The sequence below is a fragment of the Gossypium hirsutum genome, chromosome D06, assembly GCF_007990345.1.
Source record: "Gossypium hirsutum isolate 1008001.06 chromosome D06, Gossypium_hirsutum_v2.1, whole genome shotgun sequence".
Taxonomy (NCBI): Eukaryota; Viridiplantae; Streptophyta; class Magnoliopsida; order Malvales; family Malvaceae; genus Gossypium; species Gossypium hirsutum.
Genome location: NC_053442.1, coordinates 10984866 through 11056954, shown reverse-complemented (window position 1 = coordinate 11056954; position 72089 = coordinate 10984866). Strand labels below are relative to the sequence as shown.

The following is a 72089-nucleotide window of genomic DNA, read 5'->3' as shown; positions in this document are numbered from 1 at the left end:
TTGTTGAAATTGTGTTTGTGACGTTATGGGCCCTGGTTAGTTATTCATTTAGATAAAATCATGCTTATGCTATTCTTGCATTATAATTTTAAGATTGCAATGGAATTAATTATTTAATCAGATTGAAATTATAATTAATTGGCATAATATCTAAATGGTGCATGCTAAATCTTTTTAAGTGTAAAGTTAGATTAAAGAATAAAACCAATCTAACAAGCCTATGTCATATTGATTAAACTTGTTAAAGTCTTGCTTTTATCCTGTGTTTACGACTTAGTTACATTTAATACTTAGTTAATTTAGGAAATAGCTCACTTCCTTCAAAATATTTTACCACTACCAATTTGCTTAAGTTTATATTTCATAAATCTTTGCTTGTACAGTCCCTATAGAGACGATAATTCGATATACTTTAACTTTATTACTTATTACAATTGTGAACATTTGCACATTTCTGTCATTCCACTCATGGATCATGTAGCTTGTCAATTATCATTCGAGGAGAAAGATAGTCAATCAAGTGACAACTTCATTCCAACATCTGCCCCAAAGCTAAATTTCAAAGTGATGAATGTCATTGCAACTAGTGTTACATTCTTGGAAAAACAAGTGGCATCTTTGGCCAAGCCCATGAAGAGTCTTACTGTAGGTTTCAAAGAAAGGAATGACTAGATAACTTTCATGATGAGAAGGATCATTGATCTTATTGAGAAGAGGTGAGCCAACGAAAAAGTCTAAAAAAAGTCAGAAAGCTAACATATGACACTCCAATTGTTCAATGGAAATAATTCTAAAGAAAATTAAATTTCATATCAGATTACGAACAAAATTCTCAAAAAATTATTATGCGGTAAACTAGAAAATTTTGGGGTGTTATATTTGGTTAGTGGGATTCTCTAAGAAACCTTAGGTGGAGTGTTACGAGACCATAATGTGGTTTGGTTAACGAGATTCTTCGAAACATAGGTAAGTTATTTGTTATTGAGGATGTAATATGGAGTGCTTATGATAGGTCTTTTCAAGCATGGAATATGGGATTGAGGAAAATTATACTTGAAATGGATAGTTTAGATGCACTCAATTTTCTCTGTAATCAATCTGTAGAACACCAAACATATCCTTCACTTCATTAAGAGATGCTACAATAGTGTTAGGATGTAAGGATTGTGCACATGTTTAAGGAAGAAATCAAGTTACTGATGGTATGGTGTCACTGGCATATAGTCGCTCTATTGGACTTAGACAAAAAATAGCAATTGATGGCTAAAGAGATTTCCAAAGGCTTTTACCAAAAAAAAACATGTATTATCTCATTTAAAGAATTTTGTTTGATGCTTCAAAAAAAAAATTCGTGCAATCTTCACTAATTGACTACAACTTAAGCTTCTAAATTCAAATTTACGCATTTCAAAAGGCGTTGTGAAGCTAAAAGATAAGTCTTTGATCTATAAGAAGATAATTCAATCTAAAAATACCAATTTCTCATCCAAAATTACAAATTGATTGATATTTCAAATTTACCCGACTTATCAATATTTGTGAGATTTTATCTCACAATCACTCGATAACCTAAAAGGTTTCATTCCATAATTTGTTTGTATTTTCTTGGGATGAATATCAAATTTATATATGAACTTTGATTAAATGTACAATTTGTTACATGAACTTTGATTTAGTATAATTGTACACATGAAACTTCAATTGTGATTCATATGTATAAATAAAACTTTGATTTTGATTCAATTATACACATTTAAAGAAATGAATACCCTACATTTCTTTGCATATTATATTAATATAATTGTTTGTGCATGTATTATATCAACATAAAATGATGCTAATTAGATAATATTATTAGTGATTTGTGAAAATTAAATTAAATCAAAATTTTATGTATAAAATCGCACAAAATTAAAGTTTATGTATGACATTGCACATAGAACCAAAATTACCGTATAATTTTGATTTTTATTCCTATTTTCTTTTATGTAATTTCTTGGTTGAGTTAGGATTGATTTTTTTTCGGAATAAAATCCACCTTTTTCACCTAATTAAGAGTTTAAGGATAAAATTTTAAAAACTAATTTTATAAATTAAAAAATGTGTGAAAATTAAAAAATAAAATATTTTTTTCAAAAATTTTTAAATGTCAAATATTTTATTGTGGTTTGAATTTATATAAATGTAATAATTTTTTATTTTATTTTCCCATACTTCTATTATGAAAAATAAGTACCAAACATATTTTAATATGTTCATTTTTGAGTTCTTTTTCATTTAACAAACACGTCCCCCAATTTTAAAAAATCAATGAAAATTATTTTCTAAAAATAAAATAAAATAGTTTCCTTAAATCAAACCGTTTTAGATTGTTTTTGAGATAATTAAGTATTTTAGTATTGCTATTTTTTAAATGTAGATTTAGGATAATATCGGTTCGGTCGAATTTTTTAGATTTTTTGAACCATCTATTATAAATTGGTTTAATTCGATTCTCGATTTTTCATATTAATATTTTTTTTGGTTTTTTTAACTTATTTTGATAAAATGTGTTTTGTTTTATGAAGTTTTGAATATTTATTGAAAAAAATCCAAAGTCTTTTTTACAAATATTTAAAAAAAATTCAACAATTTTCAAATCATTTCACTATTTTAAATATAAAATATTAATTTTTATATCATAAGAAATTAAAACTTATTTTGTAGTAAATAAAAAATAGAATTCAACTCGATTTTGAATAACCATAATAACTTGTATTTTATAAATAGTTCAAATACAGGTGGATTTAATTTAATCGGTATTTTCTGAAGCCTATGCAGATTTTCTTTCACAGTGGCAGAACAAAATGTTGATTGCACGTTAACGAAATTAATCTTTTAAAGAACTACATATATTTTTAGAAAATTTGTCTAATCTTTTAAAGAACTGCATACATTTTTAGAAAATTTGTCCAACATAATAAATTGCTTATAATTATCCAAACAGTAAAAATATTAATCTTTGAAAAAAATTCCGAGAATTATTTTGATCAAGGACGAAATCAGGAAATAATTTTAGGGATGAAATTGAATTGTAATTTTTATGATGATAAATATGTAATTTTATCATTTTAATAATTTATATCTTTATAACTTTTAGAGGACTGAATCAAATTTTTATACTTTTAGAAGAGGCCAAAGTAAGATTTTACCTTTACTAATTTAAAATTTAAAAAATTTACATGAAAAATTTTCTATTTTAAGCAACCTACCAGTTACCTTAATTTCTCCCTTGATCATACAAACAAACCCAAAACTTACACCATGTTTGGTTGGGTAATGGATTAGCCATTACACCCCTAATCTGTGGCCCCACTGATTACCCTGTTTGGTTCGATGTATTGCCCTAATATGGGCCTATTACGCTGCGGACGGATTCGACGTTTTCCCTTATGCAGCACCGATTTGTAATCCCTTCCAAAAGCAAGGATTACCTAATCGGTCTCTCTTTTACCCTCCTAAGCCGAAATCGATCTCCACCCACCCTCTCCCTCCCAACATCGACAGAAGCTGCCAGCGAACCAAACCTCCAGTCGGTCCCGACTTCCATCTTGGCATCTTTCGCCGACTCCACGGTCTCAGATCTCCGGACGCTTTGAAGCGGCAAGTGAGTAATCTCCAGCCGGTCTCGACTTCCATCTTGGCATCTTTCCTCTCTGCATGCATTTTTAATGGGTGTTATTGCAAATTTTTTTTATAAATACGATTAGTTTTTGGTGCGATTGTTTCAGTTCATGGTGTTAGTTTCTTGGTAAATCGGCATAGGGTTTCTTGCTGGTTATGATTTTTTTTTCATTATTTGTTTGGTTTCATTATTTGCTGGTTATGGTTTCGTTTCATTGCACTCTTCCTTTTCTTCATCGATTATTGCAGGTTCTTCTTCATCGATTATTGCACTGTTCACTTAATCGATTTCCCTTTTCTCATTACAGGTTCTTTGTTCCAACACTTCTTCATCGTACTCGTCCCCGATTTGCTCATTACAGGTTAGTTTTCCATAGGTATTTATGGTTTTGTTTGTCTTGCATGTTAGATTGAAAGGTTAGTTTTCCCCGATTGCATGTTTGTATTGTTGTAGCAGCTTTTGTTGTTTCCTTTGTATAAATAAAAAAAGCAAAGTTTATCCGAAAAAAATCAAGTTTAGCATACACTGTTAGGATTCATTACCCTCCCGATTTAAAAATGCCAACTAGTTAGCATCAATCCATTTACAGAAAATAGTTTCAACAGGTGATTACTAGATAACAGGAATAATGAGCCTGCTTCATGTAACACTAACCACAAACTAGGGTTGCAATCAAGCTGAACCGATATTGAACAGTGATAAGCTTGAGATCTATTTGAAGCTGCTTAAAACTCAATTCAAGTTTGATCAAGTATATGATTCTAGAAGCTTGAGCTTGAGGTAAAATCAAATTATGTGAGCTCGGCTTGTTTGAGTTTGTTTACATGATATACATACCCGAGCTCAAGTTTGACCTCATTTGTTTCATATATAATTTTTTTTTATAGTTAAACAACAAAATTTTGGGTTTGTGTTTTAAGTAGTAAGTTAAGGTTAAAAATATTGAAAGAATATTTATAAATAAATAAAAACAAGATTAGGCTCAGATGCTATTCAAGTATTAAGATTACCTCAATAATTATTCTTGGTGCCTCTGGTGAGAAAAAGACTTCCCCTGCACTATTTCATCTTTAATTCCATGTTAAGTGCTATTTTCAATGATTTCCTTTGTTAGAACTTAAATGGAATTTGATCTGTCTGTTGACTTTGCTGAAATGATGAATATAGTGCAATAGGGATGCTTTGTATGTAAGGATTATTAGTACTGTAATACCTAAATTTTACCCGGCCCTTTTATAAATAAAAATAAAATAAAAAAGTCCAGTATTTTAACGAGCTGGCCCAGAATACAAAGCCCAAAATACAAGTGGCCCAAAACAAATGAAGAAACCCTAGGGTTTCTAAGGGAGTCTTCAGCACCGCAACCAAGCGCCTTGCACGAGCCGCCTTCACCTGCACGACAAGAAAGGCAACAAGATAGAATCGGCAGAATAACGAGAAACTCGAAGGAAATTCAGCAAGCAAAGATGCAATAGAAATTTCATACCTTTTTTCTTTTTTTTTTCTTTTTTTCATTGGTCTGCTATAAAAAGCAGACTCAAACACTGTAACAGAGGATTTTTTTTTGAACGAAAGAGAATACAAAGAAAAGAAAACAGATTCAAAATTTTTGGAAAACGGAGGTGATTATTTTTTAGTTTACTTTGTGGGTGTTCGATTTTATTTACTTATTTATTATTTAGTTTTTTTATTTTTTATTTTTTCTCTTAAAATATAAAAAGGGGGGAAATCAAATAAAAAAAGGAAAAGGGGGAAAGGAATGTTGGATTGAAAAAAAATACAAGAACAAAGAATCAGAAAACATTTTTTTGGAAAGGTGATTTTCGTCGTTTTTAGAGTTTTTTTTTTTCGATTTTGTTTACATGTTTTTATATCTTCTAATAGTAGAAAATAATAACAAAAGAAAGAATGGAGGTGCTTACCTTTGGTTCGGTCCCTTCAAACTGCCGTCAAGGGTGGTGCTTTGGGCAGCGTCATAGCAGTAGTGTGGCTGGGGTTTGGGTTAAGAAAAGAACCCTAGCAGAGAGTTCTCCCCTCCCTTCTCTGTTTTTGAAGAAAATGAAATGAAATGTTTGTTAAAAGTTTTTTTGGGGTTTGAAAAATAGTGTCGTTTAATGGCTATGGATTTGCCTGTTTGGACCCTTGGTGGGCTATTTATTTATTGGGTCCTTTGTTTTTTGAAGTATGTTTAATCATTTTCTTTTATTTCTTTTAAATTTAACCACATGTTTTATTTTTGTTTCACTTTGGTCCTTATTAAGACGCAGCTTTTTGGAGGGTGGGATTAATTCCCCTTTGGGTCCTCCCCCTTTTGCGCGTGTTTTAATTTAGTCCCCTTTAGTGTTTTCTATCTTTAAATCCAGCCTTTTAACTCCGTTTAGTTTTCAGTTTAATCCTTAATCTTTCATTTTAGGTTTCTTTAGTTTATTTTGTTGACATTGTTATTATTATTTTTATGATTATTTTTATTGTTATATTATATATTATTATTATATCTACATATATACACGCATATGCATGTTAATACATACACATATTTTTTAAATGTTTTAAATATATATACATATTATGTACATATTTTTATCTTATTTTCATAATTTTCACATACATATATATATTTTTCTATTTCATGATTTAAACATGCATGTATATTTTTTTATGTTTATAATTTTATTCATTTTCTTTATTCAATCACTTATGTATATATATATTTTTAAAGAATGTTTTAAAATGTTTTAATCTTTATCTACTTGTATTTGTTATGTTGCACGATGTTGATTTGTTATTTCATTTATTTTATTTCTACTGCTTGTATTATTTATGCTTATATTATCATATCTATATTTGTCATTTATTAATGCGGTATTTATACATACATCCCATATAACAATACATCATCCTTTTACACGAATTTAAAATTTTTTTTCAAAAATAGAGATAATACTCGTATTTGGGATTTTTCAAGAAAATTGAGCCCTAACGTATTGGGTTTCAATTTTCTTCGTTAAATCTAACAATCAAGAATTGTTCTTTAATCAAACAAAATAAAACTTGTCATCGGGAATTCAATGTGTTGTGTCCTAACGTATTGGATGTGACACGTTGATTTCTCGAGATAAAGATTTTCTTTTAAAAAAAATATAAAGGAAATATTGAATGTTTGGGATTTTAAGAAATCGTGGCCTAACGTATTGGGCTGCGATTTCTTCATAAATTTTAAACAATTAAATATTTTCTTAAATTTTATTATACGAGTTTTTTGGACCAACTCATCTTGAAGAGAATAAAATGTTGTGCCCTAACGCATTGGGTGTGATATTCTTCTTTTCAAAAAGAGAAAGTCTTAATAAATAATTTCATTTAACTAAGGATAGTATTTTTTTTAAACTCTCGACTTTAAGACATTAATTAATCAAATTGGTACCAATTTTTGGGCATTACGAGGGTGCTAATCCTTTCTCGTACGTAACTGACTCCCGAATCCGTTTTTCTGAAACTCGTAGACCAAAGCTGTTTTTAGGTAATCCAATCACACCTTAATAAAAGATTAGTGGCGACTCCCAATTTTTGTTTTTTTTTAAATCGACAACTAAATTTTTATTTTTTTAAATAAAAAAATAGTTTCGACAGCTTGGCGACTCCGCTGGGGACATTTTTAAAAAAAATAAGAGAGTCGAGCCATAAAGTTGATTAATTTTTGTTTTATGGTCGAGAAAGTATTTGTTTAAAAAAAATTCATGATATCTTTTTGCATTCATTATCTTCTTGCTTAATGTATTTAAGTATTGTTTGCACTACACATTACATGAGTTGAATGATTTTACCCTTTAATTGGGAGCGAGAAACTAGTTCTTCGTAAGGTTTTCACCTCCGTGCAGGGTAGTGGACCGCTTCCGGGATACATCCGTACCTATGTCTTCGTGAGATTTTCATCTCTGTGCAGCCATAGGGAAATATATTCCCCTTAACTGAACTCGGTCCATATGAGCCTATAATGGGTGAGGATTGAGGAATCTGCTAGTTCGAGTACCCTTGCTCTAGAAGCCAAACTTCATATAATGAACCTTAGGAACTTGCCCTAGGTAGAACTATGCCAAACCCCTAGAGGTCACCCGAGTAGGTACTTTATTCATTTGCTTTTACTTTGTACTAACTTGTTTTTTATGTTGTTTTTATTATGATTGCATTGCATTTTCATCTTAAAAAAGAGGTGTTGATTCACGTTCAGTTGCTAAATAGAGAGCTTGTCATAAGAAAATGAGTTTCTTGATAAAGTGGATGACAATATGGTTGTCCGAATATGGTCCAAGAACACATGATAAGAGAGGGATGATAATTTAATGGAGGATTACACGACTACGGCTCCGTTGCCCAAGGATTCAAGATGGCAAAGATTATTCGAGAGCTACTGAACTTCTTAAAGAGAAGCCAACGAGCATCACGAGGATGAGTGAGCAACAAGTTACAGCCTGGATCGAGCAAAAGGGAGATAGAAGAGACGTTTTTTTGAAGAGTTTGTGAGATTTATCTTAACGCTCAAATGAAGAAGAGGATCGAATATCTCCGCCTATGAGGGCAAGACCGTATAAATATCCATTTTATGTAAAGAGATTTGTTTTTTAGTAAAGTTTTCTAAATGGAATTGAATCAGAATCAACATCTCTTTATGCATTCATTGCATGCATTCGCATTGCATGACATCATAAACATTAAAGTCCACTAAAAGAGCCTAATCGATTAAAACCATTCCTCAGTTAATCTGGAAACCAACTAACTTGCCAAACACTGCTACGTACTCGATCAAAGACTAAAGACATGGACCAAAAGCTAGAACAGTTCCAAAAAGAAATGCAGGATCAACTTCAACAACAAATGAATGAGCAGCTTGAAAAGATTCAACAAAAAATGATAGATAAAATAATGGAATCCCAAAATAATATGATGGCAAAGCTAACCCAACTGTTGACTGGAGGAGGTGAGAAGGGAAATGGTCCCATGGCTGATGTCGAAGAGCGTAATGAGGATGAACCACTCTATCTTCCATGTAACACCCCTAACCCGTATCGGTCATCGAATTAGGGTTAAGAGGCATTACTAATCAAAACAGAACTTAGAACAGACATTCGGTATAGTTCAATAATTTTAACGGTTACATATAAATTGCTAGGTCTAATATTAAACATGTAAAATTTTAAACTTCTCTTTAAAATTACAATCCAGTTAAAGCATTAATTTTCGTATGACTATTAATTTCATATACAATATATCAAAGTACGACTTTCCAAAACATTTATCTAGCCTGTACATGCCATAATTAAAATTTAAACAGTAGATAGAGTGATGATCTTGCTGACGATCCCCGAGCTTGAAGCTTGATCTTTAAGTATATAAAACAGAAAGACATAAACAAACAAAGTAAGCTTTTATAGCTTAGTAAGTCTATTGCATAATGAAATATATATATATATAGAAATAATATAACTTTTTAATTTAATTTACTGAGATTGCAATTAACACATATAATTAATATTTATACATTTACTGTACTCAGACCATTTTATTTATAGTCAAATATATGTACCTGTCGAAATGCGTTCAATTGAATATATATATTTATACCAAACAACATTACAACCAAATGAATATAACCGAGCATATATGTATGTTATACACATATCATTTCCAACTGTGTATGTATACTCATAATAAACTTATAACCAAATACAAATCTAATACATGTGACCAAATGCATTCATCTTCATCAAATAATTATAAATAGAGGTGTATACATTTCAAATGCATATGTAGATACTTATCAAATACATATACCGAATATTTATATGTATACATTTATCGACTGCATAAATCGAAAGCATTTATGTATATTTTTACAAATGCATAGACTGAATATGTACATATTCATTAATCACACTTAGTCGAAGGTATATATGCTCATCAATTAAAGATAACCAAAATCATATAACTGTACACTTAATCACATTCTTTAAACAGATTCACTGGCACTTAGTCTGCTAGACTTAAACAGATTCACCGGCACTTAGCCTGCTAGACATATAGTCTGAAATGTTTCACCGGCATTAAGCCTGCTAGACGTAAAGTCTGATATTGTTTCACCGGCATTAAGCCTGCTAGACGTAAAGTCTGAAATTATTTCACCGGCATTAAGCCTGCTAGACATAAAGTCTAATATTGTTTCACTGGCAATAAACCTGATAGGCACTGAGCCTAAAATCTCAATTCACAGAAGTTATATCTCATATTTGTATATATTATCCACATAAAAATTCAACTCAATAATTTATAAACTATATCTTTAAACCACATAGGTATATAAAGTTCAGACATCAAATTCAGCTCAATAACTTAATTATACATCCGAACATATATATATAACTTAACACATTAAAGCCTACTACCTAATATCATGGATTCGAACACCTTATGATATTTCAAACTAATAATTTCATATCTTCAATTCCATTCAAGAATTTTTACATGAATATACATACATAATCGAACCTCCATTATACATATATAAATTTCATACTTAAACTCATTACAGAACATATATATATGCATATTTGCGTAATTGAACCTCATATAAACTTGTATAAATGGCATACCTGAATTCAATACAAGGACATATACATGTATATTTGCATATTATAGATCCAATACAAAGTTTTATACCAATATAAACCTATGTTTATTTCCGAATCTTAAGTACACACACACACACACACATATCTTTTATTAAACCAATACTTTATACTTGTATATACATGTATAAATTCGAAACTTGTACATATAAAAATATAAAACTTTTATACTCCAACTAAATTTGATAACATTTATAATTTTATATCCTTATATACCTTCATACTTTAACTAAATTCAAATGACCATATAAGTATATACCTATGATTCGAACATGTAACAATAATGCATATAATTCACTCATACTTTTAATTTTTTCAACCAACATATTTTAAATTATAATTCATCAAAATACATCACATATACATACCTATATACTGATTTTTATGACATTAAATAGCTAATAGACTTACCTCGGACAGTGTAAAATCGAAACCGGACGATCAGTCAACGACTTTAACTTTTCCTCGATCTAACTCCGATTTCTTTAGTTCTTGATCTAAATATATTCAAAATGAGATAAATTAAATATTATTACATTCAATTTAGTCCAAAAACACATAAATGGGAAAATTACCATTTTACCCCTAATATTTACATTTTTTGCAATTTAGTCCCTATTACATAAAACACAAAATACACAAAATTTGCCCATACTATACAAGGGTCGAATGTCCCTAGTGCTCATACAAATCCACAAATTTCATTTATTTCATATTTTAGTCCCTCAAAATTTTAATTTCACAATTTAGTCTAATTACTCAATTTCACCAAAAATTCAAAGACAAAACACGTTAATCTTTCACATATCTTTCATATTTCATCATCAACTATCATAAAGCTCAAGCATTCATCAATGGCATATAACAAAATCAACACAAAATTCTAAAATTAAAGCATGGTCTTGTAGTACACAAAGCAACGATCTCAAAAACGTAAAAATTTTTAAAACTGAACAAAAACGAACCTTTAATTAAGCTAGGATATGGCCGAACTTTAGAAAGCCATAGTTGAGCTTCTTTTTGCTTAACATTCGGCTTGGAGAAGATGATAAAATCATCTTTTCTTAAGTTATTTTAACTAATATATATTTTAATTACTTAATGACTACTTTAACCTTTGTTTAATTAATTATAAAACATATAACTTAAGGGTAATTTAGACCATTGCAGCCCACTAACTATTAAATGGCCTAATTTCCATTTATAACCCTTATTTTTAAAAGACAACAACAATTGGGTGCTTTTAAATTTAACCCTTAAATTTTTATTTTACGCGATTAAGCCCTTTTTATCTAATTGTGCACTCAAACGATCAAATTTTTATACAAAATTTTTCCATATAGTAATTCACATACTGCAAATATCAAAAATAATTTTAAAATATTTTTTTTGACTTGGATTTGTGGTCCCAAAACCACTTTGTCTGATTAGGGTCAAGATCGGGTTGTTACATTCCAGGCTTTACTCCTCCACATGTGCGAGCTCAAGCTGAATATCCGCACAAACCTATTGTCACAATCAGGCCCCAGCAGTCCCAGGCCGGTGCTTCTAACTTTCAAGCTGGATTGGGCTCTAACCCCGGAAACAACCCTACTAACTTCGCCATTCCTGATTTCAATGAAGTGGCTGAAAAGGAAAGATTAAAGGAGAAGTTACCAAAGCAGTTAGAGGAAAGGTGCAAATGGCTCGAGGAGAAATTCAAGGTGGTGGAAGTCACTAAAAGCTATCGCGGGATTGACGCTAAAGAGCTGAGCTTAGTTCCAGATTTAGTATTCCCTCACAAGTTTAAGATGCCAGAATTTGAGAAGTACAATGGGACAACTTGCCCAGAAGCTCATATCACCATGTTCTGCAGGCGAATGGCTGGATATGTTAGTAATGACCAGCTATTGATACACTGTTTCCAAGATAGCCTCACAGGGGCAGCATCTAAATGGTACAATCAACTGAGTCGTAGCATGATTGGTTCATGGAGGGATTTAGCACAAGCATTCATGAAACAGTACAGTCATGTAACAAACATGGTACCTGACAGAATCACCCTTCAGAATATGGAAAAGAAGCCGAACGAGAGCTTTAGGTAGTATGCACAGAGGTGGAGGGAGGTCGCCATCCAAGTTCAGCCACCGCTCTTGGAAAGAGAAATGACAATGCTCTTTATAAACACATTGAAAGCCCCGTTCATCACACATATGTTAGGAAGTGCTACAAAAAACTTTTCTGACATAGTCATGAATGGTGAAATGATTGAAAGCGCCATAAGAAGCGGAAAGATTGATGCTGAAGGAAATAACAGAAGGGAAGCCTCAAAAGAAAATGAGGTGAACAACATAAATACGTACAGCAAGTCGATTACGGTGAATCAGCCAAGAAAGGTGGTTGCTAGTCAACATGGTTCATTGAGACAAGAACTTGGAGTGAAACAAGGTACTGAGGAGCTCCAGTTCACACCAATATTGATGTCGTATAAGGAGCTGTATCAAAGGTCATTCAATGCACACGTTTTTGCCCCTTCCTACTTAAAACCTCCACAACCTCCGTATCACAAGTGGTATGATGCGAACGCACAATGTGATTACCATGCGGGAATTACGAGGCACTCAATAGAGAATTGCATTACCTTCAAAAAGCTAGTTGAAAAATTTATCAACATGGGTATTGTCAAGTTGGATGACTCATCTAATGCAGAAAATCTGCTACCCAATCATGATTGATAATGGGGTGAATGCAATATATGAAAAGGTGTTAAGAAGTGTTCACATCAATTTCATATACAAAGACACAATTGAAACGGGACCTTGTTAGATGTCCGCCCTTATAAATCTAGGAGTGTTCAAAGTAATTGAACTGCGGAAGAAATCCCTGTAGTTTTTAGAGCTTATTTAGAGTAATGTTCAGAACATTTTTGTTGTTTTTAGCCTAAAAATGATAGAAATTTCTTTGTGAAATAGGTTCATGTCTGAACATCATTTTTCTAATAAAATACATCTTTACATTCATTTTTTAGCCACTATTTTTCATTCTTTTTGAAATAATTATTCTTTCATTCTTTTGGATTTTCTTCCACATCATTCTTTCATTCATAATTATATTGTACAAATAATTATTCATAGATACATTCTTTTGTGTAATATTTTATATTTATTACGGGGCCCTAGATATCAATAACATGAGTGATGCTGCTACAGGCTCAGAATTTCCTTTTGAGCGAGGCATGTGTTTAGAGGGATTTCATGACTTTGAAGATGACATAGATTGTAGCCTATTTTCGGACTTGTTAAGGATGGTAGAACAAGTCGAGAAACGGATCTTACCCTATAAAGAATCATTGGGATATATGACTTCTCCTTATATGGGGCATGAAGGTCATTTGGTCGATCTCGCCAAAAGAGTTTGACGGTCATTGATTCATCTTTGTGGTCGTCAGTTACTTTATGAATGGAGGCTGCTTCATATGCCAATGTCACAAAGTCGACATTTAGCAAATTCGTGAAAAATCATATGTCAGTATGGAATGCCAAAAGGATCATATCTGACAATGTACTAAATTTGAACAATAGCACAATACCAAAAGTTTACAGTCTGTTCACGATTAATTCCATATCGCCAAAAAAAAAAGATGGCACAAAAAAAAATCTATCGGGGCAATGCCTTTCTCCTGGGCCCATTGTGGTATTGCCTATTGAAGACATGATTCTTTCTCTCTGATTTTTTGGATTAATTCCGATTGAAGAGGAATGTTTAAAGTTATTCATCATGATCAAATACGCCAAAAGCAAATGATACGAGCTCACAAAAAAGTCTGTCCTATAGAATTCTTTGAGGGACCTGGTATTGAAGAAGATCCTTCTCATACAAGAAGAACTTCATCCCAAGCTGGAAAGGATCTTATGTGGAAGGCCTTATCTGGAAAAGCGTCGATTTTGATTAAAAGGGATAACAAGGACATGCCTAATCCTGAGTTCAGATTCAAATATTTCAAAAAAAAAGAAAAAGCCAAAAAAAGAAAAGAAAAAGAGAGGCCAAGGTGAAAATCCGCAAAGGACACCTTAAGACCGAAGGGGATTTGAGTTGAAAACCCGAAAAGGGTGGCTCAAATATTGATCAAAATGGGGCATGGGGTGATTAGAACAACTCGAATCTTGATCAGATTGGGGCATATAATGATCTTGCTATACTTGAATCAACAGGAAAGGGTAGGCGACATCTTGGGGCATCGACAAAGCACTGTAGATCTCCTAAACACATGTCAAACTCAGAAGGTTTTTCAGAAAGTTTGTACAAAAAAGTTCAAGCTGCGATATCTGGGCACCCAATCTTCATACTATTGAATTTGTTGTTCTTGGAATACTTCATTCTTTTCCAAAATACACATTCCCAATCAATTTCTTATCCTTCTTTACTATTTTTGATAATTTATTCCTTTCGAGCTATGCTCAGAACTAACTTTATTCTTATCCATTGTTATGACCTTTTTTGCAAGCATGTTGCATTGGAATAATGATTGATGGACTAATAAAACTTTCACAAAGGAAGTTTTGCATATTACTTTAGAAGTTTCTAAATAATACAGGAACCTGAAACAGGACTATTATTTAGAACACACCAAGTTTAAAGGTTGGAAATTTAAGAAGGAAGAGTCTAAATTATGACTTTCTCTTTGGATTCTGTTGTAAAAAACATTGATTGAGCAAAGTGACAAGATGTCAGGTTGGTGACAAAGCTTAAATGAACAAGCAAGTAATAATCACCAGGCAATAGGAAGAGGTTTCCTCGGAGAAGAAAGACTTCATTTGCACATGAGCCTTTGGTGCGACACCTTAGGCATGGTGCAAAGGACCAAAGAATTTCGCATTTTGTATCCTTGAATTGTGATAGGAGTGGATTGAGAAAAAGTCATATATTTCTACCCTCGGGTTGCAGTGGGAGAATGATGGTACAAATTTTACATCCTAGTGGATTGAACTTTGAGGTTTATAATGGGGGAAATCTGACTAAGTGGAGATGCCAGCAGAATAAGAAGGCATTGTAGCACGTCAGTGATAAAGCCTTAATAAACTTCGAGTAATGATAACTTAAGTGAAAAAGGGATCATTCTCAAAATTAACATTCTACATTCATGCAAACACCATTCACACATGTCTAGTTAGAAGCATTTGATGCATTTCGATCATGCCATCCTAATCTTAGGCATATTTAGGTTCATTATATAGGTCATGTTCCTCAGAGAACAGATCGGTGAAATCACAAAGCCTTGTCTCCCTGGGTCGTAGTGGAGCAGGTTGAAGATAGCAGATCTTGCCTTCCTGCATCGAAAGCGAAGCAGATCGAAGATACCAGCCTTGCCTCCTTGGGTCGTAGTGGAGCAGGTTGAAGATAGCAGATCTTGCCTTCCTGCATCGACAGCGAAGCAGATCGAAGATACCAGCCTTGCCTCCCTGGGTTGTAGTGGAGCAAGTTGAAGACAGTAGATTTTGCCTTACTGCATCGACAGCAAACCAAACCGAAGATACCAACCTTGCCTCCATGGGTCGTAGTGGAGCAGGTTGAAGATAGCAGATCTTGCCTTTCTACATCAACAGAGAAGCAGATCGAAGATACCAGCCTTGCCTCCCTGGATTGTAGTGGAGCAGGTTGAAGACAACAGATTTTTGCCTTACTGTATCGACAGCGAAGCAAACCGAAGATACCAACCTTGCCTCACTGGGTCGTAGTAGAGCAGGTTGAAGATAGGAGATCTTGCCTTCCTGCATCGATAGCAAAGCAGATCGAAGATACCAGCCTTGCTTCCCTGGGTTGTAGTGGAGCAGGTTAAAGATAGCAGATCTTGCCTTCCTGTACCGACAGTGAAGTAGATCAAAGATATCAGCCTTGCCTCCCTGGGTTGTAGTGGAGCAGGTTCAAGATAGCAGATTTTGCCTTCCTGCACCGAGAGAGAAGCAGATCGAAGACACTAGCCTTGCCTCCCTGGGTTGCAGCGAAGCAGGTTAAAAATAACAGATCTTGCTTTCCTGCACTGACAGCGAAGCAGATCGAAGACACCATCCTTGCCTCCCTGGGTTACAGCGGAGCAGGTTAAAAATAGCAGATCTTGCCTTCCTGCACCGACAGCAAAACAGATCGATGACCACAGCCCTATCTCCCTGGTCAGCAGTGGAATAGGTTGAATATTGTAAATCCTATCTCCCCGATCAGTAGTGGAGTAGGTTAAAAATTACAGATTTTATCTCTCTAAGTAGTAGTGGAGCAAATCGAAGTCCCCAGCCTTATCTCTCTGGTCAGCAGTGGAATAGGTTGAAGATTGTGAATCCTATCTCCCTGGTCAGTAGTGGAATAGGTTGAAGATTGAGAATCTTACCTCCCTGAAGTTACAGTGGAGTAGATTAAGGCCAATAATCTTATCTCCTTGAAGTTGCAGTGGAGCAGATTTAAATCACGGATCTTATCTCGCTGAAATCACAGTAGAGTAGATCGCATCAAATTCATTTTTAAGTTGCAGCAGATCAAGTTGAAGCTATAAGTCTTATCTCCCTGAAGTTGTAGTGGAGTAGATTAAAAATAACAAATCTTGTTCTTTTGAGAAACTATAACGTACAAATCCTATCTCCCTAACATTGCAGTGGAGTAGATTGAAGCACTAGTTCCTATACCTCTGAAGATGCAGCAGGAACGAAAGAGGCTACTTGAAGAAGAAGAGTATCAAAAGGCAGCACGACCGGGTAAAATTTGGCATTTTTAAAGTCTTTGCTCCATTCCCGTTACACGATAAACGAGTAAAAAGGGGCAGCTGTAATACCTAAATTTTTCCCGGCCCTTTTATAAATAAAAATAAAATAAAAAAGTCCAGTATTTTAACGAGCTAGCCCAGAATACAAGGCCCAAAATACAAGTGACCCAAAACAAATAAAGAAATCCTAGGGTTTCTAAGGGAGTCTTCAGCACCGCAACCAAGCGCCTTGCACGAGCCGCCTTCACCTGCACGACAAGAAAGGCAACAAGATAGAATCGGCAGAATAACGAGAAACTCGGAGGAAATTCAGCAAGCAAAGATGCAATAGAAATTTCATACCTTTTTTTTTCTTTTTTTCATTGGTCTGCTATAAAAAGCAGACTCAAACATTGTAACAGAGGATTTTTTTTTTTGGAACGAAAGAGAATACAAAGAAAAGAAAACAGATTCAAAATTTTTGGAAAACGGAGGTGATTATTTTTTAGTTTACTTTGTGGGTGTTTGATTTTATTTACTTATTTATTATTTAGTTTTTTATTTTTATTTTTTCTCTTAAAATATAAAAAAGGGGGAAATCAAATAAAAAAAGGAAAAGAGGGAAAGGAATGTTGGATTGAAAAAATACAAGAACAAAGAATCAGAAAACATTTTTTTGGAAAGGTGATTTTCGTCGTTTTTAGAGTTCTTTTTTTTCGATTTTGTTTACATGTTTTTATATCTTCTAATAGTAGAAAAAAATAAGAAAAGAAAGAATGGAGGTGCTTACCTTTGGTTCGGTCCCTTCAAACTGCCGTCAAGGGTGGTGCTTTGGGCAGCGTCATGGCAGTGGTGTGGCTGGGGTTTGGGTTAAGAAAAGAACCCTAGCAGAGAGTTCTTCTCTCCCTTTTCTGTTTTTGAAGAAAATGAAATGAAATGTTTGTTAAAAGTTTTTTGGGGTTTGAGAAATAGTGTCGTTTAATGGCTATGGATTTGCCTGTTTGGACCCTTGGTGGGCTATTTATCTATTGGGTCCTTTGTTTTTTGAAGTATGTTTAATCATTTTCTTTTATTTCTTTTAAATTTAACCACACTTTTTATTTTTGTTTCACTTTGGTCCTTATTAAGACACAGCTTTTTGGAGGGTGGGATTAATTCTCCTTTGGGTCCTCCCCCTGTTGCGCGCGTTTTAATTTAGTCCCCTTTAGTGTTTTCTATCTTTAAATTCAGCCTTTTAACTTCGTTTAGTTTTCAATTTAATCCTTACTCTTTCATTTTAGGTTTCTTTAGTTTATTTTGTTAACATTGTTATTATTATTTTTATGATTATTGTTATTGTTATATTATATATTATTATTTCTACATATATACACGCATATGCATGTTAATACATATACATATATTTTAAACATTTTAAATATATATACATATTATGTACATATTTTTATCTTATTTTCATAATTTTCACATACATATATATTTTTATATTTCATGATTTAAACATGCATGTATATTTTTTTATGTTTATAATTTTATTCATTTTCTTTATTCAATCACTTATGTATATATATATTTTTAAAGAATGTTTTAAAATGTTTTAATCTTTATCTACTTGTATTTGTTATGTTGCACGATGTTGATTTGTTATTTCATTTATTTTATTTCTACTACTTGTATTATTTATGCTCATATTATAATATCTATATTTGTCATTTATTAATGCGGTATTTATACATACATCCCATATAACAATACGTCATCCTTTTACTTGAATTTAAATTTTTTTTTCAAAAATAGAGATAATACTCGTATTTGGGATTTTCAAGAAAATTGAGCCCTAACGTATTGGGTTCCAATTTTCTTCGTTAAATCTAACAATCGAGAATTGTTTTCTAATAATAAAAAAATAAAACTTGTCATCAGGAATTCAATGTGTTGTGTCCTAACGTATTGGATGTGACACGTTGATTTCTCGAGATAAAGATTTTTTTAAAAAAATATAAAGGAAATATTGAATGTTTGGGATTTTAAGAAATCGTGCCCTGACGTATTGGGCTGCGATTTCTTCATAAATTTTAAACAATTAAATATTTTCTTAAATTTTATTATACGAGTTTTTTAGACCAACTCATCTTGAAGAGAATAAAATGTTGTGCCCTAACGCATTGGGTGTGATATTTTTCTTTTCAAAAAGAGAAAGTCTTAATAAATAATTTCATTTAACTAAGGATAGTATTTTTTTTAAACTCTCGACTTTAAGACATTAAATAATCAAATTGGTACCAATTTTTTGGCGTTACGAGGGTGCTAATCCTTTCTCGTACGTAACTGACTCCCGAATCCGTTTTTCTGAAACTCGTAGACCAAAGCTATTTTTTAGGTGATCCAATCACACCTCAATAAAAGATTGGTGGCGACTCCATTTTTTTTTTAAAGTCGACAACTAAATTTTTGTTTTTTTTAAATAAAAAAATGGTTTCGACAAGTACCATGAGGTCCAAGATTTCTGATATGAACTGAGAATCATATTCGTGAGCGAGACATCTCTATTGATATGATTTGCTCCCCTTGAATAGTTGTTGTTAGATATAATTTTTCTATCTCTTGATTGTTTCTTCATTTACATGTGGTTTCACTGTGATTTTCCTTCTGTTTTGAGATGATATTTTTTAATAGTATATTATTTGTTATGCTGTATTATTTTTCCTTTAATGTGTTTTTATTTGTTTTATGTCTTGATTATCTATTTGTGTTCGCAATTTTCATTTTGTCTGCTAAAATATTCGTATTGATACAGTGAGCAATGGAAATTGTCTGCTGTTTTCAATTCAGACAGTTTTTTTATATTGTTGCAATGGAAATTGTCTGTTGTTTTCAATGAAACTGGAAATTGTTGCATTTGTTTTGATATTGTTCTTGATTTGTTCTGGAAATTGTTTTGATAGTCTGCTGGAAATTGTTATTGATTTGTTAGTGAGTAGAAGATGAAACTGGAAATTGTTGCATTTGTTTTGATATTGTTCTTGATTTGTTCTAGAAATTGTTTTGATAGTCTGCTGGAAATTGTTCTTGATTTGTTAGTGAGTAGAAGATGAAACTGGAAATTGCAAGTATAGTAGGATATAGTTCTGTTATGATTTAGATTTTGAAATCAAATGCTGTAAACGAGTTACTTGAGCTATTATTTATATTCGATTAAGGGTTAATTATGTTGTTTTCTATTAAAGACTCAAATAATTATTGAATTATTTTACAAGGATTTTTTTAGTTAATAAGCTCTTTGTTTTTAAATTATGCAAAAACAATCAAATTTCAATTTCGATGCTTATATAATGTTCAAATTTAAGATTAAATCTTTATATTTTAATTTTTAATATAATTTGGTACATCAATATTAGCCTAGATACTTTAACCGATTAAAATGCTAACGTTAATTTTTAAACTTGATAATAATATTAAAATTTTTTTGTTTAATTCGAATTCATTATAATATTATTTTTATATAATTATGAAGTGAATTTTTTTAAATTTCAAAATATCACATTAACGAATTTTAACTATAACACATGTCAATAGCAGTATTTAGAAGAAGTTGAAAGTGAAATTAAGTCAATTTAAATATCAAACCTACTTTTTTTCCCCATAAATTCAACTTTAGCACAAAATATCGAAAAAAGTGTAATTATTGTTTCTTTTCCAATCATAATTGCAAATACAATACTACATTTTAATAATTATTTGTACATGTAAATGAGATTAAATTTACAAAAAACAGTTATATATATTTATACGAAATGAAATTTAAATTTAAAATGTTATAAAGTTTTAAAACTTCAATTTCATTATTAAACCAAATCCTCATTCTTTATTTTATTTGTTTTAAATTAGAAAACCTTAATTAAACTAATCATCAATAAATAAACTAATCAATGTTCAAACTTTGAGCATGCTTTATAATTTTAAATTATAATGAGTTTAGTTATAATCTAACAAATACCAACAATTAATTTTAGGTCAATTATGCATATACCTTTAAATTTTAATATATTTAAAATGTATTTAAATATATTTTCTTTCTTTATGGTATGGGTGATTGATAAAGAAATGAAATTAAAGTTGCAACGATATCATTTAATAGATACTTTTTTGCTTCGTGTGTTCTAAATTTGTATTGTTTATTTTTATTTGATAATGTGTAATTGCAACTTCAATACTTTGATAGTGTGTTCTAATTTTAATATGTTGCAGTAATGGCTCGTCTACCTTTAATTGCACAAATTGTGAGGCATAAAGGAATTGGTATTGCATTGATAATATGGTTGGAAATCTGTAGAATTGCGATTTGGTTCTTATTTACAATGGGTGCCAGCCTTAGCCTACATACTTATAGACCAATGATTAGGTCTTATACCTTAGATTTTTATGCAAAACGGGATTATGTGAAAAGGCTTGTATATGCTAGTGACAAGACCTGTATTGAACAAGTTAGGATGAATAGAACTGCCTTTTTTAAACTGTGTGAGATGTTAGAATCGTTAGGGGGATTGAAGTCATCCAGAAACATGCTTGTTGATGAGCAAGTGACAATGTTTTTACATATCATCTCCCATCACCTGAAAAATCGAGTTATCAAGCATCACTTTAGAAGGTCCGGGGAAACTGTTAGCAGAGCATTTCATAGTGTTCTAAATGCTGTCATACGCTTACAAGATGTGTTATTTAAAAAGGCGGAGCCAATTACAGCTGATTCTTCTGACACAAGGTGGAAATGGTTTAAGGTATTGGACTGAGTTTTATATATAGCTTGTACAACATTTAGTTGATTTAGATTCAAATTAGTATTCTAACTTAAGGTTTTAAATCATGTGATATAGAATTGCTTAGGTGCTCTTGATGGAATCCACATCAAGATTAGGGTTCCAATAGTTGATAAACCTAGATATCGAACGCGAAAATGTGACATAGCAACAAATATGCTAGGTGTTTGTACACCTGATATGCAATTTGTTTATGTTCTTCCTGGTTGGAAAGGTTCAGTTGCTGATGGACGGGTTCTTCGAGATGCCATTAGTAGAAGACATGGACTAAAAGTTCCTCATGGTAAAGTGGATAGTTAGAGGACTTTGAATTATTCATTAAGATCAAACTTTTTCTGCTGAATTAATCATTTAAAAAAAATTATTTTATAGGTTGTTATTATCTAGTTGATGCTGGATACACAAACTGTGAGGGATTTTTAACACCTTTTAGAGGACAACGATATCATTTGAACGAGTGGCGTCAAGGTTATCAGCCAAGTTCTCCGTAAGAGTTTTTTAATATGAAACATGCCTCAGCACGTAATGTTATTGAAAGATGCTTTGGGTTATTAGAAGTTAGATGGAGAATACTTAGGAGTCCATCATTCTATCTTGTAAGGGTGCACAATAGAATTATTATTGCATGTTGTTTGCTCCATAATTTTATTCGAACCCATATGATATTGATCATATTGAAGCGGATGTGGGAGAAGGATTACCTAGTAATGTGGTGGACGATGATGAACCGAATATCGCAAATATTCATCCATCGGATGCTTGGGCTACTTGGAGGATGAAACTAGCCAACAAAATGTTCAATGAATGGCAAGCATCTAGAAATTAGTTAGGTTTAGTAATGTGGTGTTTGAATTGATTTTTGTATTGTACTAAACTTGTTGAATTATAATTTAATTTCTTTTCATTCAGCATGTGTTTTTAAATTTAGTATTGAGCTTTTGATTCATGATATTGAACTTAATTATAATTTTATAAAGTGTTCACCTTTTGATTCATGATATTAATAGTAATTAATATAATTTGTTTTTTTTCTTAAGATAATTATGTCAGGTATTCCACAATCAAGTGCTTCTTCTCAAGCTTCTCGAAGAACCAAAAGAATATGGGTTCCAGAAGAAGATGCAGCATTGGTTTCCTCCATGGTGGGCTTGCACAATGTTGGAACATTTAATGCTAATACCGGGTTCAAAGCCAGTTATTTAAATAATTTGGAAAAAATGCTAGAAAAGGCTTTACCAAATGCAATGTTGAAGGCGAAACCTAATATTGAATCGAGGATTAGGTAACTAAAAAGGGAGTGGTCAATCGTCTATGACATGCTTAATGGTCAAAACAATAGCGGTTTTGGTTGGGACGAGCATAGGCAGCTCGTTGTTGTTGAAGATGTGGTTTGGGACTCTTATTTAAAGGTAAGAATTATTTCAAGTCTTTATTATCTTATTTTTACCAAACTTATAACTAATATGATTTCCTCATTTTTTTTAGAGTCACAAAGAAACTTCTCAATTCAGACATCGTACTTTCCCTTACTACGACCATCTTACTGCCATATACGCAAGAGATCGAGCAACTGGGAAAGATGCTCAAACAGCTGCTGATGTTCTTGAAGAAATAAATGCTGAGGATGTACCTACTACAGGTATGAATGAAAAGAGAAACTCATTCTATGACTACGAAGCTGACGTCTCTTTGGATGACATGGATGTTTCTGCTATGGAGCCGCGAGGAGATAAAGACCAAGGGGGTTCCTCATCTTCAAACAAGAAAAAAAAGAAATCTGATGCTCGTGATAATATGTCTTCTTCATTTAATGAGGCTGCCACTTTATTGGCCGAAAACATACGGGCCATTGGCAATCAAATCAGTAGGAGTATTGCCTCCGATGTGGTAGTTCAGCAGAAGTCAGAAGAATTCCAGATCATCCAAGAGAAAGCTACAAATTTATATTCAACCTTATGGGAAATTGAAGGTTTAACCGTCGATGAGCGATATCGAGCTTGGAGTAAAATTTCAGATCATCCAACTCAAATGCTCATTTTCTTTAGTTTACCTTCTGCTGCGCGATTGGAATGGGTCAGAAGATTTCTTTCTGACCATTAAAAATCAATGTTCAAACTTTTTGATGTTGTAAAAGTATATAACATATGGATTATGATGTAGAATTTTATTTTCATCTAACATTTTCTTAATATAAGTTAATTATGTTTATGCAGAATATAATTCTCAAGTTATATTATGATTTTAGTAAATTCATATAAGAATATTTATTATTAAGAATTTTATGAAATTATATATCATTATTAAATTATATTTAATATTAATTTTTTAAATTATATAAATTCATATAAGAAAATTTATTATCAAGAATTTTATGAAATTATATATCATTATTAAATTATATTTAATATTAATTATTTTAAATTATATAAATTCATATAAGAAAATTTTTATGAAATTATATATTATTATTAAATTATATTTAATAATAATTATATTAAATTATACAAATTCATATAAGAAAATTTATTACTAATAATTATTTTAAATTTTATTAAATGATATATTTTAATTAAAATATATTTAATAATAATTATTTCAAATTATATTTTATACTATCATATATTATGATTTTAGTAAATTCATATAAAAATATTGATTATTAAGAATTTTATTAAATCATATATTTTAATTAAAATATATTTAATAATAATTATTTCAAATTATATTTTATAGTATCATATATTATGATTTGAGTAAATTCATATAAGAATATTGATTATTAAGAATTTTATTAAATCATATATTTTAATTAAAATATATTTAATAATAATTAGCTTAAATTATTTTTTATAGTATCATATATTATGATTTGAGTAAATTCATATAAGAATATTGATTATTAAGAATTTTATTAAATCATATATTTTAATTAAAATATATTTAATAATAATTAGCTTAAATTATATTTTATAGTATCATATATTATGATTTGAGTAAATTCATATAAGAATATTGATTATTAAGAATTTTATTAAATTATATATTTAATTAAAATATATTTAATAATAATTATGTTAAAATATGATTAAATTATTTATTACTGATATTAATAATCTTATTAAAATTTAATAACAATAACAATAATCATTTATCTAAACAAATTTCTGCTAAGGGTATTCTAGTCATTTTAATTTTTTTCCTTATGCTATTACACCTTCATTCCATTCAACCAAACACAAGAATACTATTACGCCTCTATTCCATTACATTCAACCAAATAATTTATTTGCTATTACGCCTCTATTCCAATACAGCGAACCAAACGTGCCCTAATATCTAAAATACGCATGTCCATAGTTTAGCATAGCATGTGATTATTTTAATTGTTTTTAAAACAAAATTAAAGATTGTAAATGACTTATCAATCATTAGAAACGAAGGGAAAAAAATTCAAAGTAGTATTATCACCCACTTTCTTTTTGCTAATATTCGTGGGCTAAAAGCTTACAAAAACATCAATTAAAATACTGATTAAAGTGGTGGATATATCCATGGTGGAGTCACAAGGTGTTGTCTCTTTATATCAAAATTCAAGGTTAAACTCCAAATAATTTTGTTGATATTGTGTTGAATATGAGGAGAGGATAGTGATTATTATAAAGATGGGTTGACCCAATTAGGGTGGAGATTTAAAGATTATGAAGAGTGGTGGTAAAGATGACGTAAAGGTTAAGGATTGAAAGAGTGTTGATAGAGTGTAGATTTAGTATTTTTGAAGGGTTAATCTCTTTTTTCATCGTTCTTGAATGTATTTATAGGTAGAAATTTCATGTAAGATGAAGTTAACATATTGGATTTGCTATCTAGGTAGGAGGGATGTCTTTGATAGGACGAGGATATCTGTGGTTGGAAATCTTGTCATTCATTCTGCTTTTAACGGGGTAAAGTAATTACGCTTACGTGGTGTGTAGTATTTGGTAACCAACAACTTCATGTTTCCAATGGAGACTAGACCATCAATTACACAGATAGTCATGTTGAAAGGTTGAGCTCAAATGTGACCTTCCAACTATCTATGATTGACTTATTTTTTCGTACGTTTTCTTGACTTGTCACATGTGCACATATGGATGAGGATATAACAAATGTTACAAACCAAAAAAAGAAAAAACTCCTAATAATCTCATCCCTCTCCAATATGTAATTATTAAAAAAATTGATTAAAGGGGTATATATTTAAAAGAAACCTGATTAATTAACATATTCAAAATAAAAATTGAAAAATGCATTGAATTCCTTTTGTTAGCCACCGGCAATAGGTGAACCCACATCACTTGCAATTGAATATACACCTAAACCATTACTAGAAACAATATTTATTTTCAATTTAATACCCCATTTTGATTTTATATTACTGTCTATACGCGCTTTGAATAACATTTCAGCGGAAAAGTAAAATTAATAATTAATCGGATAAAAACAAATTACGAGTACAATCTTTATAAAGAAAATAAAAGGAATCTTTAATTATTATTTTGATAATCAGTCAGATTAGTTGTGTTATTAATACAAATTAATGAAAAAAAGAAAAATCCCAATCTTTTATGTTTGAATAGCTGTCCAAGTCAGCCAAAAACACCCAAAAGAGAAATTCATTGAAATGAATGAGATGATGAGTCATGGAGATAGGCATGGTGGTCGTCAGTAGGACATGGGTTCCAAATTTTCTCTGTTTTAGTCCCCAGTTTCTCCCTTTACCCTCTAATAATAACTCCTTTCTTTTATTTCTTCAATTTCTGTGGGTTTTTTGGATAAAATGTTGAGGATATGGAAGTGGTACCAGAGCTGTTTATCTCTTCATCCTGTAAAAACACAAATTATCAGCTCAGGTTTCCTTTGGGGCATTGGGGATGTTGCTGCTCAATACATCACCCATTCCACCGCAAAGAAACGCCTTCAATATCATAAAGTACGCATCCTTTTCCAATCCCCAACAACCCTCTTTTTTTCTCCTCTCATTTTCCTCTTGTTTTTACCTTTTTTTCCCTTATGCCTGATTGTATCTATTTGAGCTTTTGGGTACACTTTATTCTTACTTTTGTTTTGGAATTGGGTGTCTGCATGTTCTGATTTTATGTTGATTTCTTGTGGGTTATTTCCATCTTTGATTATGATTTTTGTTTGGGATATATTCCCATTTTATTCATATAGCTTTAGCATTATTGCCCCCAAATCCTTTATTGATGTTCATAGCTCATCTTTGATTGAGGGCTATTGGTTGATAATGTTTGAGGGATAATTAAAGCATTGATTTTCAAGTGGTAATGAAAATTCAATCTTGTAATGGCAATGTTCCATATGGCATTACCAGAAGAGATGGTAAATTGGCTCCGTTTCAGTAATGCAAACTAAGCTAACATTTGTCTTGGATGGTGTGTGCAATTTACGTCCGTAAGACATCCTAGTGAGCTACAAGGATTCACTTGAGATAGAGCTGTTAAGGAAAGCATGCCCACTGTTTTCTTCCCTCTTTTTGTTGTGGTTTCCATTTTTTTCCTACTGTTCTACTGCTCATAAACTGAAATTTGTCTAACTTAGCATCACTGCATAGTGCATACCCATGGTTTATGGTCAAAATGGATTTAATGATGCCATGGTGTGCATTTCTTAGTATTTGATATATGTTTGAGGTTTTCCTCACTCATTTTCTAGTTTATTCCGACATTAGAAAATTCAGCCATATCTTGTTGGCAATATGAATAGAATTGCTGTGACAGAGTTCTTCAAAACTTGTGTTGTTCTGAGCAGTTGACTTTTTTTCCCAAATAATTGTTTATAAGAGTTGGTTGATCTTTGTGTTTCATGCATCTTACAGACTCATAACAGTTTACAGTTTCCTCAAGTTTCATAGCAAGCATAAAAAAAATACTTGCTTATAAGTTTACTTAATTGAACTGTCGAAATAATTTCCTACTTCTGTACCAAGATCATCTTGGTTAAGCTGTCGATATTAAGGGTTTTCTTCGGGGGTTGCTCTCATACTTTCGGGTTAACTAATTTTGGGGTATTCGTAATTTAATGGCAAATTCCTGATCAGCACTCTCCACTTAATGCTTACTGTTTGCTTATAAGGTATTCCATTAGGTCATAGGGGAACCACATAGAAGGCAATAGAAGTAATCAGTGCATGTTTTGTGCTTTCGAATTATTTCATACACTTTAAGCAACCAATTTCTTCTGTTTGATGGTTCTTGTGTCATGATATCAAGTAATAAATATTATTCCTAATTGATGAGTAAACTAATTGTCATGCATTTTGCATATTATGTCCTTGTACCCATTGTCCATTATTTTGTTAGCACCATGATTGCATCTTCAGAAATTATAGTTTTTATTGCATCTCTGCTGAAGCTGGATTCTGAATAAAACAGCTCCTTTTGCACTAGTAAGACAATGATTGGTGTTTCATTTGACAGGATGATGATAATGAATTTAAAATCAACTGGAAAAGGGTAGCTGTCACAAGTATGTTTGGATTTGGCTTTGTTGGACCAGTTGGACACTTCTGGTCTGTTTTCATCCTTTTTTTATCTTTCCTGTCGATTAATCAACATTATTTTTGTTTTTCTTCTGAACTATACTTGGCTGCGTATAGAACACTGTTAAATTAGACAGAATTTGTTCTCAAACATCAAAAAATTAAAAGCTTCAAAGGAGTTATTGTGGAGCATTTGATGGTTAGTGAGAGATTATGTTTCTATATGTGATGATGGATCAAATTATATTATTTTCTGATGATTGCGATGCATCCAAGAAATTCAAGGTCTCTATTGAGTCCAAATTTCTATGTTGAAACTGTGGAGTGTGTCGCATTTTCCGGTCAAACTAGAGTCAAAGCAAAGGCGACATCGTGATGAGGAATCATGTGACGTCGCAAAGAGGAGTCTGGGACGTCGCAACGACGCGACGAATTCCAAACTTAAAGTAGCTACGTAATTAAACTCTCAGTAGGGTTATTTTTCTCAGTCAAACATTGATTACAACAGAGATGTTATAGTTATATTAGAACTCTAATCATAGCCTATTTAAAAGGCCATAGTAACCTTAGAAAAAGTGAAGATCATAACATAACATTAAAGAGAAAAAACATTGTATTCGGGGTTAAGGTTTGTTTTGAATTTCTCCATTTTGTACTCTTCAATTGTTTGCTCATTAGTGAAGTCTCTTTTACTCGTTTTTTATACTCTTGATTGGAGGAGTTTTTCCATGTAAATTTGTGTACCCAATTTTCTCTATTCCTTCTTTTCTCATTGTTTATACGAGTCGATCCTCAACAAACTAGTATCAGAATTTAGTTAGGGTTCCGCAATCAACCCGTTTAGAGATGATGACAGTGAGATTCGATATCGAGAAGTTCGATGGGATTACAAATTTCAGTTTATGACAAGTTCGGATGACTGCAATACTAGTTTAAAATGACCTAAAGAAAGTCGTTATAGGGCAAAAGCTCGCAGATTCGGATTAGTCGGAATGGGATGAGCTTGATGAGAATGCTCTGTCTGCAATTCAGTTATGTCTCACGAACAATGTGTTGCAGGAGGCAGGGATTTAAATTGCGGTCGCGGTCGCGTTTTCGGTCGCATTGCGTTTATCGCGGTTGCGGACATAACGGATGCTATTGCGGTCATTGCAGGTATCGCGGTCGTGAATTTTACATTACTTATTGTGTATTGCGGGTATAGCGGGTTTCGGCAGTAGCAGTTTCGGACGGTCCGCTACCGCTATATAACGGCCGCTATTTCGGTAACGGACCGCTATTTAAATCCCTGGCAGGAGGTGCTTATGGAGAAAACAGCATCTGGCTTACGGAGAAAGTTAGAAACCCTTTACACGACAAAGCCTCTAACTAATCGATTAGTGTTGAAACAACGCTTGTGCATGTTCTGTATGGCCGAAGGTGCGTCCATTAGGGCTCACATCAGTGAATTTGTTTCTCTCGTGAATGATCTGAAAAATGTCGAGGCTAATATAGATGATGAAGATTAGACTATGTTGCTCTTTGCCCCATTCATACAAGACTTTCAGGAAAATTCTGATTTATGGTAGAGATAACTCTTATTCGAGGATGTGAAAGGAAACTTGTTAAGTAAAGATAAACTCGACAATGACCTAGATTCGAATAGCAAGTCAGATGAGCAAACCTCAGTTTTGGTTGCAAGAGGTAGACAACAGTCCAAGGATTCAAGTCAGAGCAGGTGTAGGTCGAAATCAAGGTCGAGAAATCGAGAGAAGACCTGTGGCTACTATAAAAAGTTGGGTCATATTAACGCAGAGTGTTATAAGTTACAAAATAAAAACGGAAGGGCTGTTGAGAGTAATGAGAAAGGAAAGCAAAAAACTGAGGTAGTTGATGCTAGTGTGGTTGAGGACAAGGGTGATGATTTGTTGCTGGTGTCTACAATTGAAAGGTCCAAGTTTTCTTCTAAATGGATCCTGGATTCGGGGTGTTCTTATCATAAGTGTCCAAACAAGGATTGGTATTCCACATATAGTCTAGTTGAAGATAGAGTTGTGCTTATGGGAAATAATTTACCCTATAAGATAATCGGTATTGGTACCATTCAAATCAGGATGTATGACGGGATTATCCGAATTCTGTTAGATATCAGGTATGTACCTGATAGAAAAATCTCATCTCCCTAGGTATGTTAGACTCGAACGATTGTAGAATCACTGTCAGTCTATATATTCTACAGGGTTTAACAGTGACTGGTGCAGCAGCAATTTCCTCGTCTACTACAGAGTTGGAGTCAACTTGGTTGTGGCATATGTGACTTGGTTATATGAGCAAGAAAGGTATGATCGTTTTGAATAAGAGTCTTCTAGTTTTCAAGTTCAGACATCGTTTGGACTTGGTTAGTAACTTAAAAAGATCAAGTTAGGCCCATGACGGGGTTCGGCAAATGAGACATTAAAAAACGAGTCAATGTGGAGATTTGTGGAGTGTGTCTTGCATTTTTCAGTCAAAGTAGAGACGACGTCGTGATGAGGAATCACAAGACATTGCAACGATGCGATGACGTTCGAAACAGAGGCGACGTTGTAACAAGGAGCCTGGGACGACTCGACGAATTCCAAACTTAAAACAGCTACGTAATTAAATTCTCAATAGAGTTACTTTTCCCAGTTAAACTCTGGTTACACTAGAGATATTAGAATTCTAATCTTTAACTTATTTAAAGGGCCTTGGTAACCCTAAAAAAAGTTAAGATCATAATGTAATATTAGAGAAAAAAATCATGAGAGAGTTTTAGATAGCTTTAAGGAAATTTCGTGTTTTAGCCAGAGAGTTTTGTATTCGGGTCTAAGGTTTGTTTTGAATTTCATCTTTACTCTTTGATTGTTTGTTCATTAGTGAAGACTCTTTTGCTCGTGGTTTTTTATCCTCTTGATTAGAGAAGATTTTCCACATAAATTTATGTGTCTAATTTTCTCTATTCCTTCTTTTTCGTTGTTTATACGGGTCATTCCCCAATAGGAACAGTAAAATTCTACATCTAGGAGATTCCAAACATGTTGCCTTGATACATTTGATAAAATCTTGCCGGACTCTACCAAACTCTTAGAACTGGGTTTTGATTTGTAAGATTGGTAAGTAAATCTTGCAGCTGCTTACAACTGTAATCCTTTCTTCATGTAGGTATGAAGGGTTGGACAAATTTATAAAGATGAGGCTTCTACTGCGCCCAAAGTCAGCGAGGTTTGTTGCTGCAAAAGTTGCTATGGATGGCCTTATCTTTGGCCCCTTTGACTTGTTTGTGTTTTTCACATATATGGGGTTTTCAGCCGGAAAAAGCACTGCTCAAGTGAAGGAAGACGTGAAGAGAGACTTCCTCCCAGCCTTGATATTGGAAGGTGGCGTTTGGCCAATCGTTCAGGTTGCGAATTTCCGTTATGTTCCAGTTAGATACCAACTCCTTTATGTTAATATCTTCTGCTTGTTAGACAGTGCCTTTTTGTCATGGATTGAACAACAAAAGGATGCTCCCTGGAAACAAAGGTTTACTTCTTTTACCTCCATGAAAGAAGGTGGAGGCCAAGGCAGGTTATGATTTTTTTTTCTTTTCACTTTCTTTTACATCTTACTGATCAGATTCCCAAGTGTACAACAGAATATACATGTACTGTTGAAAGAATTAATGAAGAACCCCGAACCAGGGGTTTTAGATATTGGGATTTGGAGAGTGATTGGATTAGACTGATATTGCTACCAAATCTTCACTCAAATATGCAATTCATGTTGTATCCAATATGAATGCGTTGCATGTTACTATATTTGAACTGATAATTTGCAATAAACTTAAAGAATGTTTTTAATTTAAATGTTTAATAACTCTATTTTGTTGTTTTTTGATGAGGAGCAAGTAAAATTGAAATTAGAAGTCCACAGTACGGGATTAGCTTCTCCCTACATCAGAAAATAAAATATCTTTACTACATAATGGGGGCTCATGGCAGTAGTAACAAAACCAAAATCCAACATTTTAGTAATCGGAGGTTCCAATCTAAGCCAAAATGTCCGATTTCCTTCTCTAAAGATATGCTTTAATGTTGCACTTTGGAAATCATCAAGGAGCGTCCTGCATGAGCATTTGATTGTCATTATTAATGAAATTAATAAATGTAATAGCGTCGGCTGAGACCATTTTGAAGGGCTTGACCTTCGGGATATGCCGGACCCTCCTAGTCTCGAATGATGCAACCTGCCCCTCTGTTCCCGAATTTCCCAAGAATGAACCACCGGTATTGAGTTGGAGAAACCCGTGGGAGACCTTTGTTTAAAATCGAACAGTAAAATTCTACTTTATGTATTGTATGATGTATGACACAATTTAGAGTTATTTGATATGGTTAATTAGAAATTACAAATTCTAATCTATCATAATTATACAATAGAAATTCAATATGAGAAATAATCAAATTAAATTCTATTATTAGTGTAAATTGTAAATTTAGTTTGTGCATTTTAATTTGGTTATCTTTAGTTCCGAATGATTGATGTTAAATTTATTAAATTTTGCTATTTCTAAAATTTAATAGGGCCAACATATTATTACATGTGTAATACCATACAATTTGTTATTTTCACATATTATTCACAAAAAAGTCAGTTAATGAATGGCTATTGTTTGCGTCAAAACTAAAATTTGAAAATTTGAAAAGTATAAGAAACTAAAAATACTCTAATTGGAGAATATGAATTAAATCTACAACTTTACGCATAGAATAATATTGATAGTAGAATATAACCAAACAAATTTAACTACTATCATTTATGTCATGATTGAAACTTCAAAATCCTAATGTTACAAGGATTAAAATTGATCAAATTAAAATAATGTAAATAACATAATTTGACTGAAATAATGTAAATAAACAAATTTGTTAAAATCTACATAAAAATTATTAATGTGCCAAAATTTATATAAAATATTATATATATATCGAAGATACATGAAACAAAAAATTAAGAGTTATTGTAATAGTGTCCATTTTGCCACATTCATGTATTCATGATCCATTCATGTTAATTTTTCATACCATGTTTATATTCATGTTATTTTTGTGGGTTTAGAATATTATAAATATAATCTTACATGCTAATAATTTATTTTATGTAGAGTTTGACACGTTTTTGGATACATGTTATGTATAAGTTAAGTTTTTGTAACTTTTACATAAGTTATCATATATATAGATAGAGGTGATCATGGGTTAGGCTATCCGGCTCAGCCCGACGGCTTACCTGAAAAATAAGAGAGTTCGGGTAAAAATATAAGCCTGAAATATGGGTTTGGGAAAAAAACGAGGCCTGTTTAGAAAACGGGTCGGGCCTCGGGTAAAACTTTTTTGGCTCGAGCCCAGCCCGGCCCGAATTATATATTAAATATATTTTTTTTTATTTTTAATCAAATATACTTTTTAAAATTTAATATGATATTTTCTTTTTAAAATATGCTATTTTGGTGTTGTAAAATTTAATATGGGCCGGGCCGGGCTCGAGCTTAGCAATTTTATTTCGGGCCGGGCTTGGACAAATTTTTTGCCCATATTTTGGGTGGGCCTGGGCCTAGAAAACGGGCTTAAATTTTTTGTTTGGGCCCGGCCCGGCTCGGCCCATGATCACCTCTATATATAGAGGTGTCAACTCTGGTTCAAACATTCTTGGGCTTGAATTTTTTTCGAGTTAGAAACTTTTTTGGGCTCAGATTTTTTTGAAATCTGATCGGATCGAGTCGGACGGATTTAAATAAATTCAAATAATTTTGATGCTTTATAAATTATATTCAGAACGTAATAATTAATTCTACTTTTACATGATAATAACACAATACAAATTCACTTCATATAAATCAGAAATTTTATATAGATGTTTTATTGTAAATGAAATAAGGTTTATCATATCTAATGTTTGTAATTATATAATATATAAGAATTTTATTGACATAATTAATATTATTATATGATATGTACATGAATTCGTATATAATATTTATGGTTATATGATAGGTATATAAATTTTATTTATTTGAATTATTATCTAGAATATATATAACCTGTGAGTTTGAAAAAAAAATTAAAATTAACAAAAATAATCTTTATTATTTTAAAAGTTTTAAAAAAATTATAAAATTATAAAAATATCAATAATTAATAAAAAATCTAACAAACTACAAAAATCATAAGATATTATACAATGTTAAAATATAAATAAAATATGATAAAAGAAATCCAAATTTGGTCCATGTGCCCCTGTATAACTCATTTTGCCTTGCTATTGAATTTTTGAAACCCGCTAAAAATGAACACAAAAGTCATGTTATTTGACCAATTTCGTAATTCAAGTTGACGTTCATCAAAATGTCTCAAATTAACAAGAAAAATTATTTTAAGAGGTTTTCGCATTCATTTTTCATATGACTTATGAGTACATACAAATTTGATTTTTCATCAGCAAATTTGATTGGTAAGTTCTTTAGACTTAATTTGACTTTCATATCATTAAATTAATTATCATTATATATTTTATATCATCATTAAATTTAAATTTTGTAAATTTGAATAATTATTATATATATAATAATTGCATTAAAAATTATTGGTAAAAAGACCTCTACAGTCTCTCTCAATTTTGAAATTAAGCAAATTGGTCCCTCTAAAATTTTGGAGCAATTTAATTACTGTCAATTTTCAAAGTGAGCAACTAAGGATAATTAATTATGGTGTTAATGTCTTTCGTCAATTGTGCATAATTTTGATTGGAATAACAACAAATTTAGCCTTTAATGTTGACATGTTTTGTCAATTTGGTCTTGATTATAAAAAATTCAACAAATTTAGCCTCAACATTTATACATTTACACAAATGTTGTAGGCTAAATTTGTTAATTCGGGACCATATTGACAAAATATCTAAATTTTGAGAGTTAAATTTATTATTATACAAATCAAAATTACGTATAATTGATGGAAAACATTAACGTCGAGACAAATTGTCTTTAATTGCTCACTTTCGAAATTGATAAGGATTAAATTGCTTTGTTTTTTTAGAGGGATTGGAGAGGTCTTTTACCAAAATAATTTTATATTCATAATTAATGTTTTAAAATTTATTTTAATTTATAATTCAACATAAAGATGTAGTGTTATTTATAAATTTTAATATAATTATATAATATTTAAAATATATTTTCATGCATTTAGATTTTTCAAGTTTTAGATCAGATCTATCTTGAGCTTAAGCTTTAGATTGGTCTCAAGCTTGGGCTTGGTTTGGTCTTGGGCTCGTATTATTTTATGCACAAGTTTTCTCAAGCTCGAATAAGCTCGGCTAGAATTTTCTCGAGCTCGAATTTTCTCAGACTTAAATTTTCTCTGGCTCAAATTTTTTCAAATTTTAATCATTACGGGCTCGAATTAGCACAGATAAACTTTCGATCTCAGACCTATTTTGCGAGCTTTAATCATATATAGCAACTCAATTTAGAGAAAGAATTGTATGTTCTTGTCTTGTCATGTTTAAATTCATCTTATAATTTACAAAGTTTCAATAGTGATTCAATTTGAGAAAAAGAATTATATATTCATATCATGATTGTGTTCTTTTCATGAATTTTTATAAATATTCATACTTGAATAAGTTTTTATATATAAATTTCTTCATATTTATATGCTTATATACTTTTTATGTTTTATCGTGTTTTTAATTATTCCCCATTATTGTCATATAATTTCTTAAAGTTATCTTATAGTTACATAATTAACTAAATTACTAATAAATACCGAAAATTTTTAAAATGTACTAGATTAGGTTGTTTTTTAGAAGAATTACGAGTATAGGTCGATTTTACGAAAACGCTTACAATTAAAAGCGTTTTCAAGTAAAATTCAGAAAAACATGTCCAACTATAAGCATTTTTAGATGATTCGCAAAAAAATGCTTCCAATTAGAAGCGCTTTCTACCACATCAACACTAAAAGTGACAGCACCAATATTTTTATTTTATTTTTTGGTGCCACCTATTATTAAGGAAATCAAACTTACAAAACATGTTTTTATATAGACCCCCAAGTTTTATTTCCATTGTTTTCTTAAGCGATGTGGGATGTGGGTATATATAGACTTATAATCCATTTGTAGCTTGTTCCTAAATAATATGAGATTGCTTATTCTTTCAACTAACAGCATAAGAAAGTTATATTTAATTTTTATGTTGTTAGTTGAAAGAGTAAATAATCCTAAATTATCTAGAAACAAGCTACAAATGGATTATAAGTCTATATATACTTATATCTCACATCGCTTAAGAAAACAAGGAAAATGAGACATTGGGTCTATATAAAGACCTATTTTGTAAGTTTTATTTCCACATTAATAGGTGGCATCAGAAAAATAAAATATTGGTGCTAGCACTTTTAGCGTTAATGTGGCAGAAAGCGTTTTCAGCTGATCTGAAAGCGTTTTTCAACAAATCACCTAAAAACGTTTATAGTTGGAAGTGAACTGAAAGCGTTTTCGTAAGATCAACCTATTCTCTTAATTCTTCCAAAAAATGGCCTAATCTAGTAAATTTTAAAAAATTTCGGCATTGATAATTTAGTCACCATAATTTGCTATAATCATTTAATTTTAACTTTGAACTAATTCTTTTATAATTAATGTAAATATCATAATTATCTCGTTTTGGTCCCCTTTATTATTAGCTTCGATTACTTTATCAAAAAAAAATTTTAATTGGCCCCACCTTAATAAAAAAAATTTATTGTTATAATAATCTCTTGAATTTTTCAAAAATTTAAATCAATTACGTTTCTTCGAATTTTTTACACACAATTGAGCTCATGAACTAATAAAATTGATTGAGTAGACCTTTTAATTGATGTTGACCATTAGTATTTAAAAAGTTTACAAGCAGTTTAAAAATTGTTTTTTAAATAAATTTTATCTTTTTTATTTTTTAATTTAATGGTTTTTAAATAATTTTTATAATTCCAGAATGTATTTAAATAAATAGATGGACGTCTACATTCAAATGAACCTTGACAAGTATTTGTTCAGATTTATTGTGTACTTATTTTTAATTTTTTAATTTTTTAATTATTTGTTGACTTGGCGTGGTAGTTATTAACAGCCACATCAATGTTGCCATTAAATACTAATTGAAAATGTTAGTCAAATGACCTAATTGGTGAATTTTATTATTTCAAGAAGAAAAAAAATACTTAAACTGAATTTTTTTTTAGAAAAATTAAAAAGATCCGCAACTTTGTTGTGAAGGCTTCAAAATTCAAAATTTGTTTTTGAAAGTTAGGAATTTTAAATTCTGCGGGTAACTTTAAAATTAAGTTATAGTTAGTAGTTGATGTCACGTTATAGCATTAATATTTTATTTCACAAGTTTCTATGACATGTAGGCTCATATCTCTGTATATAATTAGTATGAATAATCAAACGTTATTTTCCGTTACCATTCACAAACTCTTTGAATAAAATAAAATTAACCGAATAACGTTATTTTCTGTTACCATTAATACTTTCCGTTACTTTTAGAGCCCCTAAAATAAAATTAACCAAATTTAGTGTAATTGAGTTAAATTAAACTTAAATAAGAAATTCGAAGGAGTTTGATTCTCGATTCAAGTTCATCAAGTATTATTTTTTAAACTTGAATGCAACTCAAATTATCTTAACTTAATTAGATTCGTTTATTTGATCTCAAACTTGTTTCATATATATTTTTAGAGATAAAACAACATTACTGTAACACCAGACCCGATCGTTGGATCCGAGTTAATGTCACATTCGTTGTCAGAGTAACTACAACAAATTTCAATACAATTCAACCATTCTAGCATGCTTACAAGTATAAATCACATTCTCGATATGTTGTAAAATCATTTCTGACTTTTATACGAGTTTATGAAAGCTTTTCTATTAACCTGAGGTCGGTAAGAACTTAATTGAAAAGTTTTAAAAATCTACGGGTTGACGTCACGACATCATGGCTTTCATGTTGCGATCTAATCAATCAATGAGTATCATCGCAACTTCAGAAATATCGACGTCACGACACCACTTACTGTCGATTTAAGTCATGACGTTGGGGACTAATTGTCGCAATGTTACACCTGTTTTGGCAAAAAAATCACTTTGGTACACATTTCATGCTTCCTACCAAATACATTTCAACATACATAAACCTATACCAAATTCACCAATGCATCATATCATGCCAAACTATGTCGAATCAAGCTTGTAACACCTTCGAAACCAAGTATTCAAGTGGCATAAAACTCATGATCAAAATATAAACATATCTAAGCCATTTACCAACTTTAACATACCAAGTTACTTCATTTTGCAAGTTTTAACATATAAGACTTATCCAAGCTTGAAATCATGAATCCAAATGGCATCAAACATTATCAAAACTAAGAACAAACCAGGCTATATATCAAGCTTAATATAGAATTTAACCTTAGCCACAAATATGACATTGGCATTCACAAGTAGAGATGATTATTTACATAATAAAGACCCTATATACATGCCACAATATTAGGAATCAAAATGAACATAATTCTACTGCCTTGTTGATAGTGTGATATCCGCAATGATTTGGCTTCGAGAATTTCACAATCTAGGGATCTACATGTAAGGAAAATAACCATAAGTAAGCATTAAATGCTTAGTAAGTTCAAATAGAAATTACAACACTTACTATAACACCTCATACCTAACCCATTCACATGGTCCAAGCTACGAGATGCTACTATGCTGTGAAACAATTACAATCATATACTCACCATAGAACCATTCACAACTTACTATTCCAAATTAACTAATTCATATAGTCTAATTGATGATTTAAAACATACAAAGCCACTCAAAACAAAATTTTCATTCATTTAGCATCAAACTTAACCCAAAATATGTACCATAAGCTATATATATACCAAATGGTATGTTCAAAATCACCTATTACCACAACTAACATAAGACTTTCCTTCCAAAATGACCACTTGTAACCTAAAAGTCCTTATGTACATGCCACATAGTCTAGACATCAAATTGAACATGTATCTATTGTCTCAAGATAGTGTGTGCTACTCCGCTGATCTAGCTCAACAAGTTCTGCAATGTGACAATCTACAATGAATAATCAACAAAAATAAGTATTGAGAATGCTTAGTAAGTTCAATTAGAATCAATAAACTTACTGTTAAGTATGACTCCTATTTTAGTCAAATTTGAGAAATATTCTTCTAGTTAAACTCTGTTTATTTGTTTCAATCAAACACTGATTAGTTTAGATTATTTTATTATTATTTGACATATGAATTTAGCCTATAAATAGACTCTTTTACAACCTTAGAAATAACACCCATTAGAGATTAGAACTCATAACACATTTAGAGAATTTTGTATTTACGTTTTGAGGGTTTTTTGTTTTTGGGTTTTCGGGGTTTAGTTTTTATCTCCATCTTTTGTACTCTTCATTCTTTTACCATTATAGTAAAATTATATTTGCCCGTGGTTTTTATCCTCTTTGGAGGGGTTTTTCCACGTTAAATTTGTGTGTTTAATTTCTCAATTTATTCCGCTATTTTTTGTTACTTGTTGCTCAATCGGGTTGATCTCTAACAAGTGGTATCAGAGCTAGTTCAATTTTCATAGATCAGCTCGTTCAGAGATGGCAGCAACAAGGTTTGAAATTGAGAAGTTCGATGGAGGGACAAATTTCAATCTGTGGCAAGTTCGAATGATGGCAATTCTAGTTCAAACCGGCTTAAAAAAGGTTGTTACTGGGAAAAAGCTTGAGAATCTAAATCAAATAGAATGGGAAGAGCTTGATGAAAAAGTCTTGTCTGCAATCTAATTGTGCCTCGCGAATACGGAATTGCAGGATGTGTTGATGGAGAAGACCTCATCCACCTTGTGGAAAAGGTTAGAAACTCTTTATGCAACTAAGTCTCTAGCTAACCGTTTAGTGTTGAAACAACATCTATTTACGTTTCGCATGAATGAAGGTGAGCTTATTAGAGATTACATCATTCAATTCATTACTCTTTTAAATGATTTAAAGAACGTTAAGGTTCATATTGATGATGAAGATCAGGCTATGCTATTATTGTGCTCTTTACACATTTCATACAAGTCTTTCAAGGAGACCCTGATTTATGGAAAATACAAACTCTCGTTCAAAGATGTGAAGGGTCATTTGTTGAGTAGATACAAACTCGACAATGAGCTTTATTTTGATAGCAAGGTAGATAAGTAAGCTTCCGTTTTGGTAGCATTAAAGAAATGAGACAAAAAGTGTCGCTATTGTAAAAAGTTAGGTCACATCAAAGCAGATTGTTATAAACTACGAAATAAAAGAACTGTTGAGTGTAACGAAAAAGATGTAGCTGGTGCTAATTTGGCCGATGAAAGCGGTGATGATTTCTTGTTAGTGTCAACGAGCGATAACACTAAGCTCACGTCCGAGTGGATCCTAGATTCGGGATGTTCTTTCCACATGTGTCCCAATAGAGAATGGTTCTCCATATACAGTTCGATTGAAGGTGGAGTTGTGCGCATGAGAAATGATTCATCTAGTAAGGTAATTGGTATTGCAACTGTTAAAATTAGGTCACACGATGGGACGATTAGGACACTCTCAGATGTCAGGTATGTACCTGATTTACGAAAGAATCTCATCTCCTTGAGTATTTTACACTTGAAATGATGCAAAATCAACATCGTGTCGAGCAATATTAAATATCTCGTGGAGCTCTCATTTTGTTAAAAGGTAAAAGAACTAGCAGTTTTTATATTCTGGAAGGTTCTATAGTGACCGGTGAAATCGGACGTCCCTCGTTCGTTACAGAGACGAAGTCAACTCGTTTGGAGGAGGCAACTTAATCATAGGAGGGAAAAATGTATGACCGTTTCGTTGAAAAGAGGTTCTCTTTTGGATGCAGGTTTTGAAAAGTTAGGGCACTATGTTCGTGAAAATCAGACCCGGATTAGTTTTGATTTGGCAGTGTACAAGTCGAAGGCTAGAAGTCTTCCAGTTTCTAAACACAGATTCGACTCAGTTAATTCCTTGCATAGTTCAAGATAGGCTCGTGGCGGGCTTTGGCAAAGATGGCATTGTAGAAATATGAGTCAAGGTGGAGATTTGTTAAGTATGATTCCTATTTCAGTCAAATTTGAGAAATAATCTTCTAGTTAAACTCTGTTTATTTGTTTCAATCAAACATTGATTAGTTTAAATTATTTTTTTATTATTTGACATATGAATTTAGCCTATAAATAGGCTCTTTTACAACCTTAGAAATAACACCCATTAGAGATTAGAACTCATAACACATTTAAAGAATTTTGTGTTTATGTTTTGAGGGTTCTTTGTTTTCGGGTTTTCAAGGTTTAGTTTTTATCTCCATCTTTTGTACTTTTCGTTCTTTTGCCATTATAGTAAAATTATCTTTGCCTGTGGTTTTTTATCCTCTTTGGAAGATTTTTTCCATGTTAAATTTGTGTGTTTAATTTCTCAATTTATTCCGCTATTTTTTGTTACTTGTTGCTTAATTGGGTTGATCTCCAACACGTACCTTAATCATTTTAAACATAATTTCAACTAATCAATTGGCACTCAACATGGCTATCTTTGACATATAATGGTATATCTAATCATAAAAAAAAAACTTTACCAATTAATTATGTTAATCATGTTCCCAGTCATAAATAATATCAATATCTTAATGTAATCATATAGAAAATCACATATCAAACATTTATGCTTACCATTTCATTTCTAATTCACATTTAAATTTCCATTTTCGATCAATTGAGTAACACCTAATGGGACAACAATAATACAAATTTGGGCTCACAAGTGAATAAATTGCTCACATAAGTTACTGTATAATAAGGTTGCTCACAAAAGTTGAGATTATAATTGAATTGCTCACACAAGCTTACTTTTATCGAGGTTACTTGTTCGGCTAAATCTACAATACATATAATCTAAGAATCTTTGACTAATTTCACACAAACAATTTAATATATTTCACATTCATCCTATGTTAAGTAATCATTTTCAGGTTTTATCTGAGCTTACGAAAGCTCATTTGATAGCCCAAAGTTGAATTAAGACCAAATTATAACATTTTAAAATTCCTAGACAACGTTGTGACTTTGCCATTTCCTCATCGCGGCATGGTCATCTTATCTTGTTAGGTCATGACGAAACTCTTTAAGATGACGACGTTGCGACGTTAAAAACCCGTGGTCGCGACGTTGTCCCTACGTAACAGCCCGTTTTTAGTAAAATTGAAACAGTGGTTTTGAGACCACAAATACAACAATTAAATATTTATTTATCAATATTTTAATGTTTATGGTTTAATAGTAAGGTCGTATAAAAATTTCGTTAAGAAATTCTGACGTTTGTATGCTTAATTAAGTGAAAAGGACTAAATCGTAAAAGGTGCAAAAATAGAGTTCTATTAGTAAAAGGAGTCTAATTGTTGTGAAACTTAAATGTGGGTGGACTTAGTTGTAAATTAGATCAATTATGTTGTTAGTGGATGTTTGTGGTAAGGTTTTGATGAAATTATAATGATTTTAAAAGGATATTTTGGTAAATGAACAATTAAGTTAATTTGATAAGTAAATTAAAGACAAAAGAAATATGTCATCTTCTTGTTTCTTCATTTTCATGATCGAAAATCACCATTGGAATAGCTAGGTTTTGGCCAATCTTATTTCCATTTGCATGGTATGTAGTTTTATCCCGTTTATAATGATTTTTATGTTTTTGAAGTCGTTGTAGCTTAATCTAGCTAGCCTAAGGACTAATTTGAAAAACTATTAAAGGATTAGGGTTTTTCCATGAACATGTTTGTATGGTTTTTTAAGTTTAATGAAAGATTATGAGTCATTTTTGTTAAATAAACAAGTTTTGTAAAGTGATTTTTGATGAAATTATCATTTAGGGACTGATTTGTAAAAGTAGTAAAATACCATGATAAATTTATGAAATTCTGAATTTCATGAGTTTGTATAAGTCCCTAGGTAAATCGGCTACCATGAAATATGGATGAATTTGCATAAATGTCAATTTACGAGTTTAAGGACTAAATTGTAAAGAAGTTAAAATGTTAGGGGAAAAGTGTAAATTTGCAAAAGTATGAATTTTGGACTAAATTGAATATTATAAGTATTAAATAGATTGAATTTGTTTATTTAGATCAAGATAAACCTCGTACGAATCTAGATCGATGAAAAGTTAAAGCATTAGATTAGTTAATTTTATTTCGACATCTTCGTAATTGAGGTAAGTTTATATGCTAAATAACGTTGTAATATTATTTTGATATTTATGTATTGTGCTATATATCATGTTATGAAATGATGGAAATCCAATAACGTTTCGACAACTATCGAGCCCCATTTGAACCTTAGGAATATATAGGATACAAATGACATGTCATTAGGGTTACCATGTTTCGAGTGTTGGTCCTGAATGTCTTACCGATTGTTGAGTTTCAGCATTTGTTGCAAATACTTGTCAGCTTGTGTGAGTGGCATCGTGTAGCTTACATTCCAACCGTCAGCTTGTGTGAGCAAACTCATTTTATAGCTCGAGTGAGCAACAATGTAAAGGAAAAGGAAAAAGTAGGTTTCGACCATATGTTTAGCACAGTTTGTGTGAGCTTTCCCGCGTATCCGATACTATTCTAAGTGGTTCAACGGGCATGAAAAGGGAAGGAACGATAAGTGTTCCAATGGTTATGTTATGAACCTATGGAAAGGTATGAAATGATCTATGAATGTATATCTATGTTTATGGAAAGTATGAAGCTATGCATTATGTTCATGTGAATTTACCTCATCATGTGATAATTCAAGTGAATTATGTGTTAATGCACTAACTTGTATTCTTTTATGATGCTTAGGATTGTATCATGTCTAATTTTAAAGTTATGCATTGAAATGGTAAGTTATGTTCATGTTATACGAACTTACTAAGCATTATATGCTTACGTAATTTTCTTTCCATTTTTTTATAAAGTATTGGAAGCTCGATCAGTTTGGAAGTTTGTCGGAGACCTATCATACTATCCAGTGATTATATCGGTAGATTTTGATGTTTTGGTCAAGGTTATAATGGCATGTATAGGTGGATTTATGTTTAATGGCCAGTTGATGTTTATGGCATGTAAATGTTGTTTTGAATTTGTATTACTTTGGCACTTTTGATAACTTGTGGTTGGGTGCAAATATGGTCAAGTTGATGCATGATCTTATGACCAAAGTGGTATGTGATGATATGTTTGCAATATGGTCAATTATGATATGCTTTAATATGGAATTGAATTAGATGTGTATGGATGAGATATGACCAATTAGGCATAAATTTAAGTATATTTGTTTGATTGTGATTGAGGTGCCTATATGGCATATTGATTGTGATTGACTATGATTGAGGTTCCTATATGACATGTGGATGGATTATGCATGTTTTGATATGTTTTGATACCTTAAACATATGTGTATATTGCTTGTAGGTACATGGTTGAGATGGGTGATTGAAATGGCTTGTTTTTGGCCAATTTCTTGTCCACACGGCCTAAGATACGGATGTGAGTCTCAGCCTGTGTGACATACGACCATGTGACACAGCCGTCTGTCCCCTGTAGGTTTTAAAGGTTGCAAGTCAGGCAGTTATATGGCCTAACACACGGCCTGGCACACAGACGTATGGCTTGGCCGTGTGACCCAACTCAGAGAGTTACACAAGCACGGACACGGGCTGGGACATGGCCGTGTGTCCCCATTTCGATTGTTACACGGCTTGAGACACTGGCGTGTGTCTCATCTGTGTGAGTCACACAGCCCAGCCACACGGCCGTGTGACCCCTACAGTTTGAATTTTTCTAAAATTTTCTAATTTTTTCCTCAACGTTTCAAATGTTTCCGAAGTAGTCCCGAATCGTTTCTCAAGTGTTTCTAAGACCTCGAGGGCTAGATTAAGGGACATGTAACAGCCCGAATTTGGGGCTAGTCAGAATAGTGGTTTCGGGACCACAAATTCGACGAGAAAAAAAATTATTTTCATTATATTTTTATATTCTACAATTTCACAAAATGATTTGTGAAAATTTCATTCGAAAATTTTGACGTTTGGGCACTCAATTTAGTCAAAAGGACTAAATTGTAAAAAGTGCAAAAGTTGAGTTCTATATGTTAGAAGTATCCAATTCTTATGAAATTTTAAATTGGAGGTCTTTATATGGTAATTAGACCATTGGTTAAGTTGGTGGACAAAAATGGGTATGGTTAGGCATGTTTCCAAAGTTTTTCATTAAGGGCATTTTGGTCATTTAGTTATTAAAATGAATTAAAAACAAAATTAAAAGCCAATTTTTGTCTATCTTCTCCATAAGGCCGAATTTAGCAAGGGGGAAGCCATGGTTAGGGTTTTCAAGCTTCCAAGCTCAATAATAAGTCCATCCTTGCCTCGTTTTTAATGATTTTTACGTTTTTGAGATTACCGTAATATGATTTACCTATTTCTACCATTTATTTGAGCTAGAGTTGATGTTTAAAAATTTACCCATGGAGAATATGCATGTATTTTGATGTTCTATGGAAGAATATGAATGTTTAGAGTGTGATAAACGATTTGTACTAAGTAATTTTCGATAAAAATGTCAAAATATTAATTTGTAAAAGTTATAAAATGTGTCATAATTGTGTGAATAAGTCAAAATTATGAATGGAAACTGTCATAAAATGGTTCGGCTAAGCCTAAAATGCAAGGAAATTGAATAAAAATTATTTTACGAGCCTAGGGGCAAAATCGTAATTTTGTAAAACTTTAGGGGCAAAAATGTAATTTTACCAAAGTATGATTTTTGGACTGGAATGAATAGTGTGAATGTTATATAAGTTAAATGTATTGTTATAAATCAAGAAAGATGAGAAATTGAAATTGATCGATAAAAAGAAAAGTGAGAAAAAGTGAAAAATTCTCGAATGAACCTTTGGAATAAAAAGGGATACAAATGAAGTGACAGAAATGATCACATGTGTGGCACGGACTGTGTGTAGGCCACTATGTAAAAGTGAAAGTAATGGTCACGTGTGTAGTACTATGTGCAGGCTACTACGTGTACCGGAATGATAGGTCGCATGTGTAGTCTAGTATGCATACCGGATAGTTTCGATCACATGTGTAGTACTATGTGCAGGCTACTACGTGTATCGGATGGTAATGGTCACATGTGTAGTACTATGGCAGGCTACTATGTGAACCGAACATAATTGATTAATAAGGTGGTTGCTATGTGCTGATTCCACCGGACATCATTGATTAATAAGGTGGTTGCTATATGCTGAATCCACCGAGTATCTGTTCTTATTCCGAAGTGTTCATTGGGAAATTGACTAAGTGTAATTGAATAATGAATATAGGTGTGGAATTGAATTGAATATTGACTTAGAAATGGAAAAGTGAATTTTGAATTGAATTGTGATTGAAAGTGAAAAAGTGAAATTATGAAAGAGTACATTTAGCAACAAAACAGTTTAGACAACAACAGTTGTGTGACTTTGAAAAATAACCAAAAATGGTGGAAATTGAATTAGAGGCTGAACAATATATGAAATTGAATCTGAATGAGTCTACTTTCACATAAAAGAAACAGATCAAGCAAAAGAGTTATATGTTTTGAGATATATGAAGTTTAGTTAGACAGAGTCAGAATGAGTTCGGAATCCCCTATTTTGACTTTGAAAAATTGTCAAAAATTGTACAAAAATAATTATGGGATAAATTTTATATTTTTAGAATCTTCAGTGAATCTATTTTCAATAAAAAAAATAATATTCAAAATCTGTACAATGAGATAATTAATTTTTAGTGAAGAGAGGTCAGAACTATCGAGCAGTGAAATAGGGAAACTTTAAAGAATAAATTGTACTATTTGGATAAACAAAAAAATTCTTAAAATTTTATGGTAAGAAGATATGTGAATATCTAGTTTTGGGGAAAATTAACAATTCTTAATTTAGAGCTCTGTAGCTCCGGGTAAAAATAATTTAGTGACTCTGACTCAAAGAGACAATTTTAAGTATACATGTAAGTGAATAGTGAAACTATAGAAAATGTTATTTCTAAGAGTGTTATGTACATTAAGGATGTGGAATGGAGAGGAGGAGGAGGAAAATTGGAAGAACATATGAATGGTTTGTGTATAATTGGACATATGCTCGATTATAATTGATAAACGATTGAAAAGAAATGATGTTTATAATTGTGCATTATTAGTTATGGTTAAAGTTCATGTGAGAAAATAAAGTTTCATAGTATGTGTATGTGGTATACATGGTATTTGATTTGGTATGTAGCAATGTCAAAAATGATTTATGAATTAAATCATGTTGGTAAGTTTGATACATAAATAAATGTGGTGCTTATCCATGCTTATAATGCTTAGACTATATGTTTATTTGGCTAGCATTTTAGGTGTGTATGCTTAGGCTTTGGCCAAGTTGTGGCTGGATTACGCCACATTAAATTTATAAAATTATGCATTGAGATGGTAAATGCCTAGATGGAAATATGCTTGTGATCATATAAGGGTGGTAAGGTTTAAAGTTTGTAATCTTTATTAAAATGGTTTATTATGTGGTTAGTCTTAAAAAAAACTACCTTGCGACTATGGTTGAGTGTAATGTTTATATCTTGTGTGATATGCATAAGAAATGGGAGTGGAAAGGAAATGAAATACTAAGTTCATGCTTGAAGTGTAAAATGACGCAAAAAGGGGACGTTAAGTTAAATGATAAATATGTATTAGTATTGAACTTAATGAAATTGAACTGTACGTGAATTAAATGAAAATTGCAAATGATATGATTTGAATTAAATGAATTATTGTGGTATTGAAATGTATATTGGATTGAGAAATTGAATTGAATCGTGAACATGAGAATCGTGAATTAAACGAAATGGAAATGAAGTATTGAATTGCATGAGTATGTATTGGGTCTCAGAAGCCCTATTTGTTACAAATATAGTATTTTGAAGTTATAACGTGAAGATTTATAAAAGCATGTTAAAAATTTGAAGAGTTTAAATTTGAATGAAATTTTATAACTCGGTTTAACATGTTTATAAGTGTATGTGTTCTGGTAATGCCTCGTACCCTATTCCGGTGTCGAATACGAGTAAGGGGTGTTATAGGCAATATGCATGTTTATAAATGGATTATGCTATGGTTATTGTAATGTTTAGAAATGAATGTTTTTAGGTTACATTTATTTCGTAATGCTCTGTAACCATATTCCGGTGACGAATACGGGTTAGGTGTGTTACACCCTATTTTTGGTAAAAAAATCTCATTTACTTATTTACTTATTCTCATTCAAACATTACCACATACACACTCATTTGTCAATTCACCTATACCAAAACTAGTTTGTAACATTTTGAATTCAACCATTTAACATCACATACCAATCATATTATTCATATAAACATAGTAAACTATCCAATTCAATGATTCATGTACAAAGCATTAAAAATCAAGTTAATTAATAATCTTGACTTGAAATGTTCAAGCACATACCAAACTCTATAACATGCTTAACTATATATATACCATTTCTATGTTCATCCATCCAACTAGATTTTTCAATTCAACTAACTCACTTATAGCCTTGGACATTCCAAACCATTTCCTAAGTGTTTCATTCAACCTTACACAACAATGTAGCCATTAAGCCAAGCTAATGACAACCAATTCAAGTATCTATTTATTTGAATCAACCAATCTTTAACATATAACCCAAAAATTTAACATTTAATCTCAAAAAAATCTATTACATCTATCCATACCAAAATACTTCTATCAAATCTCAACATGTTCATCATATTATGCCAATTATTAACTAAACAATTTTAAAGCTTAACATAATTCAACTAAAGAATACCTTAAGTTTATCATGCTCAACATATTTTTTTACCTATTTCATTTACCAGCCCCATAATCAATCAACAGTTACATTTTTACCTTGTTCTATTTCATATTAGCCAATATTCACATAACTTTGCAATTCAGTTCATATAAGTCACACATGCCATTTTCACTAAATTCTAATTATATCTAACATATAGATGAAATTTAAACACAATTCTCACATAATATAAATAAAATAAATAAATTTCACATGAACTTACCTAATCAAAAAAACAAACAAATTGAATCTTTAGGGATTAATCGACAATTTTGGCTTTTCCTCAATTATCTTTAGTTTGATCCAATTCCTGACCTATACAATTATTTCATTCAATCCATAAAATATCAAACATTTATACACTATATCATGATATGAATGAACCTATGAAACTTTATTTTTCTATACGCCTAAATTTTTACATTTTATTTAATTTAGTTCTTAAAACTGAAATAGCCATAAATTTCAATTTTGAGCTTCAATTTAAAAATCGACCTCAATTACATTCATTATAGACCCTCTACTATCTATTATTATCAAAATTTCACATCAATTTCACATTTTATTCACTTTAGTCATTATGTATAAAACTAACAATTAAACATTACAATTTAGTCCTTTTTCATAATCTAAGCTTAAAATTCATCAATTTAACACCAAAATCTTAAAAATCAACAATGAAATCTTTCAAAAACTTTAACAATTTTACAAATTGATACATGGGCTAGCTAATTCAAGCTCCCATGGCCTCAAAAACATAAAAAATACAATAAAAAGACTTGAAATTGCTTACATACTTTTAGCAGAAAGTTTGAAACATTAGAAAAATTTTCCCCTTTATTTTTCTTTTAGTTGAGACGGCAATGATGAAGTGAGAAAGATGATAACATTTTCCTCCACTAACTTTGTATATATATATCATAATTAACTACTAATTAATCTAATGTAATTTAGGGTCTGTTTGTTTGGCAGTAAAATATTTTCCGTAAAATGATTTCTGGAAAATATTTTACTTTTCTGTAAAATGATTTACTGGAAAATATTTTCTGGTGTTTGGTAAATCTGTGTAAAATATTTTCTACTGTTTGACAGATTTCCTGAAAATATTTTCCAGAAAAGTTGTTTTTACATATATTAATATATATTTATTAATATATATTAATAAATTGTTTTTACATATATAAATTTTTTGAAAGTACCACTTAAAATAAAAGCATGAAAAATGAGTTTTCTTGTAGGAAATTGTGAAAGAATTGTAACTAATGTGTTGAATCATGAGTTTGATTGGTGCAAGATTTTGTTATATATTATTAGGTTATCTTTCCCGTATAATTAATTAATTAATTAATCCCTCATTATATATTTAATCAATAATTTGAATGGGAAATTTGAATGGAATTCATTTAAAAATCAATATATTATTAGGTGCAAATTTGAGGATTTGGATGAAAGACGCAAAATTTGTTGATGGAGTAACTCAAACAAATAGAATTTCAAGATATGCTAATGGTCTCTTACATGCTCTTAAACATGTTCAGCATGTTACCAACTCATTTCACAAACAATTGGCATATGAAAACGAGTCCAAAATCTCAAGCATAAAGTCTCTTATACATTATCATAAATTTCACTGCAGCAAAAAATGATGAACCAGACATTAGCTAAAAAACTTATACATGCACATCAATAAAATCCTAATTGCCTTTAAACCTAGTGCTTGCCCATTGCAACTCCTGAGCCTAATCCATAATCAGAAGGCAAGGGATCAATGTCACCAGTTTCACCCCAATCTTCAACACCATAAAAACCAGCAGCTTTCCCTTTATTACCTCCATCAAAGCTCTCAAACTCATTACTAGAAGAACTCAACTTCCATAAACATTCAAATCACCAAAAGACAACACATCATTCCCCATGTTAAACTGCAAAGGAGAATCACCTCAATACTTCCTTTTAATCCATTAACTCAATGCTAAAACTAAACCATAGAATCAATTATAATGCAAAGGACTAAAAGCATTAACAATTTATTCCAGTAAATAAGACCCACGGCATTCAGAATATCATAAACTACAAAAACATCTACATACCCTGAGTTTCTTATACGTTACAACTAGAAGAGGAGGAATAAGTGAATACAGATCACACAATGGTCTTGTAAGTGCTGAAAAAGTTGGGTGCTCAACAGCCCTGCAAAAAAGTATGATATCCTTGAAATAACTAAACAAATAATATTGCTTAACATCCATTCTCAAACATTAAGCACCTCAGGATAAACTGCATTTGAAATTCAATTAGCATAACTCAAACATCCATATCATTCATTAGCAGGAGCCTAGGAGGAATTGCAATGGAATACACTATTTTCTAGTATGCTTAACATAAAAGAATCTACTGTCTCCATGAAAAAAAAAGGATTATTTAGTGCACCACTGGTGAAGCTAAAATCTCCACATGGGACGCTACTAATCTGCTACATGCTTATTAAGTACACGATTACTATCCTATATGCAAGCCAAACAACCGAGACAACCACAAAAGACTCAAAGAAAAGTAGGCGAAAGAAGGTGAAAGACATGGGTGGTGAAGGAAGCTCCAGGCGGTCCAGAACCACCCAGGAGTCGGATAGTCTGTCCGAGACAAGGTCCCTAATCAGTTGTGATTCAGAGTTTGTAGAAGGGGAGGGTAATTGAAATGGAGAAATTCCTGATTTTCTTTTTCTCTGTATGTAAACATATTGGTTGCTTGACCATATTTTTGCTTTAGTGGAAATCAAGAAGAGTGTCGTGAAACTAGTAGGCAAGAAGGAAACAACGAAGCAAGATGGTATAAGGAAGCAGTTGAAGGCAAAAGCTATTATAATTGAGAGAAGAGCTAAAACATGCATTATTTATCAAGTGTATTCACAACTTCTCATGAAAGAAAAAATACCAAATATTCTTCTTTTTCTCTCCATTTTCTCTTCTTATCTGGTCTCTAAAATTGGAATCAAAGCTATAACAATTCCACTAAAAAAAGGGCAAACACTAGAAACACAAAATCCAAATCCTAGTAATATAAACTGTCACCAAGAATTTACTGGTATTTCATCGGTGCCTTTTTCATGCATTTTTAAATGAACCCAAAGCATCCCTTCAGAAAAAAGATTCACTCTCTCAAGGCAGTGGATCAAAAACTCAAAAATCAAAAGGAAGAAACAAAAGAAGCCTGTTGCAAAAATATCGATATCATTGTAATTCAGCAAAAATAAGCAAGATTTATAATCATGTACTTAATAAATGAATCGGGTCAATCGCATCTACTAACTGAAGCTTTAAAGGTAGAAATGTTGAGATTTTTATAGTGAAAATAGCAAGAAAATTAAAAGGGAAAGCTTCCCTTTAGTGAAGAAGTCGGGGTCGAGTGGTGTAGGGAAGAAGAGGATGAGTTTTCATCCTTTTTCCAATTTCTGGAAATCCAGCAAAAACCACCAATTTCATAAAAACTTGAAGCTTTTGGGTGACTCACCGACAGATCTATGAAGCAGAGAGATGGAGAAGGAAGATGAAGCTGAGAGACAGAGATGGTGAGGCAGAGATGAGGAGGAGAGGCAGAAGCTTTGAGGAATGAAAAATGCCTGCTGCTTAGAAGAGAATGGAAAATGTCTGCTTAGAGAAGAATGGAAAATGTCTTACCAATTTTGAAGCCGTAAGACATTTTTCGGAGGAATGGGTTTGATTTTACCATGTTTTGGAAAATGTTTTACTAAAGGATTTCATTTTCCCCCAATCAACCACGGGAAATGGTGTTAAATGTTTTCCGGAAACCATTTTACAGCAAACAAACGCACCCTTAATTAAACCATGTTTTACTTTAATTAATTTAATTATTAGCTTAACTTAATAACATGGCATCATTATCCAATAACCTATAACTATAAATTATTTAATAACCATTTTGAACCTTTGAATAATTTTCATTTAAGTCCCTAAGTTGTTGGCCAATTAAAAACCTATAGCGATTGGACTTTTACAATTTAGTCCTTATACCTTAATTAGCTATCAATTTAGCAAAATTGCTGGACCAAAATTTTATATATTTTTATAATAAACTCGTAAATATTAAATATTAATATTTACAAACTCGATTTACAGAAATGGGGTTCTAAAATTGCATTCTCCAGTACCATTGAAAATCAAGCTATTACACTTACCTTGTTCATAGGTTAACATGTTAACTACCAAAGGTTTTGGCATACATTTAGCTAGAGTATGACATTTAATGTCACAACAATGTGAGCATAAGAAACATAAGTATTCATGTGCATCAAACATTATAAACATAACTCAAAGCATTACAAATTTGCACCAATTCACATATATTTATCTCAATGTCATATTCTATCATCAATCTACAAGTTCATGTTATTTCAATTGAATCACGTATCATAAAAGTTTATCAAATTCGATTCATTTCATTTTCCAATTTCAAGATTCTATTTCAATATTTCTCTCAATGAAACCCTAGTAAAACGGACTTGGACACGCGAGTGAACTACACCGCACCATGATAGCTCGTTTGAGCATAAACTACACCATACCAAGGCACCGAAGTGCAAAGCCTATAGGCATCAAATGTTTAAACATATTCAAATACATTTCTCCACCACACCAAGGTCTCCATAGAGACAATGGATACTTGATGATTCGTAACAAATACTGAATCTCAAAATAACTTGTTATAATCTCCACATCATCAACTATCCCGTACATAAGCGCGCATATGACCTTATTGACATGCCAACTGTATACTAGCTTTTTACTAAGTTCACATGGGCATCAATTATCCACATTTGCATTTTCATATCTTGTAACTATCACATATCAATTTTTTGAATTCCATTGATTGAATTTGAACATGAATTACACATATATTTAATGACACATTGCAAGATCCTTATCATACTTCTAGTTACAATAAATAAATATAATATCAATCACTCATTTCAATTCATATTTATTCAATTACATTTGCTAGTCAGGTATGCCAATTTCCAACAAAATTTTAACTTAGATTCAAGCTTAGGTAAAGTGAAAATAAACAAAAGCATACCTATTAAACAAGTAAGGGTAGTAAGTTCCATAAGAATTTACCTTTTTCAAAACACAAAACGGGTAGATTCTTCGGGGACTATTCCATAATTTTTGCTTTTCCTCTACTAGCTCTACTTTTATCTAATTCCGGTTTTATACAAATATATATTTATACCAATCAATATCATATGATAACACATAATAGTCATTCAGTGGCTCACAACCACAATGCCATGAGATGCATGATTCAACTAATCCTCTTTTTGATTATACACATATTTTATATTTTATTCAATTTAGTCCTTAAACTCGGGATAAGAATATCTTTCGATTTCTAGATTTAAATTAAACTTTGATTTCACGTTCTTTCATTAGGGACCCTATTCCTTCTATTTCCAACATAATTTTAGGATAAATTTTACATTTATTCAATTTGGTCCCTAATGTTACAAAGCTAACAAACAAGCTTAACTAAGTTTACAATTTAGTCATTTTTATGATTTAAGCTCAATATCTATCAATTCTAAGCCTATTTCATCAACTTATCAATAATGAAAACTTGCTAAAATTCAACAATTGATCAAAATGATACATGAGCTAGCTAAAACAAGCTCCCATGATCATAAATCAATAAAAATTACAAGAAAAGAGCTTGATTTTCATCCCTAATTAGTGGCTGAATGTTGGATGAATTAAAAGCTTTCTTCCTTAGGTTTTCTAAGTATGGACAGTTGGAAGAGTAGAGAAGATGATGAAAAATTCCACTAACACTCTTATTTATACTCAAATTAGTTTTAGTTTAACTTAATAACCTTTTTTTTAATTAGATAATTAAGACATAATTAAGCTTATTTTAATCATAATTTAGTCTAAGCAAGATTTGTCATCACCATCCACTAAGTCATGCCAACAATTGGTTTAATTACCATTTTGGCCTCTTTGGTTAATTGCTATTTAGGTCTTCAAACCTTTTCTTAATTAAAACTCAATAACAATTAGACTTTTACGATCTAACCCTTGAGCTTTAATTGTCTATTTTATCGGTTAAATTACTTTATCATTCTTTAGCATATTTTCATATCAACTCCATAAATATTTTTATTTTATATTTACAAATTCAATTTACAAAAAATAAAATTTTAAGTTTACATTTTTTTAATACCACTAAAAATCGAATAGTTTACTTTTGTCACAAATTAATCTGATCCATAAACGAAACTTATCTGAGGGGGAGAGGACCACACCGTTCACACACACCAAAAAAAAAACAAAAGAAAAAAAAGCTGCCAACTTTTTGCCATTTCCAATGGAGAGAATTTTGCTTTGTTATGCATGTGATAAAGTGAGCTCCCGACCCCAGCTAAGCATTTCAAAATTTAAAGTTGGAATAATGTCCCATGGTGGCCACACCTTTCATCCTATTCCTTTTTTACCTCAAAATTTGCTCATTTTCAAAGCTAACACAACTTGAAAAAGAACATGACAGCATCAAGTGAACCTAACTCATACTGACACTATATGCCTAAAATTTTGTTTCTTTGATTTCTTCCCATCAATGGTTCATTGATGGAGATGCTCTGAGTTGGTGTATCTGACATTGAAACTTGATTTAAATGCAAACAAGCTACGTACTAATGCCACCCGTATACCATGGGAGCCCAACCTAACTACAAAACTTGCAATCCAAGCAAACTGACAGGAAACATTTTAACAACAAAATAAAAGGACAAAGCCTAGTTTTCAGCAAACCAAACTGATTTCAACATTTAAACAACAAATAAAAGAATCAGGCAAACTGTATGCATCATTTACTATTTGTGTGAATCACTAAAAAAAATTACAAATCAATGAAAACCCTTGGTTTAAAAATTAGAGGGACTAAAATTTTCAGTGGCATGGGGTATCTCAATAAATACAAGCCAATCCAGGTTATAGTATGAAAACGACAAGAGGATGGGATCTTTACAGTGTAATGAGGTATGTTGCGTTACGAGGTTGAGTTTCCGCTAAAACCTTGGCTATTTTTCATCATCTTCCGCATCTCCATTTCCCTGGTGGTTTGGCCTTCATAGCTTGAGCCCGAAGGGTATAAACCGTATTCAGTGGTGGCTTCACTGTACTCGCTACTAGCAGCATATTCCTGTGTGTCCAATGCCATCCTCCTGAACCTTTTCATGTCTTCATTGTACTGGTTTGTATCATAGTCAGAGCTTTCATAAGAGCTGTAGACACTGCTTTGTTCAGGTGTCACTCCTTCATTGAGATCAGACAATGACGCATCTCCTTCCAAAGCTCGGACAATCTATTTGATTGCAAGTTTTGGTTAAGAGTATACTTATGAATGGAACACAGGAGTAACTATAAGGTCAAACAGAAAGTACGGTTCACTCATGAACCATCAACCACCGGTTACACCATTTGATTGACAGCCATCATACACACAAGGTACTTGAGAAATGCAGTCGCTCACAATTAAATCTCCACTAATAGAAATGGATTGCTTTCACAATTATTCATCTTCAGAGTCATATCCATCAACCAGACTTAGCAGACCCTCAATACTAAAAATGACATTTAAAAGAAAATTTACTACACCAGTTACCTGGCTCATCCGGGGACGACGTCTTGCTGAATGTCGCACACAAGCAGCAGCACAAGCAACCATACGAGTCATTTCATTGTGGTTATATTCCTTCTGTAATTTAGGATCAGCCAGACTATCATAGTTTCCATCCTCCATAGCTCGTGTGAGCAATGGCCTAGCCTGCAATGCCAAATCAGATTTACTTAATAAAGAATCTATGAAATGTAAATCCAGAATTCCTTTCCGGAACTGGTTCAGAGAGTCAGAGAAGAATATGCAGATGATATTATGCGTGTTTGTGTGTAATTGCATAGACAATCATAGACCAAAGTTAATAACTAACCCAGTCCACCAGACTGTCTTCCCTGTAAGAAGAGCCAACAGGTCTGTGTCCAGTAATCAATTCCAAAAGCATGACTCCGAAAGAGAAAACATCTGACTTGTCTGTGAGTTTTCCACTTGAAGCATACTCCGGAGCCAAATACCTGGAGAGAGTGAGAATTAAGTAAATAAACAACTAGAGGCAAAAAAATTTAATCATAAATCCTATATACCAAGAAAAGAGAATGCAGAAGTCTTCTTACCCAAAAGTACCCATCACCCTAGTAGAGACATGAGTGTTGGCATCAGAAGAGAACTTTGCCAGTCCAAAATCAGCAACCTGAAAACAACATTTTTATCCATCATCTCAATGACAATAGAGAGAGAAATACATTTGGACAAACAAAAAAACAAAGACAGTAATTGAAAACTACTGCAATGAAACCTATACATTGGTGTTAAAACTGAAAGAATGTTTTTTTTCTACTAGTTGGTTAACAGCTTGATACAAGCAAATCCTTTTCGGTTAAGTAAAGATGAAATAACACACACAAGTCAAGGCCGACATTTTGGTTGCATTTGTTTGGATTTCGTTTATGGTTCAAGTGTTTAAAAGTGTCAAGAAATTAAAGTGAAATCAATACCTTAGCCTCAAACTTGAAATCCAAAAGAATATTAGCCGCCTTAATATCACGATGAATGATCTTAGGATGACCTGAAAACATTGATAAGGTTAATAAGAGACTAAAATCCTAAATCTAGAGCAAGCATGCAAAGGAGAGAGTGAGAGTGAAAAAGCATACAATCCTCGTGAAGATATGCCAGTCCTTTTGCAGACCCTAAAGCAATTCTCATCCTAGTTGGCCAATCAATGGTAAGTCGCCCCTTTCCTGCAATTAACATTCTGTATTAGATCATTTTACCAGATGAACTGAACATTACTCGCCATGCCCAATAATTCAAACAAGAATGATGACATGCAACTTAGACAAGCTTACCATGCAAGTGAAACTCCAAAGTGTTGTTGGGAACAAACTCATAAACTAGCATTCTTGTAGTCCCGAGATACAGTATCCAACCAATGACACAAGATGTTTGTGATGAACACGGCTGATAATCTCAACTTCAGCATGAAATTCTCTCTCCCCTTGTCCACTTCCAGCCTTCAGTTGCTTGACTGCTACTTGCTTCCCGTTGGGGAGTACTCCACGGTGCACATACCCGAAACCACCTTGTCCAAGAAGGTTAGTATCTGAGAAGCCATCTGTTGCCCTTGCTAATTCTTCATAGGTAAATCTGTTCTTGGAGAAACCTAACACAATACCAGGTGAAGGTGGTGGAAGTGGGTTCTCGGAACCTGAATAATTAGAGCCAGAACCTCCACTGCTGCTCATGAAAAGTGGAGGCGGTGGCATTGCCTGAGGACGCCATGCTGTAACTGGTGGAGGTGAGGGCTTTGTAGGCACTGCACTGGATTGATTCACAGGCGGTGGAGGATTTTGTTGCACCCGATACTGCTGGCCACCATACGGATCATCTGAGAGGAAAAAAAACAAAATCTCCGTGTATTATTATGACTACCTAAACCAGATTCGACAATAAAGCAAGGCTATACAAGTAAGAAGTTGATAAAAACCCTTTTACAATTAGCATATGGATCAGCCTTAATCATTCCAAAACATCAAAAATAAAATAAATCTTCAAACTCTTATCAAACTGAGATTCAAGTAAAAACACAATGGGAGAAAGGATGCAGTGTGAACAAATGCAAAGGTTTAGTTAGACAAAAGCTTGAAGGAAAAGCCATTTACATAAATCTGTGTCTTCCGTATGATCCAACCAAAAATCAAAGAGGCGCATGCAAAACCACTAACCAACGTATTCCAAAAGACATCAAATGTATGATTCAAACCTCAAATATTTGTTTCACCCCAATCAAACTTCAAAATTATCATAAAAAAAAAACAAAGTGTTTTTATAATTTTATAAGATAATTATAATCCATCTTTTTAATGGAAACCCGAAAATTAAATTCACGATTTGGACCCTAAATTATATCCATGTTCTCATTTTAGTCCTTACAGATATTCTTGTCTCATTGTGGTAGCTAAAGGCGCTTAGACAATGAGTACATGCCACGTCATTGATAATATGACACATTGACTGATGATGTGGCATGTTGACCCATGACGTGTAACATTGCTCGGTGACAGGCATCAATGGTAAAAAAATAATTAAAATTTATTTAAACAAATGTAATCGTAAAAAAAAATATTTAAAAATATTAATTGGCTGTAAATATTATTTTTTAAAAATGCAAAAATATTTAAAGAACTCAAAGAAGCACGACGGTACTGTTATTATCATAAAAATGGTAAAAATACTCAATACCTAGAGGACAACTGGTATTAATTAAGTGAAGTCAGTCAATACAAAAAAAAAAAAAGAAAATTCCGTCATCTACAGCAGAAATGTTTGGATGAGTGTTTCGGTGCTTGGCTTACCCCTTCCCTTATCAGTTAAGCAGAGTTTCAAAAACGTTGTTACTGAAAACCATTTTTGTTTATGACGCCTAAAGCTATGGAAATCCCCCTTTCTAACTCAAACCAACACCCACTCTCTAAACTAAATCTCCAACATCCAGGGTACCTTCTTTCTCCTTCCACTCTCTATTTCTCTCTTTAAGAATGTGTTGGATTCTCTACTGCCGGCTGATACTTCTCTTATTTCATTAACCCAATGGTCTTTGGTTGCGACAATCTCCAATTCTCACTCTCTTTACCATAAATTTTCTTTGAAGCTTAACCTCCCTTTCTTAAATTTAAAATTTAACTTCTTCAATATTTTTTACTACTTTTTTAATATTTTAAAATAATTTATATTTTTTCACAATTTTTAATATTTTTTTTGCTTTAAAAAATAATTTTACAATTTTTTAAATCATTTTTTACCGGTCAACACTGGTCAACGGTTGATCAACCTACCCATCATCTGTCAACGTTCCACGTCATTGTCAACATGCCATATCATCTACTATATCATTCAATGATGCGGCGCATTCTCATTGGTCAGTTTTTTTAACTGTTTACTTTAGGTAGCAAAATGAGTAATGGAATAACATTCAAGTACCAAAATTTTTTAAAAATTTTAGTACCAAATTTGAAAATAGATATAGTTCAGGGATCACATCATAAATAAAACCAAATGAAAATAAAAATAAACTCCTTCCCAATCTGAAAACAATGGAGAAAAAGATCTGACCTTTAGGCCCAGGAGGTAGGGGAGGCATGTAGTAACTTTCGTCATCTCTTCTTCTTCTTCTACTCTTCTTTTTACAACATATACAAAACAAACTCAAAACCAACAATATCGCCACTCCCCCTATTGCTATCCCAATTACCAGTCCTGTCGACACCCCATTGCTCGATTCAGATGGCGGCGACGAACGAGATGGAGTTCCCGAACTCCTCGAAGGTGGTGGTCGCGATGGATTTCCCGAACTCCTCGAAGGTGGTGGTCGCGATGGAGTCCCAGAACCTCTTGGAGTTGTTGGTGTAGAAGGAGAAGGAGGGGAAGGACTAGAGGATGACGGTGGTGGTGGAGATGTAGTGGTTGGAGTAGATGGGGAAGTAGAGGATGACGGGGGAGGTGATGAGGCAGAGGGAGTAGGGGGAGATGGGGTGGCGGGTGGCGGAGTTGAAGAGGTAGATGGAGGCGGAGATGCGGCAGATGACGGAGGAGGGGAGGTAGAATTGGTAGATGGTGGTGATGTGGGGGCTGGAGTAGCCCTTGGCGGTGGCGACGACGACATTGTTGTCTACCGAGAAAAAAAAGGGTAGTAAAATCTTTTACGAGTTTTGAAGGGTAAAGTTTAAAGAAGATTTGAAGAGAGAGGGGAGGGAGAAAGAAAGAAGGATTTGATTGGTGATGGAGTAGCGTTTCATTTTTGATAAAAAGGCAGTTTTATTTTGACAAGCTGGTGGGAGCTGGCACCGGGCCCTGCCTTTCCTAGTGGTGGGGTTGGGCTTTGTATAGGTTGATTTCAAATTTACCGCACCCAAATTTAACTTCATTAGTGCGCGCTCTAGTGGTGCACTCACTCCACGCCGCTGAAATTTCCTTTTTCTTTGACAACACATACTATACCGAAATTAGAAATTGATTCAATCCATTAAATATAGGGAAAAACTCAACCAAATTGATTGAATTGATGAAATTAAATAATATAATTATGGATTCATAAATTCAATAATATAGATAAAATAATTAGTAGAAATTGGTTGTTTGGGATTACAAAACTTGAATTTGTCAAAAAAAAAATAGCTTCAACTATCAATCACTCAATTCTATTTATAATTTAGTATTACAAAAATTTACATAATGACAAGTTTTTTTTCAGAAAACATACAATGGTTGAACTGCCAAAGTTGCATCTTACAAAAATTTGTCGGTATTTATTTGTATTTTTCCAAATGTTAAATTGTTACTAGCAAAACTATGGGTTTTATTTAACATGTTGAAGCATATTTGAGATGATATCTGTTACGCCAAGGCAAAACCAGGTGGAAGCCACAACAGATCATTCCAACATTAAGATGGGGACTTGTTTCCTAATAAAATTATTTTAATGGTCACTTTAATTTTAAAAAATGGGTTATAGATTCCCTCAAAAAACAAAAAAGTGTTTTGCATTATTATATAATGTCCATTCCTGAGAAAGAAGTGAGCTTGTGTAGGCGGCGGAGAGATTTGTTCAAACAGCCGGCAACAGCATGGTAAGGAGGATCAAAGGAGGAGTAAAACGCCGGCAACTGAATAAATATTTTTTTGTCATTTTGGGCCATTTATTTTAAGTGAAGACACAGATAGCGACTTTTTTATCCTTTGGGTTCTTCCCTCTATTAAAGCTAATTATGGTGGGAAATCAACACTTGAACAGGAAGGATGGTGACACTTTAGTTTAAGGTCATACTCTCGTAGGTAAGACTCACCTTCTCCTTTATTTTTCGCATAACAAATACTTTATGTCTATTTTGGTATTAATTGGTTTTTTTCCTTATTTTAAACGTCCACATTGACGAAAAATATAGGTGAGAAAGAATGATGATAAGTCACATGGCCTTGCTTTTATATTTTAGTTCTCCCATGATTGGTGCCTTGACATTCGCTGTTTAATTTGTATTTTATTCACCCCCAAAATAATTTCCAACTCCATACAAAAGGGTAACGCGAGGACAGGAGTAAACCATTTTCTGTTGGTAGTTAGAAACATCTCTCATTGGACCACCAAAGTATGCCACGCTCAAAACTCATTCATTTATATTATAGCTAATAAAACACACTTTATCTAATCTCTATACTAATTTGACTCTTGCCAACAAAAATTCAGTTAGATGAAAAAATTGAGTAAAGTATGCAGTCATAAAATAGTATGGTCATACCATATTATATAAATATTCTATTCGTCTCAATATTTTTTTCATATTTTGATTGTTAGTGGTTAACTATTTATAAATTTTGAATTCTTATTATCTTGAATTTATCATTGTTTTACCCTTCCGCCGTTGGGATACGTGTTAGCATCAAATGTAATGTTGACCTTTCTATTGGCCCCGTTTGAAACTATGTCTTGTTTGACCACTCGCTTTGATCAAGGGAGCATCAACATCCGTTATTCTTAATCACCCGCTCTCAGCACCCTTTAGTAAGACCATTTGCTTCTTTTAGAAAAGGGTCAAGCATCCACTTTTAGATGTAAACACTCCTCAAATGTGAACAAGTCCTAAAGGTCATGAAGGACCCACATAAGCGTAACAACCTCGTATTGATGGAATGAATAACGAGATGGGCCCATGGTGCACATCCTTCACGCATTGGATGAGGATAACTTCATAACAATCTACCATATCACACTAATGGACAATGAGACCTCTCCTATAAATAACCAAATCAACGATGAAGAATAGACCGATCTTTTAGCACCCTAAAACTGTTAGAGTATACCCAAAGACCAATCATGATATGATTGTAATCACATACTCGTTTTACCTTATTTGTTAATTTAAGGCATTGTCATTGTTACTTCAGTTTCTTTTTCTATGTTAGTAAATAAACTGATTAATAATAAAGTCCTGAGAATAATATGATTATTCTTAAAAAGTCATTAGTTAAGTATTATTGTGAGTTTGGGCAATAATAATGCATTGAGACTAATGTGTAGTTGATTAATGACAAAGTATTGTCATTGACATAAGGATGTTAAAATCAATACATGAGTATGTGTTAGAGAACAACATATTGAATTGACCCGCTATGGGTATGTTTCTTGGATTATTTTGTAATAGTCGCAACATTACTCAGAGTGATAAGTATGTATACAATCCTTAGACTTTTGATCATCATTGTCCCAGCATCGTGAGTCATATATTTTGATATAGTCAAACGTCTGCAGTAACAGGCTATACTATAAAGACTGATGTTGGGTATGCGACAATCTATGTAGTAGGATATAATTGATCAATGTAGGATTTGCCCTTCCAACATAATGGGAGTACTATCTTAGGCAACTTTGTAACACCCCTCACTCGTTTCCGTCATCGGATTAGGGTTACAGCATGCTACAACATTTAACAAGACAAGTATATGACATTTTAAATCAAAATTTAATTTAAAACAATAATTCATCAATAATCAATCAATAACTATGTTATTCATACAAAAACGGAGCTTAAATCAAGTCTATGAATCTCTAAAATCAATTCAGAAACAAGTAGGGACTAATTTAAAACATAACATAAAATTAACATAAAAACAAAAAACAGGGGTCACGCGGCTGTGTAGGGCTATGGCACACAACCATGTTCCTAGACCGTGCCACAAACTGATGCCATATATAAAGGAGTCACACAGCCATGTAACAAACTGTGGCCATTTCTACCTAAAGTCACAAAAATCAAATAGAGCACACGCTCGTGCCACATGCCCATGTGATGTACACGACCGTGTGTCAAACAGTGTGGCAGCCCGTGTGTGCTAAATTGTACCTTAAAATGCAAGTTAACATGAATTTGCTTACTTAGGCCACTAGCATACCATTAACCATTCATTCAATCTATTCAAAACACAAAAAAAAAAACCAAAACATGTCATTTGCCTAATTCTAACCAATATACCATAAGACACCATCACAAATAACATTCAAACTTAGTGATCATCTTCATTTAAGGTTTCAAAAATGTTATAATTTCTTTTACCAACTAACATCCATATACCAAAACACATTCACTAATACATTTATAATCAAAAGAACCAAATCACATATCATTACATGACATCCAAATCCCATATTCAACCTTGTTACCACAACATCCAACTAAGCTATCATTCAGTCATTCTTTGCATAACAAATTATCACTTATTAACATTCCATCTCATTCTATGATATGCAATACACAATACTCAACCAAGATTTCCTTAATAATCCATAATCAACCTTACCATTTGGCTATGAACCATATATACTTTTCACAAACACAAAAGCATATAAGTATTTACATGAACACACATGTTCCAAAAATCAAATACCCCTATTACATGCCACAAAATCGAAATATAATGATTCCAAAGTTTACCAAAAAGTGGTTGAATAGTGTGATCTTCTTGTTCATCCGATCGTTGATTCTGAAAGACAATATCTACAATGAAATAAGAAAACGACACAAGTAAGCTACAATTAAGCTTAGTAAGTTCATAGGTTGAAATGATGAAACATACAATATGATCACATTTATAATTTAATAAAATCATTTAGAAAAACATAATTCTATCATCACAACCATGTCAATGGGTGTGGCCTTAATACACACAAGTTATAAACCATTTAAATTGTATAAGATCATTCAAATACCAAGTCACAATATAAAATTGGAAAACATGATCATATTTACAAATCATTCACAAGCATTATTTCCAAGTTTCAAATTCACATAATTATATCATCTAACCATCAAGGTTTAGCCCGATGAACAATGTAGACAAATACAGATACACGACTATTCACTTAAAACATGTTAAAATGCTCAACCGAACCAATCTAACCAAGAACACGCTTGGGCACCAAGTGCCAAGCCCATAGGCTTTACATCCGCCCAAAAAACACGCCAGGATCACTGTACATATAACTTGGTAATCCACAACAAATGTTGGATTCTGGTATACTTAATGTATAATAACAAGTCATATACCATCATTTCATCATATATCAATCTCGTACAATGCGCAAAATAACCTATGAGCATACCAATTGTATTTTATCCTATGTTCATCCGAGCTCAATACATGTAACGATATAACACATTTCAATTTAATCATTTTTCTCATCATATATCAATTTGTAGCAATTCACACACACACACACACACACACACACACACATATTCAAACATATCCAAATTTCAAAAACCAAAAGAAACATTACAAAATTATACAAAATTATATTGTATGAACTTACTAAGGCCAAAACAGCAGAGATAGAAATATTAGGGACTAGTCAACAATTTTCTCTTTTCCACGGTTATTTACCGGTTCTTGATCTATATAGTATTTAATTTCAATTTATCTGCCTCAGTTACAATGAAATATCCAATTTGATTCATATGAATCACTATTAACATTTTCACAATTTCCCTAAAGTTTTTCACTTTGTTCATTTTAGTCCTTAAAACCGAAACAAACTTATTTTCACAATTTATCCCTAACCCATAGTGTCAAATTCATATCCATCCTTAATCAGCCCTCTAGTTTTGAAATTTTACTAGAAAACCAAGCCAATTTCAACATTTTATCATTTTAACCCTTAACCTCAAAACTATTAAAAATCACTTTACAAATTAGTCCAAATTTATCATCAAGCTTTAAAATAAACCATTAACAACTAAAAAGCCTTAAGAATATCAATGGAAAGTTTTCAAAACTTTAACAATATTTCAAAATACTCCCTGGGCTAGATGAGTTAATTTAAAACGATCTCAAAAACATAAAATTCATGAAAAATGGGTGAAAATTTCACTTACATACAAAGGAAGTATGAACCAAATTCCTCAAGCTTTCCCTTTAATGGTTTCGGTCACAAAAACGTTGAAAAGAAGAAGATGATGTTTTTTGGCTCATTTACTTAATGTTTATAATTACTTAATTACTAATAACCTTTAAGAAATCTTTTAATTTCATTAAACCATATTTTCTAACCATCCATTAACAATATTATGGCTAGATTTCCATATAAAACCATCTCATTATACTTTTATACTCAATTTTCACTTAAACACTGATATCATTTGACTTTTGCAACTTTTATGATTTAGTCCTTTTTTCTTTAATTAACTAGTCAAACATCAAAATTACTAAACCAAATTTCAATATGACACTAATAACCTCATAAATATTAAATAATTACTATTTATGGGCTGACATGCCAAAATTATGGTCCCGAAACTACTGTTTTGGACACCACCGGAAACGAGCTAGTACACACTTGATGGAGTAAGACTAGAAATGCATGGTTATGCTTAAATAAGTTGATATGAGATACCACACTTATTTGTTTATTGTAGTCTACTCAAAATATCAATAAATATAATATTAGACTATACAAGTGTGATTATTCTATGACTTGTGTCCAATTTAGATATAAAGGATAAAATGTTATAATACATGAAAAATTTATCACATAAAGGTTATGCCGAATCACAACTTCTTGTAACTTTGGGTAGAAATAATGCATTGCTAGATGCCACTCGTTACTTGTAACATTACAAATGTTCTAGTATTACTACTAATGTTACAAGATCCTACAATGTCACACCCTATGGTTGAAGCAAGCAGAATCCAAACATAGTTGGTATTGTGTTTAGTTGTCACATGAATTAAATTAATTATTGAATTGATTTAATTTGACAGTTAAATATTGAATGCATTATATGTACAAACTTGTACACAAATAGATAACATAGTTAAAATAAATATATAAATTTGATTCATATGAAACTATTAAATGGATATAGTTTACCGAAATTATTAAAATAAATAATTATAATAATTTCGGTCAAAGATTAAAACAGGGAAATTAATATTCTTCTAGAAAGGATATAATGTTTTAATACTTTCCATATGTTTCTCTAAAGGGATAATTCCATTTTTATGTGATATTAAATAAAAGGAATTGAATCCCTAATTTTGTGGTGTGTTAACAAGGAAAAAAATTGAAAAGGGTCTAGTAGCCAATTTTGTCAATTCTCTCTGAGAGGTTCAAAGAGAGTTTGTTGTTCGTTCTTTGACTAGGTGGACTACGTAGAGGCTGAGATGATTTTGTTATGGCTTGGGATCAACATCGCACAAGAGGATCAGATAGAAAAAGGTATATCTTCAACCCTGTTTCAACTTGATTCGTTCATCGTACTTGGATCCATGGTTGATGATTGCTAGAATTTTTTTCTACTATGTCACGGGGCGTACCAGCGTTCCAACAAAAACTATTCTGAGTAATTATCTTCCCTATTAGCCTGTCCCCTTGTCTTTATTTCAACTCTCGACCTCTTTAGGTGAACTGGCTTTCACAACGCCACCTTGATTTCCTCTTTGCTCCTTCTTAACATCCACCTTTGTTGTACACTGTATCAACAATTGTTAATATAAAAATTGAATGTAAAAGTTTTTAAATACTTTCATTATAAAATATTATGAATTAAAATATTTAAAAGAATCAAAATCAAAGTTTAAAAATGTTAGATGAAAAAGGCAATTGTCACAACTTAATTGAAACAAACAAACAATTTATTTTTTAAATAAATAAATAAAAAGAACATTTATTCATCTTTACATGTTATTTTTTTCCTTCTTTTACACAATGAGTGAGCCTATGCCATTATTACAGTCTGTCATTGAGCAAAGCTACCCAAAGCACTAGGTCGAGTTTGGAATAAGGTGAGCACAACAAATCCATTGAAATGATTTGTAAACGCTGGATTAAAAGGGGCTTGCCAATATAAGGAAAGACTCTCGTCCCTCATTTGTACATTCAAGCTAACTTTGAGTAATAGAAACACTTCCACATTCTCCCAACTCTCTTGCATTGTTCTAAGTTCTCTTGTAACAACCCATTTTTCAGTGGTACCAAAAACACAGGTTTTAGAACCCCATTATTTGATGATCGAGTCAGTAAATATTATTTATTGATATTTACGAGTCTAGTGTAGAGTTATATTGATATTTAGTCCAATAATTTTATTTATCGGTTAACAATTAAGGTATAAGGACTAAATCGTAACAATAAGTTGAATTCTATAGATTTTATTAACTAAAAAGGGGAAATTAATAACTGTTCAAGGTTTAAAGTGTCAATTAACCACTTCTGCATGGTAGTAGACGGTAGGTACATTTTTATTTAGTGAAAAATGTGATAATAATGTTAAATTATTATTAAAAGCATAATGAATAAAATAAATTCATCATCATCATCATTTTTCACCACCTATCGTTTTCACCTGAAGGAAGGAAGAAAGCTTCAAACAATCTAGCTAGCTCGTTTTTCGTAAATTTTATGATTTTAATATCGTTGTAGCTTAATCTAGCTAACCCGAGTATTAAATCATAAAATTGTTAAAGTTTTAAAGGTTTTCCATTGATGATTTTTGAAGCTTTTGATGTTAAATGGTTTAATTGTAAGCTTAAATGCGAACTATGATTAATTTGTAAAGTGAAATTGTTAGTTTTGAGTATAGGGACTAAAATATAATTATGTTGAATTTGAGGTGAAATTTCTGTAATTATTGTTTCTATGGAGTTATAGAAGGACAAAATTGAAAACAGAATGAAAATCAAAGCTTAAATGTGAAAAATATGATCGTTTTGATTTTAAGGACTAAATTGAACAAAATGCAAAACTTTAGGAAAATTATGATAAGTGATAATAATATATCATATGCATCAAATAAAATTTTATAAAGTAATTAGAACTAATAAATTATAATAAATTGTCGTATAAATCAATAATTGAACCAACCAATAGATAATAGAGGAAAATAGAAAATTACAGAATAGTCCCTGATACTTCAACTATCACCGAATTTACCTAGTAAGTTCATATGGTAGGTTTACATGTGTAAGTGTATTGTATATGTTTGAATTATGAATTTTGGATTTTGTGATTATATTATTAATGAAACACAATTTGGTACACTGAGGTGAGGAAAAGACTAAATTGTAAAAGTGGTAATGTTATGTTAAATTGTGTTTGGATGAACATAATATAAGTTACAATTGACATGCTAATAGGGTTAGTTGTGCGTTTGTATGGGGTTTCACTTTGGTGCCACTGATTCGCATTGCGATGCCTACTGTTAAGCACTTCGGTGCCTATTATTTAACCTTTGGTGTCTATTGTTTAACACTTTGGTGCCTACTTCTCAACACTTCGGTGCCTATAGGTGTTGTGTAGTTTCTCGCATATCCGTATCTGTTGATCTGGTTCATCGGGATAAGTGTTTAAAATGAAATGTATTGATTGATTCAACGTGATAAATGTAAATACATGTGTGTTTACAAATAAATTTACATATGACTGGATTGAGTAAATGATGTAAATGTTCGACAGGTTTTATGAAATGGTACTGAATTATATTGTATTGAATGAATTGACAATTATATTGTTGTATTACGAAATGCTCACTATATGTAAATGAAATGTTGTGATAAGACTTAGTTAAATTGGTAGTTTCAATATGTTTAATTATGAATTGAGGTAAGTTTACCGTCTAAGTACCTATGAGCTTACTAAGCATTAGTAATGCTTACTTTGTTTCATTTTTGTCTTTGTAGTTATCGTTTTGCGAAACTCGACAATTAGATCATCTTCAGAGCTCACACTATCCAGCTTCAATCTCGGTGGACTTTTAAATTGTTCTAGAATTAGTTATGTGGCATGTATATAGGTTTCAATGTGGATAAGTGTTTATTTTGGTTGATGATAAAATGATCTACATGTAATGCTTATTTTGAATGTTTATATGACATGCATATGAGACTTAAATGATATGTATGCCTATTTGGAATGTGTTTACGATATGTATATAGGAGGTGATGTGAGTAAGTATTTGATTTGAATGATAATAGATGTATGATATATCTATGAGTGCAAGTTGAGAGAATGTTAGGTTTATGGGCGCTAATTATTAATAGATGAATGAACTTGTGTTGGAATTGTGCCTATTTCAATAGGAATGGAATGTATAGAATAGAATGCAAGTTGTGTCTAGAAAAGATGGTTTTGTAAATTGTTGGAACATAGTTTAATTGTGGTAATTGAGATGTTTAGTTTGGTTGGTAAGTGAATTGGTTTAGGTGTTTATAGGTACCTTGATATTTGTTTTAGATTTGAGGTTTTAAAGGATCATGTTTGAATCACTTAACAGGAAATATCGATACTTATAGATAAAATAACCAGTACTTGACCAAATGAACAATGTTTTGAAAATGGAAAAATGCCAAAATGGCATCGATACCAGATTTCAGTATCGATACTTATGGAAAATCATCGATACCAAGATCCTATGTATTGATACTAATGATCTTAAAACATTTTTGCAAAAAAAAAAAAATAGAATGCCAATTTGGTATCGATATCAAATCATGGTATCGGTATCTATAGTAAAGTATCGCTATTTTGATTCTTTATATCAACACCTTTTGTATTTAATTTGATTTTTATCTCTTCGAAGCTAAAAATGGTATCAGTACTTGCATTCATATTTTGAAATTTGTAATTTAGTCCTTATTCATGTTTGAAATTGTCTCTTTTACAATTGTGAACTCGAATAAATTTTGTTTTAGCTTGTATTTGTAATTAAGTAACGATTTGATAATTTGTAAATGAGTTATTTAATATAAACTATTTGTAGCTGTTTCAATAATTGAAGTAGCATCCCATAACTTGGGTCCGACGACTAGGCCGGGTGAGGGGTATTACATCTCTTCATTGTTTACTTGTTTAGGCTTAGTGTGTCAAGCCTCTCTCGAGTGAGAACTTAGGCTTTTTCACAAAAGAATCAAGTTTAAGGCCACACACAACCGGAGCTAAAGTCCTGACACATGACAAGTGGTATTAGAGTTTGTGTTTCTAGCATCGTGGTAGTGAGCGATGGCTAATGAGATCGAAAAGATAAGCGAGAAAGAGGATGACATGGTTGAGAATCGAGGTGCCATGCAGGGAAAGAAGGTTTCGTCAAAAGACTTTGTGAAAATCGTGGAAACCTAGATGGCCAAGATTGAGCTCGCTATGAGTAATGTCCTTACGAGGGTGGAGGACACCAAGGATTCCTTTGAAGAGATTAAGTTCGAGATGAGGGAGTCCTAAGATGAGTTGAATGAGCAACTTAGTAAGGAGTTGCATAGGGCTATGAGGGAGGCCTTAGGTGAGCTTGCTCGGAAGAACGAAGCCCTTGAGGCGTTGGTGGATGTAATTCGTGGTGAGATCAAGAAGCTCAAGAGTGAGCTTTCAAGTGTCAAGGCAGCCAAGAGTGGTCGTGTGCCAATGTTTTCGAGCTACTAAGTGGATGTGCTAAGGCCAAAGGATTTCAAAGGCACTAGGGATGCCAAAGATGTGGATATTTCCCTT

At 32.1% G+C, this 72089-nt stretch overlaps 2 protein-coding genes and 2 long non-coding RNA genes across 7 annotated transcripts; 1 reads left to right on the top strand and 3 right to left on the bottom strand.

The window, feature by feature from the left end:
- Positions 1-4874: 4874 nt before the first annotated feature.
- Positions 4875-5772, bottom strand: LOC107900301 (uncharacterized). The gene is made up of 2 exons (XR_001684876.2): positions 5587-5772; positions 4875-5056 (listed from the first exon to the last, which is right to left on the bottom strand). It is a non-coding gene; the product is annotated as an uncharacterized lncRNA (long non-coding RNA).
- A 20639-nt stretch (positions 5773-26411) lies between these two features.
- LOC107901239 (PXMP2/4 family protein 2) lies at positions 26412-32244 on the top strand. 4 transcript variants are annotated; one of them, XM_016827161.2, is made up of 5 exons: positions 26474-26836; positions 28344-28435; positions 31568-31627; positions 31714-31805; positions 31873-32244. In XM_016827161.2, exons 1-5 carry the CDS (start codon positions 26684-26686, stop codon positions 31977-31979), a joined length of 504 nt encoding a protein of 167 aa, XP_016682650.1. In that variant the 5' UTR covers positions 26474-26683; the 3' UTR covers positions 31980-32244. The 4 variants fall into 4 exon arrangements, with proteins under 4 accessions (XP_016682646.1, XP_016682650.1, XP_016682651.1 ...); XM_016827162.2 differs by having other exon boundaries at positions 26476-26836; positions 31877-32095; XM_016827158.2 differs by having other exon boundaries at positions 26478-26836; positions 31568-31805; positions 31873-32095.
- Positions 32245-51036: 18792 nt separating this feature from the next.
- On the bottom strand, positions 51037-53275 carry LOC121218463 (uncharacterized). Its single transcript, XR_005914663.1, has 2 exons — positions 52952-53275; positions 51037-51634 (listed from the first exon to the last, which is right to left on the bottom strand). It is a non-coding gene; the product is annotated as an uncharacterized lncRNA (long non-coding RNA).
- A 3019-nt stretch (positions 53276-56294) lies between these two features.
- LOC107901237 (proline-rich receptor-like protein kinase PERK1) lies at positions 56295-61372 on the bottom strand. The gene is given in 9 exon segments (XM_016827156.2): positions 56295-56818; positions 57119-57280; positions 57444-57585; positions 57685-57761; positions 58066-58136; positions 58225-58311; positions 58420-58476; positions 58479-58958; positions 60683-61372. Coding segments are annotated over 9 exon segments (1941 nt in total). The 5' UTR covers positions 61233-61372; the 3' UTR covers positions 56295-56503.
- Positions 61373-72089: the final 10717 nt, after the last annotated feature.

Coding starts and splice junctions, on each gene's coding strand:
- LOC107901239 (XM_016827157.2), top strand. CDS start 26,684: ATGTTGAGGATATGGAAGTGGTACCAGAGCTGTTTATCTCTTCATCCT. Junction 26,837..28,343: donor AACGCCTTCAATATCATAAA/GTACGCATCCTT, acceptor TTCATTTGACAG/GATGATGATAATGAATTTAA. Junction 28,436..31,567: donor GGACCAGTTGGACACTTCTG/GTCTGTTTTCAT, acceptor TTCTTCATGTAG/GTATGAAGGGTTGGACAAAT.